The following is a 72089-nucleotide window of genomic DNA, read 5'->3' on the forward strand; positions in this document are numbered from 1 at the left end:
TCGATATGGAACCCGAAATGACCCGTTAATTTAAGTGAAACCCAACACGAACACGTCGATCCGTTCAGTCAAAGATAAACTAAATTAATTTTTATAAAAATAATAATATTCGTATTTATTATATAATATATTTGAAAAAATAATTAAAAAACTAAAAATTGAATATGATTAAAATATTAATATTAAATATACTTTAGTTTTTAAAAAATATCTTTCCGATCTATAAAAGGCGTTAGATACTAATTGTTGACCCGCACTTTGCCCCTAATAACCCGACCCATAACCCGTATTACTCGACCCGTATTTGAACCCACCATACCCGACCCGTTTGTTCCCGCCCAACCCGTTTGAGATCTATAGACAACATAAAGGACATATAACTGTTGGAGTTAGTGTCCTCCACAATAGTGCGTTTACATAATAAATCTCATTAATGGAATATCATCAGATATTTAATATTTGATCCTCGTCAGTTGATTAACGTAAATCGATAACGGTTGGCTGACTAGAGTTTGACGTTATTGTCGTGAGACGGCGGTGATCAACTGACCCCTTTCGGTCACACCTAAAGGAACGAACCCCAATTGACAACTAATTAATTGTATGAGATACAATTTATTTAGTCCCTTGATTTGTAGACTAAAAGGTTAGTCAATTATTTTAAGAGAGAATTCGAGTTGCGAACTCGAGGAACAACAGTTATTATTTAATTATGTGATAATTGAATAATAAATTTTGGGAGACGGGTTTTAGTTAATTAATTGTTAATTAATTAAAATTGTACTAATTGATTAATGTGGTTAATATTAGTACGTAAATAATATGTGTAACAGTACACGTATATTTACGGAGTGATTTGGACGAATTAATTATGGAAGTATTTAAACATGAAACGATGTTTAAAATAAAATTACACGTATTTGTGCGACAAATATAAAAACCAAAATGGACCCGTAAATGAGCAAGTGGACCGTGTAAAATAGAGTAGTGGATGATTAGGAACATAATCATTTCACCTTATTTTATATACTTCCATAAGTTATCTTATTATAGATTTTGCATGTGATGTAAGATTAAATAATATAAGACAATTTGTCCACTCCTACACTCTACCCTCCCACCGGTTTTCCCCCATATACACTCAAAAATGTTTGCTCATTTTGATACACAACAACACTTGAACATTTTTGCATGTGTATCTTCTTCTCTCTAAAATAATAAAGCATCCTCTTACTAAGATTGTTAGTATACAAAATTAATATTTACTAAGAGAGTTAGTAATATTAAAATATTATAAAGGTTATAATTTTAACAAGTTTTTAGTTAAATACTTGTTAGATTTTTGGGTTGAGTTCTTGGGTGCAACTTGAAGGAGACTTTCTTTTTGAAGGTTTTTCAAGGAGGATCATCGATATCTTTTTAGCTCAAGAACAAACTAGTAAGGTGATCTAGTTTGTGCCCATTTTACCATAAAATCAATGTAAGGAAATTGTTTTTCCTTAAACTTTCATTTTTATGCTTTTATATTTGCATGCATGTTACATAGATCACCTAAATGATAAATTATGAGATAATTTAATTTTTATTATAGAGTTTAATATGGATCTATGATCGTTCAAGTGGTATAAGAGCTCAGGCTTGTAATTTGCATGTTGATTTTAAACATTTTAATGAATTATGAGATAATTTATAAAAACTCAAAAATTGTGTTAGAAGAGGTTTTAGCACGAAATTTTTGGGGCATGCATACCTACTGATCTTAAAAGGTTTGTGGTTAAGTTTGGTGATTTATGAAGTTATTTTGCTATTTTTAATGATTTTTGGTAGAAAACCGAGTCAAAATGCCGTATTTTAGTTAAACAATTGACTAAAAATAGTTAAAAGTTGATTCGATGGATGGATTTTTTACGGTATTTCATGCATATTTTCTACTAATTGTATGCAAAAGATTGAAGGTTGGTTCGAATTTTTTGCATGTTTATTGATTTTATGAGATAAAAGTCGATAAAAGTGAAATAAAATAACCATAATTTCGAAACATTTTATTCTTCCCTTGATAAATTTATGTACATTTAAAAATATTATTTAAATGATAAAAGTGAATTTTAATATGTGTTTTCACTTTGTTTTGATGTTTATTGGTTTTAGTGGTTAAAAACCGATAAATATCGATCTTTTTCTTCATAAATTTATCCGGAATTTCTGGGCAATGTTTCTGACATTTTGGTGTTCTTGTAAGTGTTCCAGAATACTAAAAATTTTTGTTTCAATTGTTTGGGTAATGTTTCAATTATTTTGGATTTTTACTTAAATATTATGATTTTATCGATTAAATTGGCAAAATATCACCAAATCAAACTAATTATTCATCATAAAATTGGTGAGGACTAATTTTGAGGTTCAAAATAGTTTGGACAATTAGTTTGGACTTAAATGAAATTTAAGAGTTGATTATTGATTTTTACATGTTAAAAATCGATTAAATCCACAAAACCCGAGATGGATACCAACGATTGATAGATAGGGCGATTTTAGCATGATTTTACAGCATTTTAAGCATATTTATTTAATTTGAATGAATGATTGTCATTTATTTAAAGTATTTATATTTTTGTACCTAGTATGGCCTAGTTTAATTTTAATCGTTATTACCCGAAATGAATGGGAATATCGATTTGTTTGTAATTAAATACGATCTCGTATCGTCGGTTTGTAATTAATTAATAGTTTTATTTATTTTATTCATTAATGTATAATAGGAATAGCTATGTAATTTAATTGTAATAGTTATTCTTACCGGCGTGTCCAAAAGACGGATTACATCGAGACGGAGTCTATTTTTGGAAGGTGTTCCAAATCCCACAAGAAGAAGCCACTTTTGGAATGAAGAGATAAGGGACCAAGGAGTTGGTTTCCGATATGTAATAGTCTAGTTTTTATTAACTAGGTGGTCATACTAGGATTTATTCATATGCTTACTTGTTTGCTTGTTTTATTTTCGCGCATGCCAAAATCGCCACTCACATGCATTTTTTATTTTCGCGATTGTCAATTCACGTCATTTACATTCACCGAATTAGTTGACTTATAGGGAATTATGACTAACTTGACAAGATCTCTCACATAACTAAAATTGAGATTAGCCTTACCAATTTGTAACACCTATGAATCTCTTGTTCATTAGAGCCACGCTCGCCCAAGCGGGGTGTTCTCTTTTTACCTTGAGTAAGTAGGGTGGTAAGCGGTTATCACACGCCAAAATTGGTTGGACTCAACGGGATATAAGACGGTCTTGTGTTCCGGGGCTAGTAGATGGATTTAAGGAAATTCGTCGACCAAGAGTTCTAGAGGTAGAATTAGTCAACGTGACTTACCGAATTTACACAATTATGGGATGTTTCGCCCAAGCGATGCTCTTTTTTTTTTTAACATTTGGGTCTTGGAATCATTTATATAATTTAGTGGGAGATCATTATATAAATGTTAAAACTTGTTGAACATGTTTTCACAAGTATTTTTTAAAACATTGAATGTTATTTTTTCTTATTTTTGTTCTTTAACGTATTTACTATGACATCGCGCACTTCATCCTCCTTTCATCCTCTATTTATTATTATACTTGTTTCGTTCTTTCATAGGAAGCGGTGTCTTTGAAGGAATTTGATAGCAATGATTGGATATATTATTTACTAATTCACCTACATAAGCTTACAATGATTTTTGCGATTATTATACAACTTAACATCTATACATATTTAAAAAGGGGTTTTCATGTTACAAACTCTTATTACGAGTTTAAAAGGGAGTCACATTTTATCAAGAGAGTCTTGATTTCGGAAGTGACACCTCTGTCATGAAAATGACATATTAGTTTTAATTACTCAAGAGTAATTCAAAAGTTTTCGAAAAGAGTTTTTAAAAACACAAAGAACACTCCAATATGATACCGTCAAATGTTTGGTCTAGAATCTAAAATTTGATGCGTCTAAAATGCTCTGGTCTAGAATCTAAAATTTTAGGAGCAAATGTTTGGTTACACTCAATTGTAAATGGTTCTTAAAAATAGTCCTTAAAAGCTTATGATAAAAGCTTAAGGGAATTGTATGGGTGACTTTGAACTATATCAATGATAACTTACTCTTTCCCAAAAAAAAAATGATACCGTCAAATGGCTCAATTCGAGAAAGGCCAAATTGATTGTTTATGCGCTAAAGAGTTTAGGCATATGATAACAATTGAACGGTTAGGTAGTCCAATTTCGCAAGAAGTTGAGATTTTGCCACATGTTGCACTCACTTTATAGTAATTCACTCTTACTAAGTGTATAAAATATCACGAATGACATGAAGAGAGGTCTTCATAATATTCATCTTTACTTGTTGAAGCAAAAAGGAATGTGAAAGTGAGTGGGAGTTAACAAGAAGTAACCCTAGATGTATGCGATAGGACAATGTTGAAAGAGACGTCTACTCAAAGGATAGGCTAGTTCCACTATCTTGGTATGAGATATCAAGTATGGATCATTTCCTTGTAAAGAAGTTTACATGAATTGATAAAACGTAAGACGTCTAGCATAGGACATTTTTGTATCGAAATGGTGCTAGAGTAGCAATGATTTCGATGGGGACAAATGTATCTAAATTTGCTTTTAAAAGAATGTAATCATCTATGTTTATACATAGAAGGCATCACTTATGTGATTTAAAACAAAAGGTTGTACCTACTCCTATGATAACTTGGTGGTTGGTTTAGACCACTCAAGTTAGAGGAATTTTACATTCTTCACGAAAACTAAATATTATACTATCTAGTAGATTTTAAAGTCTCTAATCTGGTGAACCCAATTGATCAAACCTCAAGTAAATTCGTTTCATACGAATAAACGAAAAGCACATTGAACAACCATTTGATTGTGAGTCTTATGGTATGTGTGCATGTATTATGTTTTCTTTTGTAGAAAAGAAACACAATAGTGAGGTGATTGACCATATACATACGGATGTGTAAGGCCGATAGTTGGTAATATACATACTTGGTTACTTTTACCGTATTGTTAAGTAGATATGAAAACCTCGTATCTATTTAATAAGACATAAACGTGATTTTTAAAACGTAGAATATTTTCAAAATGAAGTAGTTAACCAAAAGCACGTCAAGATCAAGATGTTGATCGGAAGTTTTAAAGTAATGACTTTGAAGATCAAATGGGTAATATCAAGTAATGACTTTGATAATCACTAAGAAGATTGTGAACCAGTTCACATAATACCTTCTCCTTGGGACACCATAGAGTATGGTGTAGTCAAGTATATAAATCAAACTTTGTGAGATATAGTTTGAGGTTTTTCGCAATTTTTTGTAAGCTATTTTCTCACTAAAAGTTTAAAACCCGACTATAATAGCCTAAATGACTCCATATGAGATATGGATAGGGAGAGTCCCTAACTTGTCTTTTTATACATTTGGGATCATAAATGTTTATGTTCAGAACCAATTTGTGTATTTGTGAGGGTTATCCAAAATTGAACCACTTGATTTTACTCCTCCAAAACGAGAACAAAGAGTTTGTGGCTCATAATACTGTCTTTCCAGAAAGATTTTCATTTTCTGGAAGACAGAGTGGGAGAAATTTTGAACTTACGGAAGTCCAAGACCCACAAACCGAGTACAATGCAAGAAGACGTTCTTTATTGAGGCTCAGTGGTGAGTACAATGCAAGAAGACGTTCTTTATTGTGGCTCAGTGGTTATAAGGAGATAATTTTGCGATAATATTGCGTTACTTTTCAAAAGTGACGAATCTTAAACCCTCATCAAAGGCTTTTCTATAGTATGAACTCTATGTGATGGCGTGTCACCATGCAATTCGAATTGATCTCCTTGCACACGATGCGATAAGGAAGGAAACACGAGATGTTTTCAAGACTTATTAAGGTGAATACTTTGGTTGGTTACCTTGATCTTGTCGTAAAGGTTACATAAGATGTTTAAAATTTTGGGCTTGTTATAGAGAGTTTGTGACAACCCAAATGCCTTTATCAATTCGTATGGTCTTAGCAATATAGCCTCTCATGAGGATGAGTTTAGGCAAAAGAATAACGAAACTTTCTCCTTGAATGTATCTTATGAAGGGAGAAGTTTTGTTGATGTTGTCAATGCTAAGAAGCCTAGCATGCTTGGAAGATCCCTTTTGTGATCTATATACGTCAAAGAGTTGGAACTTTGGGTTCAATCATGTAGTCTATCAAAATGGTATTACTCGAGTGTCGAGATAACATGATGATACATGGAGTTTAGTGGGAGCTAAAGTGAGTTTCTTAGTCTAAATATGTGCTTGACATATTAGTGACTAGAAATGTAGCTAAGGTGATGTTTCTTAGTCTAAATATGTGTTTGACATATTAGTGACTTGAAATATTCTCGAGTGAATATTTGAGAGTAGCATGGCGCATCATAAATATCCGGATCTAATGAGATAGATCTCTATGGATATTAGCATTATAGTCAAGAGACTTATGTGATAAGATTCTTGACTCGTTCAAGTTGTTGAACAATAAAAATGATCTCTTGTGCTTCCGCTGCAAGATCTATTAAATATGCTAAAAGCTTCTCTCGTCGGGACTTATCATGTTGAGAATATGAGAAGTCATTACCGATCATTTCCTAGTGAGTGTCACTAGATGATTATCAAGAGTATCCTTGAGTACTTGAGAAGCACTGAGGATTTACTCTTGTAGTTTGGAGGAATTTATGAATTTTGTGTAAAAGGATTACACGGAAACATTCCTATGTTTATAATATGTTATGGGCCTCGTTAAGGAATGATTAGCATGTAAGAGTGCTATGTGCATAAAGAATAATATGTATAAGAAGTTATACATGTATAAAGCTAACATGTATGAGGAGTCATACATAAAAGATGTCATATGAAGGATGTGTATGTATAAGTGTTATACGTACAAATCATGAACGAATGCTAAGTACATTACAACATCCGATGTTGTAAGAGAGATAGTTGATAACCGGAATTTAATGGGACTAGAGTAGTTCTGTTAGCCGAATATCGTATCCCAAGAGACTGTGAAAACAGTGGGAGTGTTTGACTGGCTTTAGAACCAGAGTCTAAAAACTTGTTTAGACGTGTACTTAGAAATGCTCTATGTGATGAAAAAATTGCATAGAACAAAGGAAAATAGCAATGGAAATTAGAGTGATGCAACTGTTGCTTATCCTTTAACTAAAGCCGTAGACATAATGGTTACGTCATCTCAATGTGAATTGAGAAGTATACCTTAATTGCAAAAGATCGTTATGTAAATATTGGATAGAGTATTGATATTTACATAAGTGATGATCGCATTCATTGTTAGAGTTTCTTTAAGAACTCAATTATTCAGTTTGACTGAAAACAGTGAATACCTTGTTTATCTGAATAAGTTGTGGAGACAATGTTGAACACTATTCAAGTGAATAAGATGAACATTGTATTTTGTCCCTAGTCACTTAATGAGGTGACGTCTCGGAGTGACTAGATTGTAAGTCGATTGATGGTTTTTTAACACCATAAGGTCAAATGTAATGACTGGTCGATTACATAGGCAGAGTGTGTGACACTTTGCCGGACAGTGACCATTTAGAGAGTCCCTAAGTTCTATTATAGACGCCTGGTCGTGGCAGGGATCTCTAAGATGTTCTATTGAGTCGATTCTTTTGACTGGAGACTATTATCTGAGCAAGTGCAGTTTCCGAGTGACTTTGGTTTTTGTCCTAGGCCGTGCCGTGAAAGGAGGCCAAAAGGGCATTTACTAGGTCATGGTGATCTGTATTGTGCAATAGGATAGATAGGGCAAACAATAATTGTCCACCCACGTTGGGTAACTCTATCTCAAGGCCACTCGAGGAGTTAATGACTACAAATGCGTGGCCACGCTCGGAAGTAATCTGTGAGAGATTTTTCCGGTCAGGTAGTCACACTCCCGATCGAGAAAACCACTCGCGATATGTTCGTGTGCAAGTGCGACCTGAAAGACATCTTACATTGAGTGGAAGATTAAAACGGACAAGAGAATTGGTAGCGCACACCTTGTGTCGGACAAGTGGGAGATTGTTGGAGTTAGTGTCCTCCACAATAGTGCGTTTACATAATAAATCTCATTAATGGAATATCATCAGATATTTAATTATTTGATCCTCGTCAATTGATTAACGTAAATCGATAACGGTTGGCTGACTAGAGTTTGACGTTATTGTCGTGAGACGACGGTGATCAACTGACCCCTTTCGGTCACACCTAAAAGGAACGAACCCCCATTGACAACTAATTAATTGTATGAGATACAATTTATTTAGTCCCTTGATTTGTAGACTAAAAGATTAGTCAATTATTTTAAGAGAGAATTCGAGTTGCGAACTCGAGGAACGACAGTTATTATTTAATTATGTGATAATTGAATAATAAATTTTGGGAGACGGGTTTTAGTTAATTAATTGTTAATTCACTAAAATTGTACTAATTGATTAATGTGATTAATATTAGTACGTAAATAATATGTGTAGCGACACGATATTTACGGAGTGATTTGGACGAATTAATTATGGAAGTATTTAAACATGAAATGATGTTTAAAATAAAATTACACGTATTTGTGCGACAAATATAAGAACCAAAATGGACCCGTAAATGAGCAAGTGGACCGTGTAAAATAGAGTAGTGGATGATTAGGAACATAATCATTTCACCTTACTTTATATACTTCCATAAGTTATCTTATTATAGATTTTGCATGTGATGTAAGATTAAATAATATAAGACAATTTGTCCACTCCTACACTCTACCCTCCCACCGGTTTTCCCCCATATACACTCAAAAATGTTTGCTCATTTTGATACACAACAACACTTGAACATTTTTGCATGTGTATCTTCTTCTCTCTAAAATAATAAAGCATCCTCTTACTAAGATTGTTAGTATACAAAATTAATATTTACTAAGAGAGTTAGTAATATTAAAATATTATCAAGGGTATAATTTTAACAAGTTTCTAGTTAAATACTTGTTAGATTTTTGGGTTGAGTTCTTGGTTGCAACTTGAAGGAGACTTTCTTTTTGAAGGTTTTTCAAGGAGGATCATCCATATCTTTTTAGCTCAAGAACAAACTAGTAAGGTGATCTAGTTTGTGCCCATTTTACCATAAAATCAATGTAAGGAAATTGTTTTTCCTTAAACTTTCATTTTTATGCTTTTATATTTGCATGCATGTTAGATAGATCACCTAAATGATAAATTATGAGATAATTTAATTTTTATTAGAGAGTCTAATATGGATCTATGATCTTTCAATAACCCCACTTAAATGGTGTAAAATATTATCGGGAAAATAATATCAAATGAATCCCCTGTAACACCCCTATACTCCAAGTGCCTTACCAGGACCACATAAAGCATGAGAATGCTACCATCTCGGTTACCCGAGGCAATGTATATCAAATAGACCATCAAAGAACGTACTTTAATAAATAAGTTTAAGTGATTAAATAACAAAACCAACTGTAAAGTAAAGTACAACTGTTCTACAACCAAACTACAACTGAAATATAAAGATAACACAGCGGAAGACTACTATCAGACTCGTGGCAAATCCATCCCCAGCTAATCCCACGCGCATCCATAGTATACCTGCTAGACAACTGCTCACCACCCCCAAATGGATCACCACAGTTTTTAAAACAATTAACGGGGTCAGTACTAATTACACGAAAACAATGCCACAATGAAACAAGTACACAAACAGTTCAAACAGCTCAGCACAACCTCAGTCTCCATCTCCAATCTCCACACAACTGACTACACACTTAGCCCTGCCAGAGTACTCATCGCAACAGGTGTTCCTCGCCGCCAGTGAGGGACCGCAGCCGTTCCCACCTAAGCCCCGCTCATCTCCATTGAGCGGTAAACCCATGTTCATTAATGTGCACATCCCTCCTATGACGGGTTCCACAGAAGGCGAATCAAGGGGGTGAAGCCACTCCCGCAAGTAACTCCACTCAGCCAGGGACGCACCCCGAAGATCACAGAGAGATACAAACCAATCAACAGTAGAAAATCCACGACCAACCAGATCAACCAACATTATATGTAACCAATAGTCACAACAACAATAATCACACAATCATGTAACTAATACTGAGTAGGGAAACCCTACCTGGAAAACTATATTCACATAAACCACCAAAACCCCCAAATAACCCAATTAGGGTTTAATCAACTTTAACCAAACGCTATAAAAATTATATGTAAAGCTTACCCTCGACTCAAGGATCACAAAGATGTAAAGAACGACGAAATCCGACCCTTCTAGCTCCGGGATTTGCTAATAATGCGGCGAGGATGAAAGAACGTAACTCTTAATCGTCTCTTGAAAGGTTGAAAAAGTGTTTTAGGAAAAAGTGACGGAAGGCTTATATACCAATCAGCATTATTAACAAACCCGTCGAAAATCACCCGTCAACCGACTTACTCGATCGAGTAAGTGGCTTACTCGATCGAGTGACCCTTACTCGATCGAGTGCCAAGCTTACTCGATCGAGTACCCATCAGACAGACTACTGTCTGATGACGGAGTCAAGTGCAAAGCGTAGCCTGCGCCTTTTCTGCGCAGCCTGCGCAGACTGCGCCATCTCCAGGATCCTGCGCATCTCTATTTTAAGCACGGGCTTAACTTAACAAGTCCGTGTTTTGGGCTTACTTGAGACAACTTAACTTAGGAAGGAGTGCAGCCCTATATAAACCCCATATTTTGAAGACCTAGATTACTACCAAATTATTGAATAATCTCAAAGACTTGTATGAGAAGAACACTTAGTATTTGGGTGAAAATTGTAAGCTTTTGTTGGATTTGAATGTCAATATTTCCACAATTCTTGGATTCATCCATGATTATGGAAGGCTAGACCTTTTATCTTGGTGTAATTTGGAATCCTCTAATTCCTTTAAGCTTTGTAAGACTTCCTTAATCATTCTTCAATAATTATTTCATTACCTTTTTTTTACTTGTTTATGTTTGATGTTTGTGTGTTGGGAGTAGCTAACCTTGTATATTATTCATTGAACTATTGCAATTTCTAGTTGTGGGTTTTACATCTCTAGAAATGTATGAAGTAAACTTGTGTTGTTATGAATTTGTTGTAAAGTTTGTAACTTTGTGAGTAAGGTTTGAAAATTAGTCTTGGGTTAGTTGGTTTAAGCTCTCACAAGTTAATCCTAGCTCTTTCATTTGGCTTTGTTCTTAATGCTCTTATGTACTATCCTTTGTGTGGTTTTCATTTGGGAAAATACATGAGTAGAATTGTTTTCTTCTAGCTTAGGAAGGAAATTCTTACCATCTTATGAAAGTAGTATTAGGTTGTTATTGAAGGATGAAAAGGAATGTCTTTGCATATCAAGTATTTGTTGATTTGTCTCTTAGAAAAGTTTACATCTTTAGTTTTGTTATGCTTATTTCCAATCAAATGTCTTTTCCATCTATGTCTCCCACTTGTTTACCATTGTTCATAATCATTGTTTGTTGATAAACTTAGTTAGTAAGTCTTAATTGTGATTAGTGTCTAAATTAGTTCATAGAATCCTAATTAGTTGTTACATAGTTTACAATTCAAGTATTAGTTCAACATCCTTCTCTTGGGTTCGACCCTTTACTTCCACTTTACTATTGTTTTAATTTAAAGTTAGTAGAGTCAAGTCTAGGTTATAAATTGTTAATTTGATAGGTCAATTCTAGTATTACGACACCTAGTATTTTCAATATCACTTTACAACATAGCATTTCTCCTTGGCACCTCCGAAAACATCCAAGAAAAGTATCTCAATTATGTTTTCTTCTTATAATGAGCTTTCTTACGTATTTTAATAAACTTTAAATAACCACCCTCATAATCGATGACTCAATTGTTCCCAACAAACCCTTGAATCAGTCCCCTCGCATCGCCATAGTCTCAAAGTTGTAATCTTCGATTGATCTGAGGGCTACACTTTAACTTTCGCCTCTCCTAAGCTTCAGTCAAAGAGACTTTAATTTGTAGACACACGTGTCTATACCTTACGAAAATCACTCGATGCTGATCGAACTTTAACACGCTTAGGTAAGCATTAAAATGGATGATTATCCAAAAGTCATTTTTAAAAGTTATATATTAATAATGGGAGTAATGAATTCGTCTCATAATTTATTTCATCGTAATTTTAAGATATGTTATAGAAAAATATATTTATGATAAATTTATGAGTTATGCAACTTTAAAGTAATTTTATTTAATTGAAAATAAATTTTAATGCTAGGTAAAGGTAGTCTGAACGGGGCCTACACCAATACTTTATGATCCAAACTCGAAAGCTATCAAAATACACAAATATACCGAGTAGATACTCAAATATTTATTTATTTATTATTTATTTATTTGAGGGTAACATATTCAAATATTTATATGTCCCTATATAAAGATATAACTTTAATCCTCTATCTACTAAAAAAATAGGAGAAACTATCATTTTTCCCGCCTAAAAAATGTTTCCTAAAATTAAACTTAGTATTTTTAGCATATACTATATGTATAATGACTTATAAAAGGGCATAATTTCTTAAATGTAAATATTTATATGATTCAATATATTACATTCCCCACAAATTTATCTCGAGACTCTTTATGATAGAAGAAAATTTTATTGTTTTGTTTAAGTTATTTTACCTTAAAAATTCATTGACATTTTATGATAAGAAAGTTACGGCTAAAAAATATGTTAGTAAAAAAAATATACAAAATAATATCATTACTTTCTCGGTAAAAGAAAAACTTCTATTAAAAATACTCAATTCATGATTTCTTATAATTTTAATTTGAGTAAATCTAATTTTAATTTTTCAAATCAAAATATAATGATAAGAAACATAAAAAATAAAAGAATTGTCAATTTAAAATTTCTAAGTAATACACTACAAAAAGTAAATATTATATATATATCGTGCATATATTGCACGGGTCTATACTAGTTTTGATATTATTCCAACGTATGTAAGTGAAGAACAACTTGGAATTCAATCGACTATACTTAATTTACGCGGTAAAATACGTGTTAATTTCCTTTGGAAACAAATATGATTAGTCTTCTTCCTATAATAAATACCCTACCATTATATTCTACTAATTTATACATTTATGTTTCACATTTGTTATATATAATCTCGTTTCTTCACGAAATATTCTTGTCAACACCCAATCATACATGCATCCACAAATGGGTGAAAGAAAGATGAGTCGCTTTGACTCACTTGACCTTGAGTCTAATAAACTCAAATCCGACAATGGTCATTCCATTAAGGTTTGTTCTAATCAATATTATGTACTTGCATTGCATTGGTTTAGTATTGGTTTTGTGTGTTACAGACAATATCGGATCCAAAAAAAATTCTTTGTGGATTTTGATAGAAAATATAGTACCTATCTCTACATAAAATTATAAATTTACGCTATTTTTACTTAAAAATAGGACAAAAGTACTTCAAAAAAACCGTTTGCGGTATCCCATAGAATTATTGGTATCGCTACAAATCTAGTTTATTCTAATCAATAGAATTTTTCGATTAAAAACAAATATTAGTGTAAATTGTAGGAATTAAATTGAGAAATATTTTGTACATTTTTGAAGCTCTCTCGGTTTTTCAAAGGATGTTTAATGGTAGCGACAATGTTATTTATTGTTGTTAATTGTTTGTAAAATAGGATGCAAGTTGGGCGATGATATTAACATTGGCATTCCAAAGTATAGGAGTGGTATTTGGAGACCTTGGAACATCACCACTTTACGTGTATTCAAGCACATTTCCAAACGGAGCTAAACACAAGGATGACATTATTGGTGTTTTGTCACTTATTTACTATACTATTACTTTGATGCCTGTTATCAAATACGTCTTCATTGTCTTAAGGGCCAATGACAATGGCAATGGTAAAGTTTTTTTTTTTTTTTTTTTTTTTTTTTTTTTTTTTTAACTTTCGCCCTCATATTATGAATATGTTGCTTCTACAATTCATTTTGATCACATGCCCGCATCTTCAACACGACAAAACAACTTGATAACTATTTTTAGACTAAATATGAAAAAGATCTACACAAATTCTTAAGAGAGACGGTTTCTCATTAATGTCAGTGAGAAACCTCTCTTATAATAGGTAGTTATTATTTTTGACTAGTTTTTAGTGTATTTATTGGTTATCTCTCATTAATATAATGGGATACGGTCTTTCAGGAGACTTTCTAGAATCGTGTCGACTGTCAATATCACTTCGCATTTGATACATGCACCCAAGTAACGGAACGTAATCCTCACTTGAACATTTAATTTTTATTGTTCCTTTATTGTCAAGGTGTTGGACGATTTTGCCTTGATATTTCATTATGATGACTTAATTAATTAAGAAAAAAACTTTAAAATTCTCTCCTATTCATACTGGATTCAATGAATGATCCGTCTTTATTTGGAAAGATAGCATTGTGATTGTCATATACAACAACATTGTTTTCATACTGCATATTCTATTTTGATCTATCTAAGTGAACTGCCTACGTTCTAATTCTATTCATGATTAGTTTTAGAAAATGAGCGTTTGTTTACCTTTGATTAAAATATCGCTCAATAAGAATAAAAATGATAAATAAATGACTAGTATAATATGTAAGATATATGTCCAGTCCCATTAATTAAATTATTTTGTCGAGTATTCGCCATTGCAGTTATTTATGAGCTAATATCCCGTGGCATTGTGTTGATAGATGAAATTCACATGCACGTACGTCAAGTATTCCAAATTAACAACAAAATGTACATATTAATAATTAATTTACTATATTGTTGTAACAATTGAAATAGGTGGAACATTTGCATTATATTCGTTACTATGCCGAAATGTGAAAATTGGATTGATACCAAATCAAGAAAAGGAAGATAAAGAAGTTGGACAATATCAAATCCATACAACAAAGACAGGAAGATCAGGATGTTCACTCAAGGTACAAAACACCTTAGAGAATAGCGTCTTTGCAAAATACACTCTCTTGTTTGCCACCATACTCGCGGTTTCACTTGTCATTGGCGATGGTGTTCTCACTCCTTGTATTTCAGGTTATATATATACTTCCTTCTCACATTATCCTCCGGACGGACAATAGCGAATGTCACAAGACCAAAGTTTTTTTAGAAGAATTATTATTTTAAAAAAATCGAAAATTTTGTTAAGAATGTTAGTATTTACATTGCTTGGATGGAAATAATAACCTTACGAACTAATTTATTTATTTTCGTTTGTAATTTGGTGGCAGTTTTGTCAGCCGCGGGAGGGATCAAAGGAGCCTCAGATAAGTTTACTGATGGTATGTACGTAAGTTTGATCATATTAGTTTCATGCTGATGGCAAGCACATACTAATGATTTTGTTAATTGTGAGATGTTTGCAGATATGGTGGTGTGGATATCAGTAGCTATTTTAATATTTCTCTTCTTAATGCAAAGTTTTGGGACTGATAAAGTGGGATACAGTTTTGCACCAATACTTTGCATTTGGTTTATATGTAATGCAATTATTGGTATTTTTAACTTCTGCAAGCATGATTGGGGAGTCATTAAGGCTGTTAATCCATGGCACATTGTTGAGTATTTTCAAAGAAATGGAAAAGATGGTTGGGTCTCCCTTGGTGGCATGGTCCTCTGTATTACAGGAACCGAAGCCTTGTTTGCAGATGTTGGACATTTCTCTGTTAAATCAATACAAGTAAGCATGTCAGCCGTTGTATATCCTGCTGTCATTTTACAGTATTCCGGTCAGGCTGCTTATCTTAGCAAGCATCCTGAGGACGTTGCAACTGCCTTCTATAAAGCCATTCCTGGTTGTTATTCTCTTCTTTCTCCTCTTTTCTCAAACTGAAATTCTTACTTTATTATACCAAGTAGCTAATTGATCGAGGATTGATGTTTCTGCAGATCCGGTGTACTGGCCAATGTTCGTGATTGCAGTCCTAGCAGCAATTATAGCAAGCCAGGCCATGATTTCAGGAACATTTTCAATCATACATCAATCCCTAGCTCTAGGATGTTTCCCTCGTGTCAAAGTTGTTCATACTTCATCCAAGTATGAAGGCCAAGTGTATATACCTGAACTAAATTATCTCTTGATGTTTGCTTGTGTATGCGTCACTCTTGGTTTTGGAACAAGTACACACATTGGTAATGCTTATGGTAAGTTACATATCGGCCATTGTACGACTCTGCGCATTTGCTTCTTACAAATTTCTCTGAATTCTGTGAAATGCTTCGAGTATTTTATATCTCAATTAAAACTCGTTACCTTAATAATGCAGGCATTGCGGTTGTGTTCGCAGAGACACTTACATCCTTCTTCATGGTTCTAGTGATGTTACTAATATGGAAGACACACATACTCCTAGTCCTCTTGTACATATGTTGCATTATGTCAGTCGAATTAATCTACTTGAGCGCGGTGTTGTACAAATTTCCAAGCGGAGGGTATCTTCCGATTGCTTTTGCATGTGTTCTGATGGCGATTATGTTCACATGGAACTACGCGTATAGGAAGACTTACTACTACGAACTCCACAACAAAGTATCGAGTGACAAGGTATGTGAAATAGTAGATCAATCTAACTTGTGTCGCATCCCGGGTATGGCTATCTTCTATTCGGAGCTAGTCCATGGGATCCCGCCCATATTCGAGTATTATGTGGGTAATATCCGTGCATTACACTCGGTCCTAGTATTTACATCTATCAAGTCATTGCCGATCAGTAAGGTCCCTGCTGAGGAACGGTTTTTGTTCAGAAGGGTGCACCCGAAAGAGCTTGTGTTTAGATGTGTGGTTCGCTATGGTTACACCGATGTTCCTGACAGACAAGATGGGTTTGAAGCGGTCTTGATTGAAGAGTTGAAACAGTTTGTACTTGGTAATAGGAGGGTAAAGGTTGAGCCCGTTGAGGAGTCGAACGATCGAATATGTGAGGATGATGACGACAACATTGGAAATCGAGAAGTCGGTATAATAGACGAGGCATCTAGACTGGGAGTGGTGCATATGATAGGGGAAAGCCAAGTGATTGCAGGCAAAGAATCTGGGATTATAAAGAAGGTCGTGATTAATTATGGATATAGCTTCTTGAAAAGGAATGTAAGGAAGAGTGATGAAGTGTTTGGCATTCCTCGAACTCGGTTTCTCAAGGTGGGAATGACATATGAGCTTTAGGATGCACTTAAGAGTTATAATTTAAACTATATCTACTTCAAACGCTAGCAAATTTACCTTTTATAAAGCCGTTAAATATGTCGGCTATAGGTCCAAAAATCGAAATAACATCAGAAAACTGTTTTCTAATTTCTGATTATTACTCTTTGCCACACACTCATCTGTTACTCCATGTTCTGCAATTCAAAATCTTCTAACTGGAGAACATTTTGCTTTTTAATTGAGATAACTAGTTTTGTGGACAAAACATTTATCGTTATAATAATACTTGTAAATAATTTAACAAGATATGAGCATTTATATAGTGACCTCTACCCAACTATTATTAATGATTCCAAGATCCAAATTCATATTAACTTGGGCACGCTTTGGCGATACAATCCTCATCAATATAACTCGGTGGATTAACTCTTTAATCGATTCTAATTTTTAAACTCTTGGTCGATAAAATTACATTAATATTTATCTTTAGCCCAAAACACATCCGGCTATGGTCGAGAATACTTTTGTTGCACTTCGTCGCCAATTTTGGCGACTGAATTTTTTTAAAGCGGGCGACAGAAACTCGTCGCCAAAATTGGCGACTGTGTTGGGTCGCCAATTTAGCGACTGTCATCAGTCGCCTTTTTTCAAGCCACGTCACCTCCAATTCTTCAGGATTGGCGACGGTTTTTGGTCGCCATTTTGGCGACTGTTTTTGGTCGCCATTTTGGCGACTGTTTTCCGTCGCCAATTGCACTGTTTCCCGTCGCCAATGACCATAAAATTAATTCATGATCAGAAACTTAGCGACGGTTTCCCGTCGCCAATTGCCCAGTATCCGTCGCCAAATTTACATTTTTTTAGCCTAAAAATCGTTTTTGACCTAGCCAAATACGTAAAAACCTGCAAATAAACCAACACTTCCAGCAGAGAACACATGGGAAGCCAACACAACCAAACTTGATAAAGAAAATCATGTTCCATACACACAACTACGAGTTTTGGTCATCTAACATTATCCGGGAATAACATGTTCTCTAAAAAACTACATAACAGGGAAACTTGCTCCCGCTCCACTACCACCTCCATAATTAGGATCTCTAGGATCCTTTGGTTGCGGGCGCCACCCAGTGTTGCAATTGGCGAAGAAGGAGTTCATCCGGTCCATTTCCTCCTTCATCCTCCGAATTTCTTCATCTCTCTCGGCATCCCGCCTCTCCCTCTCGGCATCCTGCCTCTCCCTGGCGGCTAATTGAGCTTGGAGCACACTTACGACACTTGGGGTATAAGGTTGTTGTTGGGAGGAAATTGACCCTCTTCTTCTTGTAGGAGGGTAGAAAATCTCCTTTGCCGACCCGGCTCCATACACATCTCCTCTTTGAAACCCCTCAACAAGATCAAACCATAGCTCATTGTCATTAATTTCCGGGTTGTTCTTCCTACGGACAAGGAATTGTTCCTAAAAAATTGATAAAACATTAATGGTTAGAGGTTACTTATCTAAAAATTGATAAAACATATACTTTAAAAAGCTAAGAATTTTATTTTTTGACACTTACATATAACTGTTGATCTTTTTCCTTCGCGAAGATCAACTTGCCCTTGCTTGTCTTCTTTGCGTGAGTGTCAACAAAGAGATCAACAATCGTGGGTACCTTGCCCTTATTCTTCTTGGTCTTCCGGAAAAAAAAAACAAGGAAATTGTTACTCAAACATGATAATTAATGAGACTAATTAAATTAGAAGACTATTAAATTAAAAGCTAAGATAAATAACTTACATCTAACACCACACGATCATGAAAAGATTGAGACCCTCCATAATGAGTAGGCTCAACTTCCGCGTCCTTATCTCCTCCTTTCCTGTTGATCTTGTTCCGGGCCGATGCTTCCTTGAACTCAGGACTGTTCCGGTACTTTGTATATTCCTCATATGACGAACCTATAATCAATAAAATATCAATTATTAATTAATATAGTTTCAAAATATGTAATGAATTTTAACTAATTACGGGTATTAAAAGAAACTAAATACCTTTCATGAAAGATGGCGCCTTCTTCCTCTTAGACACCTTATACATGTTGTCCCTTAGCCTCTTCTTGCCAATGTCATTATACCTTTGCCAAACTAGGCGCTCAAGGTCGGCTGACCAATAGAACACACGCTACAAAAAGTAAACACATGGATGAGAAACAAATTAATAATAAGGTAATTAGAATAAATAAATTATATTTAATAATATATATTTTATAAATAGATACCCGGAAGTTGTTGAACCACATCTCCTTATCTTCATCACTAGCGTTACTCCAACAAGTAACGCCGTGTGTCATGTTCTCTTGGGTGCTATTAGTCACACCACGAACAACTGTTTGACTTCTAAACCTGAAATCAAACATGTTAAAAACATAATTATATAGGAAAACAAAAATAATGTATAATTAACATATGTCTAAAAAAAAGTCATTTATTACTAAATAAAAAAATTACAAACTAGAATGAATAAAAAATTACCAAAGACCATTCGGATCAAGGATCATCCTGCCGTCAGTTGATCGGGGTATAGCAACCTCCTCCTCCTCCTCACTCACCTCCGTAGTAGAACGGTCAACGTCCTCCTCCTGCTCTCGGGAGCTACTACCTCCCTCACTATAGCCTCCGCGCTGCCTACCTCCTCCACGAGCCATGTGTACTACAATTGAATAAAAAGTGTTAGCAAATATTACAGGATAATTATTATAAGATACAAAAAAATAAAACCTAATAAACAGGTATAAAAGAAAAAATAAAACGCTAATAATTATTTCCAAATTTTGATATGTATACTTTCAATACCTTCTCTTACTCATCATCATCATCATCCTCATCTTCTTCTTCTTCTTCTTCTTCTTCTTCTTCTTCTTCTTCTTCTTCTTCTTCTTCTTCTTCTTCTTCTTCTTCTTCTTCTTCTTCTTCTTCTTCTTCTTCTTCTTCTTCTTCTTCTTCTTCTTCTTCTTCTTCTTCTTCTTCTTCTTCCTCCTCCTCCTCTTCTTCTTCTTCCCCTCTTCTATCCCATCCCTCTCCTTATCATTCTCTTCTTCTTCCTCTTCTAACTCCTCCTCCGCTTCTATCTCATTTGCATAAATAATTTCATCATGATCAACTGGGGACAAAACTGTTTCTGATACAACCTCTTCTTGGAAAAAAGATGTATCAACTTCTGATCGTGCCTTTGTTTTAAAAACGGCCCACCATTGCTTTTGTTGTCTATCATTACTTGTGCTCGGAAGAGATGCAAAATAAACTTGATGAGCTTGTTGTGCAAGTATAAATGGGTCATATTGAGAGTAGGTTCGAGTATGATTCACTTCCACGAGTTTGTAACGATCATGGACTCTCGTTCCAGCTACGGAATTATCCCTCCATTGAATCTTGAATAAGACGGTTTTATAACTCCGATCCCGGCCATTGTAGCACAACTCAAAGATATCCTCTAATATGCCATAATATTCATTGCCATCAAGAGAAGAAATAGTAACGCCGTAGTTGCATTTAGCCTTACTTTTGCCATAGTCAAATGTTTGAAACTTAAACCCATTAACTGAATATCGATTCCACGTCACAACCTTTCGAGAAGGACCCAAAGCCAAGCTTCTTATCACATCATCTTGAATATTTAGCTTACATACATGCTTCCGAAACCAGGCTGGAAATTGATCCTCATGCTTATGCCAAACATCCTCTCTGTTCACATTTGGGTGTTCTTTAATGAAATCTGTCACAAATTGAGCTTCATATGGCTCCAAAACCTCACAATTAGATAGCACATAAAGGTGGGCGCGGTTATACTCCTTGTCATCCAGAAATCTTGTTCCCCCAGCTGATGAACACCCTATTTCATCCTGCATTTGGAAACACTTGGGTATACTTGTGTCTAGTTCATCCGCTTCATCAATATTCAAGTATTTTGCTTTGGTCTCAATATGTTTTTCAAAATAAAGAGAGCAAAAATTGGCAATCTCTTCCGTTAGGTAGGCATTGCATATAGAACCTTCCACACGAGCTTTATTACCAATTTTTTTATTCACATGATTAAGAAACCTTTCGAAAGGATACATCCACCTATATTGGACGGGTCCACCAACTTTAGCTTCATATGGCAAATGGATAGGTAGATGTTCCATCGAATTGAAAAAAGAAGGCGGAAATATCATCTCAAGTTTACACAAAATTTCTGGTATTTGGTCTTCTAAACGACTCATGTCCTCAACTGATATCGTGGAGGAACATAAATCTCTAAAAAAATTGACTTATTTCTGTAACTGCATTCCAAACTGTAGTCGGGAGTAAATTTTTAAAAGCCACGGGTAATAAGCGCTCCATATCTCATCCCCTTGGAGTCGAACCGGAGCATTGTCACGCACCTCCTTACCTTTTAAGAAAGATTTCTTGTTCTCTCTATGAATATGTCCATCCGGTAAGAAACATCTATGACAATCAAACCAACTAATTTTTTTGGAATTAGGAAGATAAAATGCTTTACTCCTATCCATGCAATAAGGACATGCCTTTCGCCCAGCGGTTGCCCATCCTGATAGCATACCATATGCGGGAAAATCATTTATAGTCCATAACAATGAAGCTCTTAGTTGGAAATTTTGCTTCTTCGACACATCAAATGTTTCTACACCAACTTCCCACAAATACTTCAGTTCCTCCACCAACGGTTGTAAATAAACATCCAGATGGTTTTTTGGGTTATCAGGACCGGGAATAAGTAAAAAGAGGAAAATAAATTGTCTTTTCAGACAAAGCCAAGGAGGTAAGTTGTACGGCGTGGTCATTACGGGCCAACACGAGTAGTTTCTACCAAATCGACCAAAAGGGTCAAACCCATCCGTACACAAGCCAAGTCTCACATTGCGAGGTTCCTCGGCAAAATCGGGATATAACCTATCAAAACGCTTCCACTCCTCCCCGTCACTCGGATGACACATCTTTCCTGGTGTACGAGGATTTTCTTTGTGCCATCTCATTTGGTTGGCAAGATTTTTCGTGGCATACATTCTTTGAAGTCTAGGAGCTAATGGAAAATAAATTAATGTGTTTTCTGATATTGGTTTCTTTCTCTTTCCACTCCTTTTATTACCCTTCTTCCCCTTCAAAACAATATTTCCTTCACTTGTCTCATATCTATCCCTTTGACATTTCTTACATTTGTCAAGCAAAGCATCATCTTTCCAAAAAAGCATACATCCTTTAGGACATGCATCAATCTTTTCATGTGGAAGTTGAAGACCTTTGACCACTTTCTTGGTATTATAGAAATTTCGGGTCATAACATTATTATCGGGTATAACATCCTCAACCAACGTAGCAATACTATCAACGGCTTTAAATGGCATATTATACTCACATTTTAAAGAAACTATCCTGGATGCAACTTGTAACAATGTCATTCTACTCCCCTCATATAAGGTTTTTTCGGAAGCACTTAGCATGTCAAAAAAGGATTTTGCTCTTGGGTTTGGTTGTTCTTCATCAATCATTGGTACACGGTCATCATTAATGAAATCATTAGACTGAAAGGCATCAAGTACCATTTCTCTATATGGGTTCTCATTTTGTTGGATTTGAGGCTCTTCGGGATAATATTTTTCTCCATGGGAGATCCAATTGTAGTAGTTTGGAAAAAAACCATTTGTAACAAGATGCTCTTCTACTTCAATGTCAAATAAATATTTTAAGTTTTTACATTTAGTACAAAGACACCTAAGTTTATGTTGTTCCAAATCATATGAATCTTGACATCTAGCAAATTCAATAAATCCACGAACTCCCTTTACAAATCTAGCGATAGGACCTTTCTTCTTATCTACTCTTTCTTCGTACATCCAGCTACTTTCAGATCTCTTCATTTTAATCTATAAGCAATATATAGCAAACTAACCATTTTAAATAATAATATTTAATTTCAACAAAAAAAACAATGGTTATCTCATCCTCCATTTTATGCTAATTTCAAGATTTCAATTGGGTCCTTATCACTCCAACCTAAACCCATCAATGTACGTTTCAAGTCACTAGCAAACACACATTTGTGAATTATTAATGAGAAAAAAATTCGGCAGCAATTCCCCTTAGTTCTCCAAATACACAATGTGGAAAAGATACATATTCCACATATGTATTCAGAGAACATTGGAGAAAATTGCAACCAAATTCTTTTCTCATTAATAAAATCACAACTATGTGTTTACTACCTAAGTGACTTGAAACGTATTAAAAAGACATCCCAAAATGGGGACTATTCAAGAATTGCTCCTAATGAGTAATTCTTGAACGGGTACTAGGTCATTATATATTAAACAAGTTGTCAAAATTATAAGGCAAATTTATACAATCCCCTAATCAAATGACATTACTAATTTAACAAATTTATACATCATGCTCATTCTAACTTAATTTCGTTAATTATAAGGCAAATTTATACAATCCTAACATTATACTACCTTCATAAAATTATACTACCTTCAACAATACTACTTCAATATTACTAAAACTAAGTTACTACCTTCAATAATACTAATATTATCAAGATAACCTTCAATTACATCCCCTAATCAAATCACATTACTAATTTAACAAAAACCCCAATTTCTAACCCTAACTCAAATTAATTAACAAAAATGCTAATTAAATTACAACTACATACATTAATAAGCATCACTAATGTATAAATTACAACTAGATACTAAATAAGCATCACAACTTAAACAAAATATGAAGGATTGAAGTAATTAAATCAATTTGAGTCGAAAACAAACCTTTATTAAAAAGAAAAACAAAGGGTCGGTAGTGATGTGGTGATGTGGTGTGCGGATGGCGGCGGCGAGTGGTGGCGTCCGGTGGTCGTTGTAGTTGGTGGTGGCGTCGGGTTTCTTGGCGATTTTTTTTTTGGTTGATGATAGAATGAATGAGGGACGGGGTGAAGAAACTGGCAAAAAAAAAAATTAACAGGCTATTAGCGACCGTTTTTGGTCGCCAAATTGGCGACGGGTATTGGTCGCCAAATTTGGCGACTGTTTTCGGTCGCCAATTTGGATAATATTCGGTCGCCCTTGGATTTCATACGGATTTTTGGATAAAAAGCTATAGTCGCCAAATTGGCGACTGTTTTCCGTCGCCCGAGTTTTTTTTTCTGTCGCCAAATTGGCGACTGTAGCATGTCTGTCGCCTTTGTCTTGTTTTCTTGTAGTGTTTAGCTTCAGATTTGAGAATGAAAATGACATGAGCAATGTTCTAAAACGTGGCCCTTGGAAGATAGGATCCCATTCCTTAATTCTCAAGCAATGGTATCCTAATTTTTCCACTGCCATGGATAGAGTTTCCAAAATTCCAATTTGGGTCATTTTCCCTGATCTTGATCCATATCTATGGTCTTCAGCTGTCCTTAGTAAAATGGCCAGTAAGATTGGGAGACCAATGTTTGCTGATATGCCTACTACTTGTAAGCAGAAGCTCTCCTTTGCTAGGATCATGGTGGAAGCTGATATTTCTGGACCCCTCCCTGATGTAATCTCCATCAACACCCCATATGGTCCTTCTGAGCAAAGAGTGGACTATGAATGGCTACCATATTATTGTGCTGAGTGTGGGAAAATGGGTCATCAAGCAAAAAACTGCAAGCAGGGGAAAGCCAAGAAGAATGCTCCTATTCCAGCTCCTAAGAAGATCTATAAGCCTGTTACTAAGGCTTCTCAATGTGTTACTAATCCCTGTCTGCTAGGTGGTACCTCAGTAACCATGCCAGGTGTTGCTATCCCTTCTAAAGGAAGCATACCTGTTCCATGCTCTGCTGAAAAGCATCAAGAATGCAACAGGAAGGAGAGGGTGACTAATGCTCAAATAGCCATGAAGAGAGACAAGTCACCTATCTCTCAGGGGTCAAACAGGTTTTCCCTCCTCACTGATCCTACTGCTACTGATCTCACTGATACAATTGATGTGCCCAGTACTGTTGATGATGGCTCCAACCTTGACACTGCTTGTGACAACAATGTTCTGGAAACCTGCATGCTAGGTGGTACCTCAGTTGGGACTGATGGGCAGGAGAGTGTCTTGATCATGGTTCCTGCTGGCTCAGAAGATGTAGGCCATCAGGATCCTGTTCAGGATGCTTCTCCCCCATCTCAGACTACTGAAATGCATCAAGAATGCAGCAGGGAAATGCAGTCTGAGACAACTCAAATAGCCTTGAAGAGAGTTTTCTCCTGTGATTCCAGAGACCAGCTTGTTATTCCACAGATTTTATGTCCTTCAACTAAACTTCAGAGCACTATAGTCCAAACTGCTTTGAAGAAGAATCATTCTGAGTTAGGGGATACTACAGCTAATACTATCCTGGGGCCCTGTGTGCTAGGTGGTACCTCAGTCAGCTCTGATGTACAGGAGGATGTCCTAGCAGTGAATAATCCTGCTCAGGTTACACTCCCCTTACTACAGGCTACTGAAATGCATCAAGAATGCAACAAGGTCAAACAGTTAGAGGATGCTCAAATAGCCTTGAAGAGAGCTTCCTCCTGTGATTCCAGGGATAAAAGGGATACTGAACACAATAATACTGAAACTGCTCACATTCTTGCTATTAAAGCTGAATTAAATAGGGAGCATGTAATGTTAGGGGATCCAAAACCTCCTGATAAAGCTTAATGAAAATATCTTCTTGGAACATCAGAGGTGGGAATGATCCCATCAGAGGTGCCCGATTTTCATTTTTTTACATGTGTATAGCTATTGTTTATTATTCTCAATTTCTCTTTCTTGTAGCTGCTTTGCCTGCCAGCTCTTAGAAAATGTCTTTCAATGTCGATGTTACTGTTAAGGGAGGAGATAAATCTAGCTTCTTTTAGTCTATCCCGAACTCAAGCTTTTCAGTGGCCTAGGTTGATGCTGGTTCTTGTTTAATGAATTATGTTTTTTTTTTGGGGTGGACCAGTGAATTGTTCCGTTTTCCGTCTCAACTATGAGCTTTGTTTGTTCAGTAACAAGCTGTTGCATGTGGGTATCATGTGCTAAATCCTGCTACCTCCTCTTCTTAATGGTGGATTCACCTCAGTTTTCTCCATTTTCTGTTGTCTAAACGAAACTACCCCCTTCTTCTTTTCTTCTAAATTACTCGTTTTTCAATGCAATGTTCAACTCAATTTTTAATCAGTCATTTATAAAATACTTCTTTGTGTTTTTAGTATAAGACTAAGGTTACTTACATCGGTCTCCTTCCTGTGCCATCGGCTGTAAATTTCGAGGCATTGTGGTAGTACTGTTCGATCAGTAAAATTATGGAATGGTGTTATTTGAAGTTGTTAAGCGTAAACATTTCATGAGCTGAGGTGATACAATCTGTCTTCCTTGTGACAGGTTAAAAAGCTCCAAAAAGCCTGTCTAAGAAATCCTGTGAAGGTGAGAATTTAGTATGGAATGACATACATGTATTTTTGCTAATATTATTATCTTTGCCTTTAATGACAAATTTTATTCTTTGCAGATTGAATCAGCTTCTAAATATTCTACTGTTGATACTCTAAAAGAGGAATTTTGTTTTATTCCTGCAAAATATAAGGTTTGTCATCCATGGTTTGATGATTTTCCTTTTTTCTAGGATGCACGGAGATTGAATTTACTTTTAAAATTTGCCTTTTAATTTCAAATTATAGAAATTCCTTCAAAAAACTTAATTTGAATCTATAAGGTAAACTTGAAGATGATAGAAGAGAGAAGACAGAAGGGTTGGGGGGGGGGGATAAATTTTCTAGAAATAATAGATTAGATTGGCTCACTTATCTAGACAAATCTATGCAAAATACATGATTAAAGATAATATTTGTAATTGTGAATCGACCTCAGAATATCTGAAAGTATTTGTGAATCGACCAATTAGTAAAAAATGGAAGGTATTTATGAATTGGATTGAGTACGTGTTTGGTAGTCTAAAGTCTAAGCGCTAAATATGGAAGTAATGCAAACATTTTGGACTTACTAGTTACTACGTATTATATACACTTCTTTACAAATTTTTACACACTTATAGTTACAAATTGGGACCTTCTATATGTTCACAGGATTGCTATCTTCTGTATCTTCTAATAGATCTATCTGGGAAGTCCATTGTTTTCACTGAAAAATGTGCTACAACTCAAGTTGTAGCGCTGATGCTCCGCAACCTTGGTTTAAAGGCTGTTCCTATAAATGGCGACATGACTCAGGTTTTCTTCAATTCCATCTTAAACTTAAATCTTTTCATTTCCAAGTGCAATATTGGTTGCTTGGCCTTTCCATCAGTGCCCCTTTTTCTCTGTTAACATAAAGTCTGAGTGGAGATTCTACACGCCCTTGATTTTAAACCTGATTTGTATGTTTCTTATATGGCAGGCAAAAAGGCTTGGAGTATTAAACATGTTCAAAGCTGGAAAATGCAATATTATCATCGCATCTAATGTACTCAGTCGAGGTGTTGATATACCTTTTGTTGATACGGTCATAAATTATGATATTCCATCTTCCAAGGTTAGTACATTGCCTCTTCCCTTCCCCTCTGGCTTGAGGACGGTGGGAGAGATCTACTCGTTTATAAACATATCATGGTATATGGAAGTAGAACGGATGAAATCTTATTTTTTTTTGGCTTGTGAGTATCTATGTGGTTAGAAGAAGTATGCATAGAGGGACAAGCTTCTCTTGGCTTGGTCCCTTCAGGCTTCAGAGCCTTGACACTTGACTGATAAAAACTTCACTTGGTGACCAATATATAATACAAATGTCACTTTGAAGGCAATTATTGTTTTACCTAGGATTGTGTGCATTAGTTTGGTACTTTGGTGTTTAATGGCAATTATGTGTTGCAGGATTATATGCATCGTGTAGGACGAACTGCTCGTGCTGGAAGAACTGGAGTTGCTATCTCATTAGTCAATCAGTATCAAGTTGATCGGTTTAAACATATAGAAAGCTTGCTAGGTTATTATTCTCCCCTGTATTACATTTTTATTTGTATGTGGTTGCGGCGGCACTCATCTATATCCTCTGTTCTACAGATAAGGAATTACCGATACATCCTACCAAGGAAGAGGAAGTGTTGGTTCTGCTTGAACGTGTTACTCGAGCAAAAAGAATTGCACACATGGTACGTATTCCTTGCATGAAATAGTGTTGGTATGTGAGTTGGTTTCTCATGTAGAACCGTCTCATATACAAGTGTACCATTTCATACTTTTCATTTAATCACATAGGTACAGCCGTACAGGGAGCTGGTCTCCTATAAGACGATTTCAGCATGTTCGGGATTGTTCATTTACTTCAATTACTGTTGCTATGCGTTGTTCTGCTGGTTGTCCATTTCTGCTTTCTAATGGCTGCTTGTTTATATCCTTACAGAAAATCAAGGGATCTGGAGGGAGGAAGAGGAAAGGTATGGGAGATGAAGAAGGGGAGGAAATTCGAAAATATTTGGACAAACAACATTCCAGAAAATCAAATAAGCATCAAAGAAGATGATGATACTCTTATTATCCTTTTTACCATCTTTTGTTTGACTCCCTTCTGGTGCGGACAAAAGATAGAACTTAACAATGGTTCATAGAATCCCAACCGCGCCCCTCCCTGCCCCCAGTTAGAGACGTCATTTAGTAACATAATTTATATCCTTACGGAAAAGAGCCTAAGACGGCATCAATTTGTGAATCCTTATAGTGACCTGTGAAGAGCTGAAGACAGAATGGTTTAATCATCTGGGATTGGGAGCATCATATTCTTCCTCTTTTTTCTTTCCAACAAGGAATCGACATTACATTGATGCTTTAGATTACGATCATTTTATACCGACATAAACTCATTCAGAATGAGTTGGTCTTGTATTATATTAGAATGAGACGGGTTTACCAAACCAAAAATATTATTGATACCGATTAGACGATTCCCGAACAGTTAACACCAAGTAAGATGAATACTGAAAAAAAAAATTGAACACAGATTTTATCACTCTTATTTTTAAAGTAATATTGAAATATTCATACAAGATTACTTGAGTAATAATGAGAACTTTTGCAACTTGGAAATTGGAATGATCAAATTATCTCCATCAACATGTGTTAATGAATTCAACAAACTGATCCATAAGTTCAGAAGCTTTGGGTGAGCTAGGGTTGAACAAGTGGAACACATGGCCTTCCCCTTCCGTCTCGATCACTTGTACTTCTCCTTTCCATCCACTCTTAACCAACAAGTCTTTGTAATGGAATCCCCTGTCCCTTAATGTATCTTGTTCCGCTACGAAAACCAATACCTTCTCTCCAGCCAGCTCCCCTAGCTCCGGATCCATGCCCGGGTTAATCCATGGATCGTCACACCCGGTAGTTCCCGGATGGGCTAACTTCCACATTTTATCAATCATCGATTCTGAATCATCTGATGTCTGTTTGGTCCCAGTAGTTGGATTCAACTTCTGGAGCTCGGACCCAATCCGGTCCTTACCCCAGAAGTAAGGGTGAACCAACACGAGTCCTTTCAGCGTAATTTTACCATCTGGGTTGTTACTCTTGGCTACTCGCTTAGCCATATGATGGGATATATTAGCCCCAGCACTGTCCCCGGCCAGGAAAACCCTGGCCGGGTCCACGTGCTGGCTGAGCCAAGGTTCAGCACCTGCCAAACCCGATCTGACCCACTCAAGTGCAGCCCACGAATCATCGTAGGCTGCAGGAAGAGGGTGTTCAGGTGCTCTCCTATAATTCACTGACACTATGATAATCTTAGCCTTAGAAGACAACACATTGAGATAACTGTGAAAAAGTGGAGATGCTGCAGTTTCCAAAACAAATCCACCTCCATGAAAATACACTAAAAGTGGCACTTTTTCATCAGATTCTACACACTGTGGCTTGTACAATCTTACTGAGACACCCGTCTCAGTCGAGATAACATCTTTCGATTCGACACCGGTTAGACTGTCAATGGATGGTGGGACTGACTGAGTGCCTAGGAACCTTTCAACTCTTCCATCTTTGTAGATTACTAACATTGGCCTGAAATCATGCAATAAATCTTCTTGGTTAATGCTTGCAGTTGCTTTCATTATTTCTTTCATTACTTCTTCCATCTTTGTAGATCACACAGTTTTCTCTCACACTCTTGGGTTTGTGGTGTTTCTAGATAAGCACATACATAAGCACCTTATCAATAGAAGATCAAAAATATCAAGGAAACACCTACACTAGTACTTGAGGTGGTAATCGGGTCAGTTGGGGTGGGTCATATCGAGTCAGCCTATCCTTTTGAATCTAAAAGAGTTTGGGTTGGGTCTTTATTCGGGTTGGGTTATTTTTGGTCAATTGATGTACCGGGTCGGATTGGGTTGGTCTAGTTACTTTATCACATTACTTCAAACTTTACTCCCCCGTCTCAGTGAATTGTTATCTATTCTATTTTTTGCACAAAGACAAAGTAAAGCAGTTCCAACTTTCGCGATGAGTGTTTTTAAATTGCCGGCTAATTTCTGTAACGAACTACGCTCACTTGTTTCGAACTTTTGGTGGGGTACGGATAATGGACGGAGAAAGATACCGTGGGTGGCGTGGTATAAAATGTGTCGGCCTAAACATCAGGGTGGCATGGGCTTTCGTGACTTCCATAAATTCAACCTGGCTCTCCTTGGAAAGCAAGCTTGGAGATTGATGACGGAGGATAGCTGCTTAATGGTGCGGGTTCTTAAGGGGAAATATTTTTATGGCCGGGACTTTATGAATGCTGATCTTGGGGCAAATCCTAGCTATACATGGCGAGGAATATGGGAGGCTAAAGAGGTGATCCGTTTAGGAGCAAGAAGGCGTGTAGGAGATGGCCTGAGCACACGAGTTTGGAGTGACCCGTGGGTCCTTGGCACGAGCTCTATGCGTATCATTTCACCGCGTGGAACTGCGAATGAGGACATGCGAGTGGCCGAGCTTCTTAACGTCGATGAGCAAGGATGGGACTCGGATAAGGTAAACAATCTGTTTCTTCCTTTTGAAAGCGCTCGAATTTTACAGATTTGCCTTAGTGACACGAGACCGTCTGATGATTGGTGTTGGGAGCAGGAGAAGTATGGGGAATACTCTGTGAGGTCAGCCTATCGGCTCTTGATGGCGGAGAGTCACAGGGAGGAGGCGGGCCAGTCGATTTTTGAGAAAGAGAAATGGCTTTGGGGTAAGATTTGGAAAACACCAGTCTTGCCGCGATTCAAAATGTTCTTCTAGCAGCTATGTAACGATGCTATAGCTACCCGGAAGAATATAGCAGCCCGTATGGAATTGACGGATAACTCTTGTCCTCGATGTGCAAACTGTGTGGAGACTTGTCTCCATGTGGTTCGGGATTGTGGGTGGGTGGAAGGAATTTGGGAGGAGCTGGGGGTGGATGTCTTACCGGGGTCGGGATGTGGGGAGGTGAGGGAGTGGGCTAAGACCGTTTTCAGAGGATCGGATATGAGGGAGTGTGGGGTATTCATGACGGGGTGTTGAGCCATTTGGGAGAAGCAAAATAAGGTTCTTTTTGATGGAGGTGAATGGCGGGGTGATGAGGTTGTTCGGAGGACGAGGGAGATCTTGTGGGAAATGGAAGGTGCGGTAGAGGGAAGGGAGAAGGGAGGGGGGAAGACGACACAGGAGGATGGTGGGGGGCAATGGGAAAGGCCAAGCGCGGGGTGGTGTAAAATTAATGTTGATGCGGGTGTGGCGGAGGGTATGGGGACGGGGTTGGGAGTGGTATGTCGGGATGACTCGGGTCGTGTGCTATGGGGGGTGGTTGTACAAGAGGCGCGCGTGGTTTCCCCGGAAATTGCTGAAGCGATGGCGGTTCTACAAGGCCTAAAAGAAGCTAAGCTTGCTGGAATTCCCTTTGTCGTGATCGAGAGCAACCGTCGAGGGGTGATCGAAGATTTGAAGAACCAACGGTCGGGAAGGAGTGAACTGTTTTTAATTTATCAGGATATTTTGCATCTTTGTACTTCGTTTAGTTCTATTTCTTTTACTTTTGTTCGTAGAAACTTCAATAGGGTGGCACATGGCCTTGCTCATTCCTTGCCATGGGTTACTGGTAGACGTAGATGGACTTCGGACTTCCCGGACTGGTTGTTATCTTTGGTTTGCGATGATTTGAAAGTAAGGAATTAACCCTTATGGGTTTTTATCAAAAATAAATAAAAAAATAAATAAAGAGTATGTCTACTTCTACACAGTCTACACACTAGCCCACTTGTCCATTACTTATCCAAAATAGAAATAAATAACAAATAAATAATACATACTAAAAAGGAAATAAATAACAAATGACCTGGATGGAAGGAGTATTAAATTTTGTTTTCTACCATTATTTTGTATAGTTAATTCGTTATTAAGTCAAACGTATATCACACATTAAATCATTTTCATTTTGATTAATATTAAGCCTTTTGTCGGGTCATTAATTTAATCAGTCAATATCTGGTCGGTTTCATATAGGGTCGGGTGGGGTCAAGTTCGGGTGGGTCACTGCTCATCGCGTCGTATTGGGTCAATATCTGGTCGGTTTCTTACCAAGTCCTTTATGTTAGAGATGACATTAAACTATCCGATGACAGTAATTTATTTGTAGTCACACTCTCATAATCTTGTGAAACTGGTTTTTATGAGCCATTGTTCATTTCATGACTTCATCTAAACTATTTGAGCAGCTGAGACAGTATTTTGATGAGTTCTGTTGTCAAATGTTGAAGACAGCATTTCCGTCTCATACAACGGTCGTAATAGGAATAAATATAGTTGGCCTCAACCAAAACCTTGAACCTGTGACCTTTGGTCACACTGACTCTGATGCTATGATAGATGAACCATCTCAACAAAAATCTTAAGGTGATGACTGAGCATCGACTAAAATGAATACTGAAAATAAAACTGAGAATGCGGATTTTATCACTGGTATTTCAACAGTATTATTGATACGATTATTGTCTAGTACAAGTTGAGCAATAATGAAAACTTTAACAACTTGGAATCATCAAGATGAGTTAATGAATTCAACAAAGTGATCCATAAGTTGAGCAGCTTTGGGTGATACAGTTTTGAACAAGTGGAACACATGGCCTTCCCCTTCCGTCTCAATCACTTGTACTTCTCCTTTCCACTCACTCTTAACCAACAAGTCTTTGTAATGGGCTCCCCTGTCCCTCAATAAATCATTTTCCGCGACAAAAACCAATACCTTCTCTCCAGCCAGCACGCTTAACTCAGGATCCATCTCGGGATTAAACAATGGGTCGTCAGACCCAGTCGTCCCAGGATAGGCTAACTTCCACAGTCTGTCGAACCTCGATTCTGAGGATGAATTCAACTTCTGGAGCTCGGACCCAATTCGGTCCTTACCCCAGAAGTAAGGGTGAACCAACACGAGTCCTTTCAGCGCAAATTTACCATCTGGGTTGTTACACTTGGCTATTCTCTTAGCCATATGGTGGGCTATATTAGCCCCAGCACTGTCCCCGGCCAGGAAAACCCTGGCCGGGTCAACGTGGGTGCTGAGCCAAGGCTCAGCACCCGCTAAACCCAACCTAACCCATTCAACAGCAGCCCACGAATCGTCGTAGGCTGCAGGAAGAGGGTGTTCAGGTGCTCTCCTGTAATCCACTGATACCACAATAACATTAGCCTTAGAAGATAAGACATTAAGATAATTGTGATACTCTGGAGATGTTGCAGTTTCCAGAATAAATGCACCACCATGAAAATACACTAAAAGTGGCACTTTTTCATTAGATTTTACACCCTGTGGCTTGTACAATCTTACTGAAACACCGGTCTCGGTCGAGATGACAACATCTTTCGATTCGACACCGGTGAGACTATCAATGGATGGTGGGATGGACTGTGTGCCTAGGAACCTTTCAACTCTTCCATCTTTGTAGATTACCAACCGTGGCCTGAAATCATGCAGTAAATCTTCTTTGTTAATGTTTGCAGTTGCTATCATTACTTCTTTCATTGCTTCTTCCATTTTTGTAGATGACAAATTCTAGATGTGGTGATTGTTATGACTATCCTCTTGTGTATATATAATACACATATAATAAGGACTAATCAAATGTTAAAATCTGATCAATAGAAAACCAAACAATCAATGATACACATGTTTGACCTTAATAGTAGCTAAGAAAATCAGATGACACCACCACATGGTTTTAGATCCGGTAAACGGGTTAATCGGGTTGGGTTTGGATCAAGTCCATATGAGTCTGATCATTTTTGGAACTGTAAAAAATCGAGTCATATTTTCGAGGCTATTAGTATCAAGTTTTTTAATGGATAATGGTCAATTTACAGCAATAAACATTAGCGAATGGTGATATTGGTGCGGGTCAATTCAGATTATGAGTCATGCTCGTGTATTCAATTTGGGTGTCTGGTCAGATACCCTGCATCACTTTATTGAAAGAATCATCGGATGGTATTTTATTGACTCAATACCCTGCATCACTTTTCTACCCATGTTGATATACTAAAATCACAAATTGAGTCAAATCTTCTTCATTTTCTAAGAATAAAATAAATGGCACCAATTTTCAAAGACGGATACTTTTCGTTACGAGTTGAAAATGGGTCAAATGTGATCCAACTAAGACAAAAATGTGACCTTTTAAGAAAAAGTTCAAACAACTTATAGCTTGTCAAGCAAATTTGTTTTTACACATTTTTGTTTGTAAATGTTATAAATGAGAATAATTTAAAATGAGAGTCTAAAATCATGCAAACTAATAACTTAATTTTTTTTTAGAGTTGGCAGCGAACATGTTGACCCGGTCAGGATTTTCCTGGCCAGGTACAGTGCTGGGGCTAACATAGCCCATCATAAGAGAATAGCCAAGAGTAACACCCCGGATACTAAAATCGTTCTGAAAGGACTCGTGTTGATTCACCCTTACTTTTGGGGGTAAGGACCGAATTGGGTATGAGCTCCAGAAGTTGAATTCATCCCCGGTTGAACTAACATCAGAACCGAGGTACGACTGAATGTGGAAGTTAGCCCATCCTGGGACGACTGAGTCTAACGACCCATTATTTAACCCAAGATGGATCCTGAGTTAAGCGTTCTGGCTGGAGAGAAGGTATCGGTTTATTGCTCAAGCTGTATTAGACAATAAAATCTATGTTGGCATTTGTATCAACAAATAGTGTCTTGTAAAACCGTCTCATGCTAATATAACGTAAGACTAACTCATCTAACTTTAATCGCTATAGGTACTCTTGAACCATGATAATATAATTATGACACCGTTTCATACGATAATAAAGATAACGTTAATAAAGATTAAAGTTGTTGGATTGGGTGCACATCATGGAGGATCTTATGATGATGATTGTCCCCCTGGCTTCAAGAAGATTTTCAATGTCAAAAAGTTCAAGAGGAAGTCCAAGTCTTCAGCAAAAGAGTTTAATCGCAAGAGCACTAAAGATTCAAAAAAAAAGTCGAGCAGGAAAGCGGAAGACCTATTCTTAAGAGACGAAATCGCAAATATGGCGGTAGTAAATTTGGAAGATAGCACTGAACCTTGGTCGGATGATGACTATGATAATGATAGGAGTATGGAAGAAAAAAAGACCAAGGATGTAGGTAAGTTGTTGGGCTTTGGGGTTGGTGAAAGGTTGGACATTGTTGTTTTGCTTAAGTAATTTTTCTGCCGGAATAAGACCTGAGGCGTCATTCTATCATAAAAGCACGCAAATCGGCCCTCTATAATGAATATAATGGATGAATTGCTCTTGAGTTTTGGATTGGGGTGCACATCATGGAGGACACTTTTACCCTACACTTTGGAGGAATGGCTAAACAATTGGACAACATTAAGATCATGTAAGGAGAAAAGGATTATGCAAAAGAGGTTTGGTGCGTGATACTAGTACGCAAGTTTTTCGTGTTGAAAAGGGTGAAAATGATGAATTGTTTGTTTTGTTATATTCCTGCTTCTTGTGAATTTTATGGGACTCTACTCTCTGTAAGTTTCTGGGATTTTATCCCTTTTATTAATCAAAAAAAATAAAGCTTAAAGTTAGCCAAATAATGTGTTTCTTTTTAATAAATGGGCTGACTAATTGAGACAAATGTGGAATTGTTTCTTTGGCAATTAGTAGGTGGCAAGCCAGAAAAATGGGTTGTTTGGCAGCATAAAAAAAAAATACACGTTTTCGTTTTTTTTTTTTTGATTAGGTAAGAAAACTAGGTTGATCCTCTTGGGTAGGACAAAAAAATAATATACACGTTGGGGCCGCACTAGTTATATTATTTATATGAAAGAACGAGATAAAATTGTCACATTCTAAAGGATCAACGTAATTTCCACTTTTTATCGGGAAAAAGAAAATTGGGTTATTGAGGAGCAATATGATGCTATCAGACAATGCAACCATTTTGTCCTCGGCTTTTACAAGTCACAGTCGGAGATTCACAAATCGATCAGAATGAACAATGTATAAGCCGAAAATGCTACAATATTGACAACGGAAAATACGATTTCAACCGGTCAAACAATTTAGGTGAAATTATAAAATGAACAACGGGATCATGTGTGGTGATTTTTGCAGTTGCGGTAGTAAGTAAACAATTTTTCTAAAATAGCAGCAATTGCTTCAATGTGTATACGACGAGAGGTATCCTGTTACGCCAGTCGCATAACATAGCGACTGACTGGCTTATGAGTTATGACATCAAAAATAAAAATTGAATACGGTGAAGTCACTTTGTAGCATATCGACTTTCCCTTTGACCTGCATAAGACACAAAACTGATGACGTAGACCCATTCTATGTAAATATTTTGAGGAACAACCAATTTTTCATAATTGGTTTGGATTTTAACCCAATTTAAAAAAAAAAAAAAAAAAAACTCGAGATTCGAAAATTAAAACTCATAGATTATTCTCGATTTCTCGAATACGATTTGAGCAATAATGAAAACTATTACAACTTGGATCATCAATAATTATAATTATCCTAACAATTAAGATGAATTGATGAATGCAACAAACTGATCCATAAGATCAGCAGCATTAGCTGAAACAGTTTTGAACAAGTGGAACACATGGCCTTCCCCTTCCGTCTCAATCACTTGTACATCTCCTTTCCACCCACTCTTAACCAACAAGTCTTTGTAATGGACTCCCCTGTCCCTCAATAAATCATTTTCTGCGACAAAAACCAATACCTTCTCTCCAGCCAGCTTCTTTATTTCCGGATCCATACCCGGATTAATCCATGGATCATCGCACCCGTTAGTCCCTGGATGGGCTAACTTCCATATTTTATCAATCATCGTTTCTGATGTCGGCTCGTTCCCGGTTAGATTCAACTTCTGGGGTTCAGACCCAATTCGGTCCGTACCCCAGAAGTAGGGGTGAACCAACACGAGTCCTTTTAGCGCAATTTTACCATTACTCTTGGCTACTTTGATAGCCATATGATGGGATAAATTAGCCCCAGCACTGTCCCCGGCCAGGAACACCCTGGCCGGGTCAACGTGCTCGCTGAGCCACGACTCAGCACCTGCCAAACCTGATCCAACCCATTCAAGTGCAGCCCACGAATCGTCGTAGGCTGCAGGAAGAGGGTGTTCAGGTGCTATCCTGTAATCCACTGATACCACATTAACATTAGCCTTAGAAGATAAGACATTAAGATAATTGTGATACTGTGGAGATGTTGCAGTTTCCAGAATAAATGCACCTCCATGAAAGTACACTAAAAGTGGCACTTTTTCATTAGATTTTACACCCTGTGGCTTGTACAGTCTTACTGAAACACCGGTCTCGGTCGAGATGACAACATCTTTCGATTCGACACCGGTGAGACTATCAATGGATGGTGGGATGAACTGTGTGCCTAGGAACCTTTCAACTCTTCCATCTTTGTAGATTACCAACCCTGGCCTGAAATCATGCAGTAAATCTTCTTTATTAATGCTTGCAGTTGCCATCATTACTTCTTTCATTGCTTCTTCCATTTTTGTAGATGACAAATTCTTGATGTGGTGATTGTTATGACTGTTCTCTTGTGTATATATAATACCAATTGGTCTCCCTTGTGACGGGTTACCATTTGTGGCGGATATTTTGTGAGATAAAATGGTAACAAAAAGGGTTAGTGAAGAAAGGGGACCACATGAATAGTGTTGCAGAGAGAGAGAAAAAGTGGGTACTTTATAAGGTAAAATGGTATCCGTCACTCAAGAGTGACGGATAGGTGCCGTCACAAACAAGAATTTGTGATATAATACACATATAATAAGGACTAATCAAATGTTAAAATCTGATCAATAGAAGACAAAACAATCAATGATACACATGTTTGACCTTAATAGTAGCTCGTTGAACATTTTTGGAGTATGTAAAAAATCAAGTCATATTTTCAAGTATATTATTATCAAGTTTTTTAATGGATAATGGTTAATTTACATCAATAAACATTCGGTAGGGGTGATATTGGTTCGGGTCTATTCAAATTATGAGTCATGCGCGGGTCCTCAATTTGGTTGTCGGGTCGGTCAATTTTCTCAGGTTTACAATGGTACTAGGCCCGGTTCTTTGAGACTTCTATTTATCTCTTTAAGTTCAGTTTAATTCCTATAAGTTAGTTTAGTTTAGTTCCTATAAGTTCAGTTCAGTTCAGTTCTTATAAGTTCACTTCAGTTCAGCTCTTATAAGTTCAGTTCAGCGCTTATAAGTTCACTTCATATCCTATAAGTTCAGTTCAGCTCCTATAAGTTCACTTTAAACAATTTCATACAACTTATATTAACTATAAATTCATACCCGTTTGTAATATTGACGAATGAAAAAAAAATAGTACGCTTTTCATTAAAATCAATGTAAAAAAAATTCAATTCAGCCTCAAATAACGAGCATTAAACGAGCATTAATACATTTTTTACGATTATCCGAGGTACGACGAATGCTGGTTTATGGCATACCGGCACCCCCAAATGTCTTCCGTTGCTACTCAAATTTTGCGTGGCTGCTTTATCTGACCCGAGAGACTTTCTATGTGATTTCCGAAGAATTTTGTTCCGGGACCCTGGAATCCCGAAAAACCGTGTATATACACTTCAATTTGAGCCGTTCGGGAGGTCGTACCGGACCCTGTTTCTTTTTCTCCCTGTTTTTCAATCACGCATTCGACGTCATTTCAGGAGTTAACCTATTCGATTCAGCCTCAAATAACGAGCATTAATACATTTTTCACGATTATCCGAGGTTCGACGAATGTTGGTTTAAGGCATACCGGCATCCCCAAATGTCTACCGTTGCTACTCAAATTTTGCGTGGCCGCTTTATCTGATCCGAGGAACTTTTTATGTGATTTTTGAAAAATTTTGTTCCGGAACTCCGGAATCCCGAAAAACCCTATTTCTTTTTCTCTCTTCTTTTCAATCACGCGTCCGAGATAATTTCAGGAGCTAACCTATTCGATTCAACCTCAAATAACGAGCATTAAACGAGCATTAATCCATTTTTCACGATTATCCGAGGTTCGACGAATGCTGGTTTATGGCATACCGGCACCCCCAAATGTTTTCCGATGCTACTCAAATTTTGCGTTGCCTCTTTATCTGACCCGAGAAACCTTTTATGTGATTTCCGCAGAATTTTGTTCTGGGACCGTGGAATCCCGAAAACTGTGAATACACTTCAATTTGAGCCATACGGGAGGTCGTACCGGACCCTGTTTCTTTTTCTCCCGGTTTTTCAATCACGCGTCCCAGGTCATTTCAGGAGTAAACCTATTCGATTTAACCTCAAATAACGAGCATTAATACATATTTCACGATTATGCGAGGTTCGACGAATGCTGGTTTATGGCATACCGGCACTCCCTAATGTCTTTCGTTGCTACTCAAATTTTGTGTTGCCGGTTTATCTGACCCAATGAACTTTCTATGTGATTTCCGGAGAATTTTGTTCCTGGACCCTGGAATCTCAAAAAACCGTGTATTATACACTTTAATTTGAGCCGTTCGGGAGGTTGTACCGGACCCAGTTTCTTTTTCTCCTGGTTTTTCAATCACGTGTCCGAGGTCATTTCAGGAGTTAAATTATTCGATTTAACCTCAAAGAACGAGCATTAATACATTTTTCAAGATTATCCGAGGTTCGACGAATGTTTGGTTTATGGCATACCAAAGACTCCCTAATGTCTTCCGTTGCTACTCAAATTTTGCGTGGCCGGTTTATCTGACCCAAGGAACTTTCTATGTGATTTCCGGAGAATTTTGTTCCTGGACCCTGGAATCCCGAAAAACCGTGTATTATACACTTCAATTTGAGCCGTTCGGGAGGTTGTACCGGACCCAGTTTCTTTTGTCCCGGTTTTTCAATCACGTGTCCGATGTCATTTAAGGAGTTAAATTATTCGATTCAGCCTCAAATAACGAGCATTAAACGAGCATTTATCCGTTTTTCACGATTATCCGAGGTTCGACGAATGCTGGTTTATGGCATACCGGCACCCCCAAATGTTTTCCGATGCTACTCAAATTTTGCGTTGCCTCTTTATCTGACCCGAGAAACCTTTTATGTGATTTCCGCAGAATTTTGTTCTGGGACCGTGGAATCCCGAAAACTGTGAATACACTTCAATTTGAGCCATACGGGAGGTCGTACCGGACCCTGTTTCTTTTTCTCCCGGTTTTTCAATCACGCGTCCCAGGTCATTTCAGGAGTAAACCTATTCGATTTAACCTCAAATAACGAGCATTAATACATATTTCACGATTATGCGAGGTTCGACGAATGCTGGTTTATGGCATACCGGCACTCCCTAATGTCTTTCGTTGCTACTCAAATTTTGTGTTGCCGGTTTATCTGACCCAATGAACTTTCTATGTGATTTCCGGAGAATTTTGTTCCTGGACCCTGGAATCTCAAAAAACCGTGTATTATACACTTCAATTTGAGCCGTTCGGGAGGTTGTACCGGACCCAGTTTCTTTTTCTCCTGGTTTTTCAATCACGTGTCCGAGGTCATTTCAGGAGTTAAATTATTCGATTTAACCTCAAAGAACGAGCATTAATACATTTTTCAAGATTATCCGAGGTTCGACGAATGCTGGTTTATGGCATACCAGCACTCCCTAATGTCTTCCGTTGCTACTCAAATTTTGCGTGGCCGGTTTATCTGACCCAAGGAACTTTCTATGTGATTTCCGGAGAATTTTGTTCCTGGACCCTGGAATCCCGAAAAACCGTGTATTATACACTTCAATTTGAGCCGTTCGGGAGGTTGTACCGGACCCAGTTTCTTTTGTCCCGGTTTTTCAATCACGTGTCCGATGTCATTTAAGGAGTTAAATTATTCGATTCAGCCTCAAATAACGAGCATTAAACGAGCATTTATCCGTTTTTCACGATTATCCGAGGTTCGACGAATGCTGGTTTATGGCATACCGGCACCCCCAAATGTCTTACGTTGCTACTCAAATTTTGTGTGGCCGCTTTATCTGACCCGAGGAACTTTCTTTGTGATTTCCGGAGAATTTTATTCCGGGACCCTGGAATCCTGAAAAACCGTGTATTATACACTTCAATTTGAGCCGTTCGGGAGGTCGTAACGGCCCCTGTTTCTTTTTCTCCCGGTTTTTCAATCACGCGTCCGAGGTCATTTCAGGAGTTAACCTATTCGATTCAACCTCAAATAACGAGCATTAAACGAGCATTAATACATTTTTCACGATTATTCGAGGTTCGACGAATGCTGGTTTATGGCATACCGGCATCCCCAAATGTCTTCTTTTGCTACTAAAATTTTGCGTGGCCGCTTTATCTGACCTGAGGAACTTTCTATGTGATTTCCGGAGAATTTTGTTCCGGGACCCTGGAATCCCGAAAAACCGTGTATTATTATATACACTTCAATTTGAGCCGTTCGGGAGGTCGTACCGGATCCAATTTCTTTTTCTCCCGGTTTTTCAATCACGCGTCCGAGGTCATTTCAGGAGTTAACCTATTCGATTCAGCCTCAAATAACGAGCATTAATCCATTTTTCACGATTATCCGAGGTTCGACGAATGTTGGTTTAAGGCATACCGGCATCCCCAAATGTCTACCGTTGCTACTCAAATTTTGCGTGGCCGCTTTATCTGATCCGAGGAACTTTTTATGTGATTTTTGAAAAATTTTGTTCCGGAACTCCGGAATCCCGAAAAACCCTATTTCTTTTTCTCTCTTCTTTTCAATCACGCGTCCGAGATAATTTCAGGAGCTAACCTATTCGATTCAACCTCAAATAACGAGCATTAAACGAGCATTAATACATTTTTCACGATTATCCGAGGTTCGACGAATGCTGGTTTAGGCATGTCGGCACCCCCAAATGTATTTCGTTCCTACTCAAATTTTGCGTGGCCGCTTTATCTGACCCGAGGAACTTTCTTTGTGATTTCCGGAGAATTTTATTCCGGGACCCTGGAATCCTGAAAAACCGTGTATTATACACTTCAATTTGAGCCGTTCGGGAGGTCGTAACGGCCCCTGTTTCTTTTTCTCCCGGTTTTTCAATCACGCGTCCGAGGTCATTTCAGGAGTTAACCTATTCGATTCAGCCTCAAATAACGAGCATTAAACAAGCATTAATACATTTTTCACGATTATTCGAGGTTCAACGAATGCTGGTTTATGGCATACCGGCATCCACAAATGTCTTCTTTTGCTTCTAAAATTTTGCGTGACCGCTTTATCTGACTTGAGGAACTTTCTATGTGATTTCCGGATAATTTTGTTCCGGGACCCTGGAATCCCGAAAAACCCTGTATTATTATATACACTTCAATTTGAGCCGTTCATGAGGTCGTACCAGATACAATTTCTTTTTCTCCCGGTTTTTCAATCACGCGTCCGAGGTCATTTCAGAAGTTAACCTATTCGATTCAGCCTCAAATAACGAGCATTAATCCATTTTTCACGATTAGCCGAGGTTCGACAAATCCTTTTTATGGCATACCGGCACCCCCAAATGTCTTCCGTTGCTACTCAAATTTGCGTGGCCGCTTTATCTGACCAGAGAAAATTTCTACGTGATTTCCGGAGAATTGTGTTCCGGGACCTTGGAATCCCGAAAAATCGTGTATACACTTCAATTTGAGCCGTTCGAGAGGTCGTAATGGACCCCGTTTCTTTTTCTCCATGTTTTTCAATCACGCGTCCGAGGTCATTTAAGGAGTTAACCTATTTGATTCAGCCTCAAATAACGAGCATTAATACATTTTTCACGATTATCCGAGGTTCGACGAATGCTAGTTTATGGAATACCGGCACCCCCAAATGTCTTCCGTTGCTACTCAAATTTTGCGTGGCCGTTATATCTGACCCGAGGAACTTTCTATGTGATTTCCGGAGAATTTTGTTCCGGGACCCTGGAATCCCGAAAAACCGTGTATTATACACTTCAATTTGAGCCGTTCGAGAGGTCGTACCGGATCTGTCTGTTTTTCTCCCTGTTTTTCAATCTCGCGTCCGAGGTAATTTTAGGAGTTAACCTATTCGATTCAGCCTCAAATAACGAGCATTAAACGAGCATTAATACATTTTTCACGATTATCCGAGGTTCGACGAATGCTAGTTTATGGAATACCGGCACCCCCAAATGTCTTCCGTTTCTACTCAAATTTGCGTGGCCGCTTTATCTGACCAGAGAAAATTTCTATGTGATTTCCGGAGAATTGTGTTCCGGGACCTTGGAATCCCGAAAAACCGTGTATACACTTCAATTTCAGCCGTTCGAGAGGTCGTACTGGACCCCGTTTCTTTTTCTCCATGTTTTTCAATCACGCGTCCGAGGTCATTTCAGTTGTTAACCTATTTGATTCAGCCTCAAATAACGAGCATTAAACAAGCATTAATACATTTTTCACGATTATCCGAGGTTCGACGAATGCTAGTTTATGGAATACCGGCACCCCCAAATGTCTTCCGTTGCTACTCAAATTTTGGGTGGCTGCTATCTGACCCGAGGAACTTTCTATGTGATTTCCGGAGAATTTTGTTCCGGGACCCTGGAATCCCGAAAAACCGTGTATTATACATTTCAATTTGAGCCGTTCGAGAGGTCGTACCGGACCCTGTTTGTTTTTCTCCCTGTTTTTCAATCACGCGTCCGAGGTAATTTTAGGAGTTAACCTATTCGATTAAGCCTCAAATAACGAGCAATAAACGAGCATTTATCCATTTTTCACGATTATCCGAGGTTCGACAAATGCTGGTTTATGGCATACCGGCACCCCCAAATGTCTTCCGTTACTCAAATTTTGCATGGCCACTATATCTGACCAGAGGAACTTTCTATATGATTTCCGGAGAATTTTGTTCCTGGACCCTGGAATCCCGAAAAACCGTGTATTGTACACTTTAATTTGAGCCGTTCGGGAGGTTGTACCGAACCCAGTTTCTTTTTCTCTCGGTTTTTCAATCACGCGTACGAGGTCATTTCAGGAGTTAACTTATTCGATTCAGCCTCAAATAACGAGCATTAAACGAGCATTAATCCATTTTTCACGATTATCTGAGGTTCGACGAATGCTGGTTTATGGCATACCGGCACTCCCAAATATCTTCCGTTGCTACTCAAATTTTGCATGGCCGCTTTATCTGAACCCGAGGAACTTTCTATGTGATTTTCGGAGAATTTTGTTCCGGGACCCTGGAATCCCGAAAAAACGTTTATTATACACTTCAATTTGAGCCGTTCGGGAAGTCGTAACGGACCCTGTTTCTTTTTCTCCTGGTTTTTCAATCACGCGTCCGAGATCCTTTCAGGAGTTAACCTATTCGATGCAGCCTTAAATAATGAGCATTAATCCATTATTCACGTTTATACGACGTTCGACGAATGCTGGTTTATGGCATACCGACACCCCAAATGTCTCCCGTTTCTACTCAAATTTTGCGTGGCCGCTTTATCTGACCCGAGGAAATTTCTATGTGAGTTCCGGAGAATTTTATTCCGGGACCCTGGAATCCCGAAAAACTGTGTATTATACACTTCAATTTGAGCCGTTCGGGAGGTCGTAACGGCTCATGTTTCTTTTTCTCCCGGTTTTTCAATCACGCGTCCGAGGTCATTTCAGGAGTTAACCTATTCGATTCAGCCTCAAATAACGAGCATTAAACAAGCATTAATACATTTTTCACGATTATTCGAGGTTCAACGAATGCTGGTTTATGGCATACCGGCATCCACAAATGTCTTCTTTTGCTTCTAAAATTTTGCGTGACCGCTTTATCTGACTTGAGGAACTTTCTATGTGATTTCCGGATAATTTTGTTCCGGGACCCTGGAATCCCGAAAAACCCTGTATTATTATATACACTTCAATTTGAGCCGTTCATGAGGTCGTACCAGATACAATTTCTTTTTCTCCCGGTTTTTCAATCACGCGTCCGAGGTCATTTCAGAAGTTAACCTATTCGATTCAGCCTCAAATAACGAGCATTAATCCATTTTTCACGATTATCCGAAGTTCGACAAATGTTTGCTATGGCATACCGGCACCCCCAAATGTCTTCCGTCGCTACTCAAATTTGCGTGGCCGCTTTATCTAACCAGAGAAAATTTCTATGTGATTTCCGGAGAATTGTGTTCCGGGACCTTGGAATCCCGAAAAACCGTGTATACACTTCAATTTGAGCCGTTCAGGATGTCGTAACGGACCCTGTTTCTTTTTCTCCTGGTTTTTCAATCACGCGTCCGAGATCCTTTCAGGAGTTAACCTATTCGATTCAGCCTCAAATAATGAGCATTAAACGAGCATTAATCCATTATTCACGTTTATACGACGTTCGACGAATGCTGGTTTATGGCATACCGGCACCCCAAATGTCTCCCATTTCTACTCAAATTTTGCGTGGCCGCTTTATATGACCCGAGGAACTTTCTATGTGATTTCCGGAGAATTTTATTCCGGGACCCTGGAATCCCGAAAAACTGTGTATTATACACTTCAATTTGAGCCGTTCGGGAGGTCGTAACGCCCCTATTTCTCTTTCTCCCGGTTTTTCAATCACGCGTCCGAGGATATTTCAGGAGTTAATCTATTCGATTCTACCTCAAATAACGAGCATTAAACGAGCATTAATACATTTTTCACGATTATCCGAGGTTCGACGAATGCTGGTTTAGGCATGTCGGCACCCCCAAATGTATTTCGTTCCTACTCAAATTTTGCGTGGCCGCTTTATCTGACCCGAGGAACTTTCTATGTGATTTCCGGAGAATTTTGTTTCGGGACCCTGCAATCCCGAAAAACCGTGTATATACACTTCAATTTGAGCCGTTCAGGAGGTCGTACCGAACCCTGTTTCTTTTTCTCCCTGTTTTTCAATCAGGCATCCGAGGTCATTTCAGGAGTTAACCTATTCAATTCAGCCTCAAATAATGAGCATTAACCGAACATTAATACATTTTTCACGATTATCCGAGGTTCGACGAATGCTAGTTTATGGAATACCGGCACCCCAAATGTCTTCCGTTGCTACTCAAATTTTGCGTGGCCGCTATATCCGACCCGAGTAACTTTCTATGTGATTTCCGGAGAATTTTTTTCCGGGACCCTGTAATCCGTAAAAACCGTGTATTATACACTTCAATTTGAGTCGTTCGGGAGGTCGTACCGGACCTTGTTTGTTTTTCTCCCTGTTTTTCAATCACGCGTCCGAGGTAATTTTAGGAGTTAACCTATTCGATTCAACCTCAAATAACGAGCAATAAACGAGCATTTATCCATTTTTCACGATTTTCCGAGGTTCGACGAATGCTGGTTTATGGCATACCGGCACTCCTAAATGTCTTCCGTTGTTACTCAAATTCTGCATGGCCACTATATTTGACCCGAGGAACTTTCTATGTAATTTCTGGAGAATTTTTTTCCGGGACTCTGGAATCCCGAAAAATCGTTTATTATACACTTCAATTTCAGCCGTTCGGGAGGTCGTACCAACCCAGTTTGTTTTTCTCCCTATTTTTCAATCACGCGTGCGAGGCATTTCAGGAGTTAATCTATTCAATTCGGCCTCAAATAGGAGCATTAAACGAGCATTAATACATTTTTCACGATTATCCGAGGTTCGACGAATGCTGGTTTATGGCATACCGGCCCCAAATGTCATCCGTTGCGACTCAAATTTTGCGTGGCCGCTTTATCTGACCCGAGGAAATTTCTATGTGATTTCCGGAGAATTTTGTTCCGGGACCCTGCAATCCCGAAAAACCGTGTATTATACACTTCAATTTGAGCCGTTCAAGAGGTCGTACCGGACCCTGTTTCTTTTTCTTCCTGTTTTTCTATTAGGCATCCGAGGTCATTTCAGGAGTTAACCTATTCAATTAAGCCTCAAATAACGAGCATTAAACGAGCATTAATACATTTTTCACGATTATCCGAGGTTCGACGAATGGTGGTTTACGGCATACCGGCATCCCAAATGTCTTCCGTTGCTACTCAAATTTTGCGTGGCCGCTTTATCTGAGCCGAGGAACTTTTTATGTGATTTCCGGAGAATTTTGTTCCGAGACCCTGGAATCCCGAAAAACCGTGTATTTTATATACACTTCAATTTGAGCCGTTCAGGAGGTCGTACCGGACTCAGTTTCTTTTTCTCCCGGTGGTTCAATCGCGCGTCCGAGGTCATTTCAGGAGTTAACCTATTCGATTCAGCCTCAAATAACGAGCATTAATCCATTTTTAACGATTATCCGAGGTTCGACGAATGCTGGTTTATGGCATACCGGCACCCCCAAATGTCTTTCGTTGTTGCTATTCATATTTTGCGTGGCCGCTTTATCTGACCCGACGAACTTTCTATGTGATTTCCGGAGAATTTTGTTCCGGAACCCTGGAATCCTGATAAACCGTGTATTATACACTTCAATTTGAGCCGTTCGGGAGGTCGTAACGACCCCAGTTTCTTTTTCTCCCGGTTTTTCAATCACGTGTCCGACGTCATTTCAGGAGTTAACCTATTCAATTCAGCCTCAAATAACGAGCATTAAACGATTTTTCACGATTATCTGAGGTTCGACGAATTGAATGCTAGTTTATGGAATACCGGCACCCCCAAATGTCTTCCGTTGCTACTCAACTTTTGCGTGGCCGCTATATCTGACCCGAGTAACTTTCTATGTGATTTCCGGAGAATTTTGTTCCGGGACCCTGGAATCCCCAAAAACCGTGTATTATACACTTCAATTTGAGCCGTTCGGAAGGTCGTACCGGACCCTGTTTATTTTTCTCCCTGTTTTTCAATCACGCGTCCGAGGTAATTTTAGGAGTTAACTTATTCGATTCAATCTCAAATAACGAGCAATAAACGAGCATTTATCCATTTTTCACGATTATCCGAGGTTCGATGAATGCTGGTTTATGGCATACCGGCACCCCCAAATGTCTTCCGTTGTTACTCAAATTCTGCATGGCCACTATATCTGACCCGAGGAACTTTCTATGTAATTTCTGGAGAATTTTGTTCCGGGACTCTGAAATACCGAAAATTCGTTTATTATACACTTCAATTTGAGCCGTTCGGGAGGTCGTACCAACCCAGTTTGTTTTTCTCCCTGTTTTTCAATCACGCGTCCGAGGCATTTCAGGAGTTAATCTATTCAATTCAGCCTCAAATTACGAGTATTAAACGAGCATTAATACATTTTTCACGATTATCCGAGGTTCGACGAATGCTGGTTTATGGCATACCGGCAACCCAAATGTCTTCCGTTGCGACTCAAATTTTGCGTGGCCGCTTTATTCGACCCGAGGAACTTTCTATGTGATTTCCGGAGAATTTTGTTCCGGGACCTCGCAATCCCGAAAAACCGTGTATTATACACTTCAATTTTAGCCGTTCAAGAGGTCGTACCGGACCCTGTTTGTTTTTCTCCCTGTTTTTCAATTAGGCATCCGAGGTCATTTAAGAAGTTAACCTATTCGATTCAGCCTCAAATAACAAGCATTAAACGAGCATTAATACATTTTTCACGATTATCCGAGGTTCGACGAATGCTGGTTTATGGAATACCGGCACCTCCAAATATCTTCCGTTGCAACTCAAATTTTGGGTGGCCACTTTATCTGACCCGACAAACTTTCTATGTGATTTCCGGAGAATTTTGTTCCGGGACCCTGGAATCCCCAAAAACCGTGAAATATACACTTCAATTTGAGCAGTTCGGGAGGTCGTAACGGACCCTGTTTGTTTTTCTCCCGGTTTTTCAATCATTCGTCCGAGGTCATTTCAGGAGTTAACCTATTCGATTCAGCCTCAAATAACGACATAAAATGAGCATTAATACATTTTTCACAATTATCCGAGGTTCGACGAATGGTGGTTTACGGCATACCGCCATCCCAAATGTCTTCCGTTGCTACTCAAATTTTGCGTGGCTGCTTTATCTGACCCGAGGAACTTTTTATGTGATTTCCGGAGAATTTTGTTCCGAGACCCTGGAATCCCGAAAAACCGTGTATTATATATACACTTCAATTTGAGCCGTTCAGGAGGTCGTACCGGACCCAGTTTCTTTTTCTTCCGGTGGTTCAATCGCGCGTCCGAGGTCATTTCAGGAGTTAACCTATTCGATTCAGCCTCAAATAACGAGCATTAATACATTTTTCACGATTATCCGTGGTTCGACGAATGCTGGTTTATGGCATACCGGCACCCCCAAATGTCTTCCGTTGCTACTCAAATTTTGCGTGGCCGCTTTATCTGATCCGAGGAACTTTCATTGTGATTTTCGGAGAATTTTGTTCCGGTACCCTGGAATCCCGAAAAACCGTGTATTATACACTTCAATTTGAGCAGTTCGTGAGGTTGTACCGGCCCAGTTTCTTTTTCTCCCGGTTTTTCAATCACCCATCCGAGGTCATTTCAGGAGTTAACCTATTCAATTCAGCCTCAAATTACGAGTATTAAACGAGCATTAATACATTTTTAACGATTATCCGAGGTTCGACGAATGCTGGTTTATGGCATACCGGCACGTCCAAATATCTTCCGTTGCTACTCAAATTTTGCGTGGCCGCTTTATCTGACCCGACGAACTTTTTATGTGATTTCCGGAGAATTTTGTTCTGGGACCATGGAATCCCGAAAAACCGTGTATTATACACTTCAATTTGAGCAGTTCGGGAGGTCATAACGGACCCTGTTTCTTTTTCTCCCGGTTTTTCAATCACGCGTTCGAGATCATTTCAGGAGTTAACCTATTCGATTCAGCCTCAAATAACGAGCATTAAACGAGCATTAATACATTTTTCACGATTATCCGAGGTACGACGAATGCTGGTTTATGGCATACCGGCACCCCCAAATGTCTTCCGTCGCTACTCAAATTTGCGTGGCCGCTATATCTGACCCGAGGAACTTTCTATGTGATTTCCGGAGAATTTTGTTCCGGGACCCTGGAATCCCGAAAAACCGTGTATTATACACTTCAATTTGAGCCGTTCGAGAGGTCGTACCGGACCCTGTTTGTTTTTCTCCCTGTTTTTCAATCACGCGTCCGAGGTAATTTTAGGAGTTAACCTATTCGATTAAGCCTCAAATAACGAGCATTAAACGAGCATTAATACATTTTTTACGATTATCCGAGGTACGACGAATGCTGGTTTATGGCATACCGGCACCCCCAAATGTCTTCCGTCGCTACTCAAATTTGCGTGGCGCTATATCGACCCGAGGAACTTTCTATGTGATTTCCGGAGAATTTTGTTCCGGGACCCTGGAATCCCGAAAAACCGTGTATTATACACTTCAATTTGAGCCGTTCGAGAGGTCGTACCGGACCCTGTTTGTTTTTCTCCCTGTTTTTCAATCACGCGTCCGAGGTCATTTCAGGAGTTAACCTATTCAATTAAGCCTCAAATAACGAGCATTAAACAAGCATTAATACATTTTTCACGATTATCCGAGGTTCGACGAATGGTGGTTTACGGCATACCGGCATCCCAAATGTCTTCCGTTGCTACTTAAATTTTTGTGTGGCCGCTTTATCTGAGCCGAGGAACTTTTTATGTGATTTCCGGAGAATTTTGTTCCGAGACCCTGGAATCCCGAAAAACCGTGTATTATATATACACTTCAATTTGAGCCGTTCAGGAGGTCGTACCGGACTCAGTTTCTTTTTCTCCCGGTGGTTCAATCGCGCGTCCGAGGTCATTTCAGGAGTTAACCTATTCGATTCAGCCTCAAATAACGAGCATTAATCCATTTTTAACGATTATCCGAGGTTCGACGAATGCTGGTTTATGGCATACCGGCACCCCCAAATGTCTTTCGTTGTTGCTACTCATATTTTGCGTGGCCGCTTTATCTGACCCGACGAACTTTCTATGTGATTTCCAGAGAATTTTGTTCCGGAACCCTGGAATCCTGATAAACCGTGTATTATACACTTCAATTTGAGCCGTTCGGGAGGTCGTAACGACCCCAGTTTCTTTTTCTCCCGGTTTTTCAATCACGTGTCCGACGTCATTTCAGGAGTTAACCTATTCAATTCAGCCTCAAATAACGAGCATTAAACGATTTTTCACGATTATCTGAGGTTCGACGAATTGAATGCTAGTTTATGGAATACCGGCACCCCCAAATGTCTTCCGTTGCTACTCAACTTTTGCGTGGCCGCTATATCTGACCCGAGTAACTTTCTATGTGATTTCCGGAGAATTTTGTTCCGGGACCCTGGAATCCCCAAAAACCGTGTATTATACACTTCAATTTGAGCCGTTCGGAAGGTCGTACCGGACCCTGTTTATTTTTCTCCCTGTTTTTCAATCACGCGTCCGAGGTAATTTTAGGAGTTAACTTATTCGATTCAACCTCAAATAACGAGCAATAAACGAGCATTTATCCATTTTTCACGATTATCCGAGGTTCGATGAATGCTGGTTTATGGCATACCGGCACCCCCAAATGTCTTCCGTTGTTACTCAAATTCTGCATGGCCACTATATCTGACCCGAGGAACTTTCTATGTAATTTCTGGAGAATTTTGTTCCGGGACTCTGAAATACCGAAAATTCGTTTATTATACACTTCAATTTGAGCCGTTCGGGAGGTCGTACCAACCCAGTTTGTTTTTCTCCCTGTTTTTCAATCACGCGTCCGAGGCATTTCAGGAGTTAATCTATTCAATTCAGCCTCAAATTACGAGTATTAAACGAGCATTAATACATTTTTCACGATTATCCGAGGTTCGACGAATGCTGGTTTATGGCATACCGGCAACCCAAATGTCTTCCGTTGCGACTCAAATTTTGCGTGGCCGCTTTATCTGACCCGAGGAACTTTCTATGTGATTTTCGGAGAATTTTGTTCCGGGACCCTGCAATCCCGAAAAACCGTGTATTATACACTTCAATTTTAGCCGTTCAAGAGGTCGTACCGGACCCTGTTTGTTTTTCTCCCTGTTTTTCAATTAGGCATCCGAGGTCATTTCAGAAGTTAACCTATTCGATTCAGCCTCAAATAACGAGCATTAAACGAGCATTAATACATTTTTCACGATTATCCGAGGTTCGACGAATGCTGGTTTATGGAATACCGGCACCTCCAAATATCTTCCGTTGCAACTCAAACTTTGGGTGGCCACTTTATCTGACCCGACAAACTTTCTATGTGATTTCCGGAGAATTTTGTTCCGGGACCCTGGAATCCCCAAAAACCGTGAAATATACACTTCAATTTGAGCAGTTCGGGAGGTCGTAACGGACCCTGTTTGTTTTTCTTCCGGTTTTTCAATCATGCGTCCGAGGTCATTTCAGGAGTTAACCTATTCGATTCAGCCTCAAATAACGACATAAAATGAGCATTAATACATTTTTCACAATTATCCGAGGTTCGACGAATGGTGGTTTACGGCATACCGCCATCCCAAATGTCTTCCGTTGCTACTCAAATTTTGCGTGGCTGCTTTATCTGACCCGAGGAACTTTTTATGTGATTTCCGTAGAATTTTGTTCCGAGACCCTGGAATCCCGAAAAACCGTGTATTATATATACACTTCAATTTGAGCCGTTCAGGAGGTCGTACCGGACCCAGTTTCTTTTTCTTCCGGTGGTTCAATCGCGCGTCCGAGGTCATTTCAGGAGTTAACCTATTCGATTCAGCCTCAAATAACGAGCATTAATACATTTTTCACGATTATCCGTGGTTCGACGAATGCTGGTTTATGGCATACCGGCACCCCCAAATGTCTTCCGTTGCTACTCAAATTTTGCGTGGCCGCTATATCTGACCCGAGGAACTTTCTATGTGATTTCCGGAGAATTTTGTTCCGGGACCCTGGAATCCCCAAAAACCGTGAAATATACACTTCAATTTGAGCAGGTCGTGAGGTCGTACCGGCCCAGTTTCTTTTTCTCCCGGTTTTTCAATCACCCATCCGAGGTCATTTCAGGAGTTAACCTATTCGATTCAGCCTCAAATAACGAGCATTAAACGAGCATTAATACATTTTTAACGATTATCCGAGGTTCGACGAATGCTGGTTTATGGCATACCGGCACGTCCAAATATCTTCCGTTGCTACTCAAATTTTGCATGGCCTCTTTATCTGAACCCGAGGAACTTTCTATGTGATTTCCGGAGAATTTTGTTCCGGGACCCTGGAATCCCGAAAAAACGTTTATTATACACTTCAATTTGAGCCGTTCGGGAAGTCGTAACGGACCCTGTTTCTTTTTCTCCTGGTTTTTCAATCACGCGTCCGAGATCCTTTCAAGAGTTAACCTATTCGATTCAGCCTCAAATAATGAGCATTAATCCATTATTCACGTTTATACGACGTTCGACGAATGCTGGTTTATGGCATACCGACACCCCAAATGTCTCCCGTTTCTACTCAAATTTTGCGTGGCCGCTTTATCTGACCCGAGGAACTTTCTATGTGATTTCCGTAGAATTTTATTCCGGGACCCTGGAATCCCGAAAAACTGTCTATTATACACTTCAATTTGAGCCGTTCGGGAGGTCGTAACGGCCCCTGTTTCTTTTTCTCCCGGTTTTTCAATCACGCGTCCGAGGTCATTTCAGGAGTTAACCTATTCGATTCAGCCTCAAATAACGAGCATTAAACGAGCATTATTACATTTTTCACGATTATTCGAGGTTCGACGAATGCTGGTTTATGGCATACCGGCATCCTCAAATGTCTTCTTTTCTTCTAAAATTTTGCGTGGCCGCTTTATCTGACCTGAGGAACTTTCTATGTGGTTTCCGGAGAATTTTGTTCCGGGACTCTGGAATCCCGAAAAACCATGTATTATTATATACACTTCAATTTGAGCCGTTCATGAGGTCGTACCAGATACAATTTCTTTTTCTCCCGGTTTTTCAATCACGCGTCCGAGGTCATTTCGAAGTTAACCTATTCGATTGACCTCAAATAACGAGCATTAATCCATTTTTCACGATTATCCAGGTTCGACAAATGCTGCTTTATGGCATACCGGCACCCCCAAATGTCTTCCGTCGCTACTCAAATTTGCGTGGCCGCTTTATTTGACCAGAGAAAATTTCTATGTGATTTCCGGAGAATTGTGTTCCGGGACCTTGGAATCCCGAAAAACCGTGTATACACTTCAATTTGAGCCGTTCGAGAGGTCGTACTGGACCCCGTTTCTTTTTCTCCATGTTTTTCAATCATGCGTCCGAGGTCATTTCAGGAGTTCACCTATTTTATTCAGCCTCAAATAACGAGCATTAATACATTTTTCACGATTATCCGAGGTTCGACGAATGCTAGTTTATGGAATACTGGCACCCCCAAATGTCTTCCGTTGCTACTCAAATTTTGCGTGGCCGCTATATCTGACCCGAGGAACTTTCTATGTGATTTCCGGAGAATTTTGTTCCGGGACTCTGGAATCCCGAAAAACCGTGTATTATACACTTCAATTTGAGCCGTTCGAGAGGTCGTACCGGACCCTGTTTGTTTTTCTCCCTGTTTTTCAATCATGCGTCCGAGGTAATTTTAGGAGTTAACCTATTCGATTCAGCCTCAAATAGCGAGCAATAAACGAGCATTTATCCATTTTTCATGATTATCCGAGGTTCGACGAATGCTGGTTTATGGCATACCGGCACCCCCAAATGTCTTCCGTTGTTACTCAAATTTTTCATGGCCACTATATCTGACCCGAGGAACTTTCTATGTGATTTCCGGAGAATTTTGTTCCTGGACTCTGGAATCCCGAAAAACCGTGTATTATACACTTTAATTTGAGCCATTCGGGAGGTTGTACCAAACCCAGTTTCTTTTTCTCTCGGTTTTTTCAATCATGCGTCCGAGGTCATTTCTGGAGTTAACTTATTCGATTCAGCCTCAAATAACGAGTAATAAACGAGCATTAATCCATTTTTCACGATTATCTGAGGTTCGACGAATGCTGGTTTATGGCATACCGGCACTCCCAAATATCTCCGTTGCTACTCAAATTTTGCATGGCCGCTTTATCTGAACCCGAGTAACTTTCTATGTGATTTCCGGAGAATTTTGTTCTGGGACCCTGGAATCCCGAAAAAACGTTTATTATACACTTCAATTTGAGCCGTTCAGGATGTCGTAACGGACCCTGTTTCTTTTTCTCCTGGTTTTTCAATCACGCGTCCGAGATCCTTTCGGGAGTTAACCTATTCGATTCAGCCTCAAATAATGAGCATTAAACGAGCATTAATCCATTATTCACGTTTATACGACGTTCGACGAATGCTGGTTTATGGCATACCGGCACCCCAAATGTCTCCCGTTTCTACTCAAATTTTGCGTTGCCGCTTTATATGACCCGAGGAACTTTCTATGTGATTTCCGGAGAATTTTATTCCGGGACCATGGAATCCCGAAAAACTGTGTATTATACACTTCAATTTGAGCCGTTCGGGAGGTCGTAACGGCCCCTGTTTCTTTTTCTCCCGGTTTTTCAATCACACGTCCGAGGTCATTTCAGGAGTTAACCTATTCGATTCAGCCTCAAATAACGAGCATTAAACGAGCATTAATACATTTTTCACGATTATTCGAGGTTCGACGAATGCTGGTTTATGGCATACCGGCATCCTCAAATGTTTTCTTTTGCTTCTAAAATTTTGCGTGGCCGCTTTATCTGACCTGAGGAACTTTCTATGTGATTTCCGGAGAATTTTGTTCCGGGACTCTGGAATCCCGAAAAACCCTGTATTATTATATACACTTCAATTTGAGCCGTTCATGAGGTCGTACCAGATACAATTTCTTTTTCTCCCGGTTTTTCAATCACGCGTCCGAGGTCATTTCAGAAGTTAACCTATTCGATTCAGCCTCAAATAACGAGCATTAATCCATTTTTCACGATTATCCAGGTTCGACAAATGCTGCTTTATGGCATACCGGCACCCCCAAATGTCTTCCGTCGCTACTCAAATTTGCGTGGCCGCTTTATCGACCGGAAAATTTCTATGTGATTTCCGGAGAATTGTGTTCCGGGACCTTGGAATCCCGAAAAACCGTGTATACACTTCAATTTGAGCCGTTCGAGAGGTCGTACTGGACCCCGTTTCTTTTTCTCCATGTTTTTCAATCATGCGTCCGAGGTCATTTCAGGAGTTCACCTATTTTATTCAGCCTCAAATAACGAGCATTAATACATTTTTCACGATTATCCGAGGTTCGACGAATGGTAGTTTATGGAATACTGGCACCCCCAAATGTCTTCCGTTGCTACTCAAATTTTGCGTGGCCGCTATATCTGACCCGAGGAACTTTCTATGTGATTTCCGGAGAATTTTGTTCCGGGACCCTGGAATCCCGAAAAACCGTGTATTATACACTTCAATTTGAGCCGTTCGAGAGGTCGTACCGGACCCTGTTTGTTTTTCTCCCTGTTTTTCAATCACGCGTCCGAGGTAATTTTAGGAGTTAACCTATTCGATTCAGCCTAAAATAGCGAGCAATAAACGAGCATTTATCCATTTTTCATGATTATCCGAGGTTCGACGAATGCTGGTTTATGGCATACCGGCACCCCCAAATGTCTTCCGTTGTTACTCAAATTTTTCATGGCCACTATATCTGACCCGAGGAACTTTCTATGTGATTTCCGGAGAATTTTGTTCTGGAATCCCGAAAAACCGTGTATTATACACATTAATTTGAGCCGTTCGGGAGGTTGTACCAAACCCAGTTTCTTTTTCTCTCGGTTTTTTCAATCATGCGTCCGAGGTCATTTCTGGAGTTAACTTATTCGATTCAGCCTTAAATAACGAGTAATAAACGAGCATTAATCCATTTTTCACGATTATCTGAGGTTCGACGAATGCTGGTTTATGGCATACCGGCACTCCCAAATATCTCCGTTGCTACTCAAATTTTGCATGGCCGCTTTATCTGAACCCGAGTAACTTTCTATGTGATTTCCGGAGAATTTTGTTCCGGGACCCTGGAATCCCGAAAAAACGTTTATTATACACTTCAATTTGAGCCGTTCAGGATGTCGTAACGGACCCTGTTTCTTTTTCTCCTGGTTTTTCAATCACGCGTCCGAGATCCTTTCGGGAGTTAACCTATTCGATTCAGCCTCAAATAATGAGCATTAAACGAGCATTAATCCATTATTCACGTTTATACGACGTTCGACGAATGCTGGTTTATGGCATACCGGCACCCCAAATGTCTCCCGTTTCTACTCAAATTTTGCGTTGCCGCTTTATATGACCCGAGGAACTTTCTATGTGATTTCCGGAGAATTTTATTCCGGGACCCTGGAATCCCGAAAAAACGTGTATTATACACTTCAATTTGAGCCGTTCGGGAGGTCGTAACGGACCCTGTTTCTTTTTCTCCCGGTTTTTCAATCACGCGTCCGAGGTCATTTCAGGAGTTAACCTATTCGATTCAGCCTCAAATAACGAGCATTAAACGAGCATTAATACATTTTTCACGATTATTCGAGGTTCGACGAATGCTGGTTTATGGCATACCGGCATCCTCAAATGTCTTCTTTTGCTTCTAAAATTTTGCGTGGCCGCTTTATCTGACCTGAGGAACTTTCTATGTGATTTCCGGAGAATTTTGTTCCGGGACTCTGGAATCCCGAAAAACCCTGTATTATTATATACACTTCAATTTGAGCCGTTCATGAGGTCGTACCAGATACAATTTCTTTTTCTCCCGGTTTTTCAATCACGCGTCCGAGGTCATTTCAGAAGTTAACCTATTCGATTCAGCCTCAAATAACGAGCATTAATCCATTTTTCACGATTATCCGAAGTTCGACAAATGCTGCTTTATGGCATACCGGCACCCCCAAATGTCTTCCGTCGCTACTCAAATTTGCGTGGCCGCTTTATCTGACCAGAGAAAATTTCTATGTGATTTCCGGAGAATTGTGTTCCGGGACCTTGGAATCCCGAAAAACCGTGTATACACTTCAATTTGAGCCGTTCGAGAGGTCGTACTGGACCCCGTTTCTTTTTCTCCATGTTTTTCAATCATGCGTCCGAGGTCATTTCAGGAGTTCACCTATTTTATTCAGCCTCAAATAACGAGCATTAATACATTTTTCACGATTATCCGAGGTTCGACGAATGCTAGTTTATGGAATACTGGCACCCCCAAATGTCTTCCGTTGCTACTCAAATTTTGCGTGGCCGCTATATCTGACCCGAGGAACTTTCTATGTGATTTCCGGAGAATTTTGTTCCGGGACCCTGGAATCCCGAAAAACCGTGTATTATACACTTCAATTTGAGCCGTTCGAGAGGTCGTACCGGACCCTGTTTGTTTTTCTCTCTGTTTTTCAATCACGCGTCCGAGGTAATTTTAGGAGTTAACCTATTCGATTCAGCCTCAAATAGCGAGCAATAAACGAGCATTTATCCATTTTTCATGATTATCCGAGGTTCGACGAATGCTGGTTTATGGCATACCGGCACCCCCAAATGTCTTCCGTTGTTACTCAAATTTTTCATGGCCACTATACCTGACCCGAGGAACTTTCTATGTGATTTCCGGAGAATTTTGTTCCCGGACTCTGGAATCCCGAAAAACCGTGTATTATACACATTAATTTGAGCCGTTCGGGAGGTTGTACCAAACCCAGTTTCTTTTTCTCTCGGTTTTTTCAATCATGCGTCCGAGGTCATTTCTGGAGTTAACTTATTCGATTCAGCCTTAAATAACGAGTAATAAACGAGCATTAATCCATTTTTCACGATTATCTGAGGTTCGACGAATGCTGGTTTATGGCATACCGGCACTCCCAAATATCTCCGTTGCTACTCAAATTTTGCATGGCCGCTTTATCTGAACCCGAGTAACTTTCTATGTGATTTCCGGAGAATTTTGTTCCGGGACCCTGGAATCCCGAAAAAACGTTTATTATACACTTCAATTTGAGCCGTTCAGGATGTCGTAACGGACCCTGTTTCTTTTTCTCCTGGTTTTTCAATCACGCGTCCGAGATCCTTTCGGGAGTTAACCTATTCGATTCAGCCTCAAATAATGAGCATTAAACGAGCATTAATCCATTATTCACGTTTATACGACGTTCGACGAATGCTGGTTTATGGCATACCGGCACCCCAAATGTCTCCCGTTTCTACTCAAATTTTGCGTTGCCGCTTTATATGACCCGAGGAACTTTCTATGTGATTTCCGGAGAATTTTATTCCGGGACCATGGAATCCCGAAAAACTGTGTATTATACACTTCAATTTGAGCCGTTCGGGAGGTCGTAACGGCCCCTGTTTCTTTTTCTCCCGGTTTTTCAATCACGCGTCTGAGGTCATTTCAGCAGTTAACCTATTCGATTCAGCCTCAAATAACGAGCATTAAACGAGCATTAATACATTTTTCACGATTATTCGAGGTTCGACGAATGCTGGTTTATGGCATACCGGCATCCTCAAATGTCTTCTTTTGCTTCTAAAATTTTGCGTGGCCGCTTTATCTGACCTGAGGAACTTTCTATGTGATTTCCGGAGAATTTTGTTCCGGGACTCTGGAATCCCGAAAAACCCTGTATTATTATATACACTTCAATTTGAGCCGTTCATGAGGTCGTACCAGATACAATTTCTTTTTCTCCCGGTTTTTCAATCACGCGTCCGAGGTCATTTCAGAAGTTAACCTATTCGATTCAGCCTCAAATAACGAGCATTAATCCATTTTTCACGATTATCCGAAGTTCGACAAATGCTGCTTTATGGCATACCGGCACCCCCAAATGTCTTCCGTCGCTACTCAAATTTGCGTGGCCGCTTTATCGACCGCAGAAAATTTCTATGTGATTTCCGGAGAATTGTGTTCCGGGACCTTGGAATCCCGAAAAACCGTGTATACACTTCAATTTGAGCCGTTCGAGAGGTCGTACTGGACCCCGTTTCTTTTTCTCCATGTTTTTCAATCATGCGTCCGAGGTCATTTCAGGAGTTCACCTATTTTATTCAGCCTCAAATAACGAGCATTAATACATTTTTCACGATTATCCGAGGTTCGACGAATGCTAGTTTATGGAATACTGGCACCCCCAAATGTCTTCCGTTGCTACTCAAATTTTGCGTGGCCGCTATATCTGACCCGAGGAACTTTCTATGTGATTTCCGGAGAATTTTGTTCCGGGACCCTGGAATCCCGAAAACCGTGTATTATACACTTCAATTTTAGCCGTTCGAGAGGTCGTGGGACCCTGTTTTTTTTTCTCCCGTTTTTTCAATCACGCGTCCGAGGTAATTTTAGGAGTTAACCTATTCGATTCAGCCTCAAATAGTGAGCAATAAACGAGCATTTATCCATTTTTCATGATTATCCGAGGTTCGACGAATGCTGGTTTATGGCATACTGGCACCCCCAAATGTCTTCCGTTGTTACTCAAATTTTTCATGGCCACTATATCTGACCCGAGGAACTTTCTATGTGATTTCCGGAGAATTTTGTTCCTGGACTCTGGAATCCCGAAAAACCGTGTATTATACACTTTAATTTGAGCCGTTCGGGAGGTTGTACCAAACCCAGTTTCTTTTTCTCTCGGTTTTTTCAATCATGCGTCCGAGGTCATTTCTGGAGTTAACTTATTCGATTCAGCCTCAAATAACGAGTAATAAACGAGCATTAATCCATTTTTCACGATTATCTGAGGTTCGACGAATGCTGGTTTATGGCATACCGGCACTCCCAAATATCTCCGTTGCTACTCAAATTTTGCATGGCCGCTTTATCTGAACCCGAGTAACTTTCTATGTGATTTCTGGAGAATTTTGTTCCGGGACCCTGGAATCCCGAAAAAACGTTTATTATACACTTCAATTTGAGCCGTTCAGGATGTCGTAACGGACCCTGTTTCTTTTTCTCCTGGTTTTTCAATCACGCGTCCGAGATCCTTTCGGGAGTTAACCTATTCGATTCAACCTCAAATAATGAGCATTAAACGAGCATTAATCCATTATTCACGTTAATACGACGTTCGACGAATGCTGGTTTATGGCATACCGGCACCCCAAATGTCTCCCGTTTCTACTCAAATTTTGCGTTGCCGCTTTATATGACCCGAGGAACTTTCTATGTGATTTCCGGAGAATTTTATTCCGGGACCATGGAATCCCGAAAAAATGTGTATTATACACTTCAATTTGAGCCGTTCGGGAGGTCGTAACGACCCCTGTTTATTTTTCTCCCGGTTTTTCAATCACGCGTCCGAGGATATTTCAGGAGTTAATCTATTCGATTCTACCTCAAATAACGAGCATTAAACGAGCATTAATACATTTTTCACGATTATCCGAGGTTCGACGAATGCTGGTTTAGGCATGTCGGCACCCCCAAATGTATTTCGTTCCTACTCAAATTTTGCGTGGCCGCTTTATCTGACCCGAGGAACTTTCTATGTGATTTCCGGAGAATTTTAATTCGGGACCCTGCAATCCCGAAAAACCGTGTATATACACTTCAATTTGAGCCGTTCAGGAGGTCGTACCGGACCCTGTTTCTTTTTCTCCCTGTTTTTCAATCAGGCATCCGAGGCATTTCAGGAGTTAACCTATTCAATTCAGCCTCAAATAACGAGCATTAACCGAGCATTAATACATTTTTCACGATTATCCGAGGTTCGACGAATGCTAGTTTATGGAATACCGGCACCCCAAATGTCTTCCGTTGCTACTCAAATTTTGCATGGCCGCTATATCCGACCCGAGGAACTTTCTATGTGATTTTCGGAGAATTTTTTTCCGGGACCCTGGAATCCCCAAAAACCGTGTATTATACACTTCAATTTGAGCCGTTCGGGAGGTCGTACCGGACCCTGTTTGTTTTTCTCCCTGTTTTTCAATCACGCGTCCGAGGTAATTTTAGGAGTTAACCTATTCGATTCAACCTGAAATAACGAGCAATAAACGAGCATTTATCCATTTTTCACGATTTTCCGAGGTTCGACGAATGCTGGTTTATGGCATACCGGCACTCCTAAATGTCTTCCGTTGTTACTCAAATTCTGCATGGCCACTATATTTGACCCGAGGAACTTTCTATGTAATTTCTGGAGAATTTTTTTCCGGGACTCTGGAATCCCGAAAAATCGTTTATTATACACTTCAATTTCAGCCGTTCGGGAGGTCGTACCAACCCAGTTTATTTTTCTCCCTGTTTTTCAATCATGCGTACGAGGCATTTCAGGAGTTAATCTATTCAATTCAGCCTCAAATAGGAGCATTAAACGAGCATTAATACATTTTTCACGATTATCCGAGGTTCGACGAATGCTGGTTTATGGCATACCGGCACCCCAAATGTCTTCCGTTGCGACTCAAATTTTGCGTGGCCGCTTTATCTGACCCGAGGTACTTTCTATGTGATTTCCGGAGAATTTTGTTCCGGGACCCAGCAATCCCGAAAAACCGTGTATTATACACTTCAATTTGAGCCGTTCAAGAGGTCGTACCGGACCCTGTTTCTTTTTCTCCCTGTTTTTCTATTAGGCATCCGAGATCATTTCAGGAGTTAACCTATTCAATTAAGCCTCAAATAACGAGCATTAAACGAGCATTAATACATTTTCACGATTATCCGAGGTTCGACGAATGGTGGTTTACTGCATACCGGCATCCCAAATGTTTTCCGTTGCTACTCAAATTTTGCGTGGCCGCTTTATCTGACCCGAGGAACTTTTTATGTGATTTCCGGAGAATTTTGTTCCGAGACCCTGGAATCCCGAAAAACCGTGTATTATATATACACTTCAATTTGAGCCGTTCAGGAGGTCGTACCGGATCCAGTTTCTTTTTCTCCCGGTGGTTCAATCGCGCGTCCGAGGTCATTTCAGGAGTTAACCTATTCGATTCAGCCTCAAATAACGAGCATTAATCCATTTTTAACGATTATCCGAGGTTCGACGAATGCTGGTTTATGGCATACCGGCACTCCCAAATGTCTTTCGTTGTTGCTACTCATATTTTGCGTGGCCGCTTTATCTGACCTGAGGAACTTTCTATGTGATTTCCGGAGAATTTTGTTCCGGGACCCTGGAATCCCGAAAAACCGTGTATTATACACTTTAATTTGAGCCGTTCGGGAGGTCGTAACGGACCTTGTTTCTTTTTCTCCCGGTTTTTCAATTACGCATCCGAGGTCATTTCAGGAGTTAACCTATTCGATTCAGCCTCAAATAACATGCATTAAACGAGCATTAATACATTTTTCACGATTATCCGAGGTTGGACGAATGTTGGTTTAAGGAATAACGGCATCCCCAAATGTCTTCCGTTGCTATTCAAATTTTGCGTGGCCGCTTTATCTGATCCGAGGAACTTTCTATGTGATTTTTGGAAAATTTTGTTCCGGGACTCCGGAATCCCGAAAATTCGTTTATTATACAATTCAATTTGAGCCGTTCGGGAGGTCGTACCAACCCAGTTTGTTTTTCTCCCTGTTTTTCAATCACGCGTCCGAGGCATTTCAGGAGTTAATCTATTCAATTCAGCCTCAAATAACGAGTATTAAACGAGCATTAATACATTTTTCACGATTATCCGAGGTTCGACGAATGCTGGTTTATGGCATACCGGCAACCCAAATGTCCTCCGTTGCGACTCAAATTTTGCGTGGCCTCTTTTTCTGACCCGAGGAACTTTCTATGTGATTTTCGGAGAATTTTGTTCCAGGACCCTGCAATCCCGAAAAACCGTGTATTATATACTTCAATTTGAGCCGTTCAAGAGGTCGTACCGGACCCTGTTTGTTTTTCTCCCTGTTTTTCAATTAGGCATCCGAGGTCATTTCAGAAGTTAACCTATTCGATTCAGCCTCAAATAACGAGCATTAAACGAGCATTAATACATTTTTCACGATTATCCGAGGTTCGACGAATGCTGGTTTATGGAATACCGGCACCTCCAAATATCTTCCGTTGCTACTCAAATTTTGGGTGGCCACTTTATCTGACCCGACAAACTTTCTATGTGATTTCCGGAGAATTTTGTTCCGGGACCCTGGAATCCCCAAAAACCGTGAAATATACACTTCAATTTCAGTCGTTCGGCAGGTCGTAACAAACCCTGTTTATTTTTCTCCCTGTTTTTCAATCATGCGTCCGCGGTCATTTCAAGAGTTAACCTATTCGATTCAGTCTCAAATACTGAGCATTAAACGAGCATTTATCCATTTTTCACGATTATCCGAGATTCGACGAATGCTGATTTATGGCATACCGTCACCCCCAAATGTATTCCGTTGATACTCAAATTTTACGTGGCCGCTTTATCTGACCCGAGAAACCTTTTATGTGATTTCCGGAGAATTTAGTTCCGGGACCCTGGAATCCCGAAAAACCGTGTATACACTTCAATTTGAGCCGTTTGGGAGGTCGTACCGGACCCTGTTTCTTTTTCACCCGGTTTTTCAATCACGCACGGCTCAAATTGAAATGTATAATACACGATTTTTCGGGATTCTAGGGTATCTGAAAGAAATTCTCAGGAAACCACAAAGATAGTTCCTCGGGTCAGATAAAGCGGCCATAGAAAATTTGAGGAGAAACAGAGGTCATTTGGGGGCGCGGTTATGCGATAAACTAGCATTCTTCGAACCTCGGATAATCGCGAAAAATGGATTAATACTCGTTATTTGAGGCTGTAATCGAATAAGTTAATCCTGAAATGTCCTCAGACGCCTAATAAAACCAGGAGAAAAATAAACAGTGTCCGGTACGACCTCCCGAACGGCTAAATTTGAAGTGTAATACACGATTTTTCGGGATTACGGGGTTTCAAAACAAAATTCTCCGAAAATCACAGAGTAAGTTCCTCGGGTCAGATAAAGCGGCCACACAAAATTTGAGTAGAAACGGGGGAAATTTGGGGGTGCCGGTATGCGCTAAACTAGCAATCGTCGAACCTCGGGTAATCGTGAAAAATGGATTAATACTCGTTATTTGAGGCTGTAATCGAATAAGTTAAATCCTGAAATGACCTCGGACACCTGATAGAAATACCTTGATAAAAATAAACAGGGTCCGATACGACCTCCCGAATGGCTCAATTTGAATTGTATAATACACGGTTTTTCGGGTTTTCAGGATGCCGAAACGAAATACTCCGGAAAACACGGAGAAAGTACCTCGAGTCAGATAAAGCGGCCAGACAAAATTTGAGGAGAAACGGGTGACATTTGGGTGTGCCCATTATACGATACACCAGCAATCGTCGAACCTCGAAAAATCATGAAAAATGGATTAATACTCGTTATTTGAGACTGCAATCGAATAAGTTAAATCCTGAAATGTCCTCGGATGCCTAATAAAAAATCAGGAGAAAAAGAAACAGGGTCCGGTACGACCTCCCGAACGGTTTAATTTGAAGTGTATAATACAAGGTTTTTCGAGATTTCAGGGCTTCAGAACAAAATTCTCCGGAAATCACACAAAAAGTTCCTCGGGTCAGATAAAGCGGCCACACAAAATTATAGGAAAAACGGAGGACCTTTGGGGACGCCAATATGTGATACACCAGCAATCGTCGAACCTCGGACAATCGTGAAAAATGGATTAATACTTGTTATTTGAGGCTGTAATCGAATAAGTTAAATCTTGAAATGTCCTCGGATGCCTGATAATAACAAGGAGAAAAATAAACAGGGTCCGGTACGACCTCCCGAGCGGCTTAATTTGAAGTGTATAATACACGGTTTATCTAGATTTCAAAATTCTCCGAAAAACACAGAGAAAGTTTCAGGGGTTAGATAAAGCGGCCACACAAAATTTGAGGAGAAACGGAGGACATTTTCTTATGACGGTATGCGATAAACCAGCAATAGTCGAAGCTCGGATAATCGTGAAAAATGGATTAATACTCGTTATTTGAGGCTGTAATCGAATAAGTTAAATCCTGAAATGTCCTTAGGCGCCTAATACTGAACGGCTTAATTTGAAGTTTATAATACACGGTTTTTCGAGATTCCGGGGTTTCGAAACAAACTTCTCCGGAAATCACACAAAATGTTCCGCGGGTCAGATAAAGCGGTCATATAAAATTTGAGGTGAAACGGATGTCATTTGGGGGCGCCGGTATGCGATAATCCAGCAAGTGTCAAACCTGAGACAATCGTAAAAAATGGATTAATACTTGTTATTTGAGGCTAATAAGTTAAATCATGAAATGTCCTCGGACGCCTGATAATAAATCGGGAACAAAGAAACAGGGTCCGATACGACCCCCAGAACGGCTTAATTTGAAGTGTATAATACACGGTTTTTTGAAATTTCAGGGTTTCGGAACAAAATTCTCCGGAAATCGCACTGAAAGTTCCTCGTGTCAGATAAAGCGGTCACACAAAATTTGAGAAAAAACGGAGGTCATTTGGGGGTGCCGATATGCGATAAACCAGCAATCGTCGAACCTCGGATAATCGTGAAAAATGGATTAATACTCGTTATTTGAGGCTATAATGAATAAATTAAATCCTGAAATGTCCTCAGACGCCTGATAACAAATCAGGAGAAAAAGAAACAAGGTACGCTACGACCCCTGGAACGGCTTAATTTGAAGTGTATAATACACGGTTTTTCGAGATTCCAGGGTTTCGGAAAAAAATTCTCCGGAAATCACACAAAACGTTCCTCAGGTTAGATAAAGCGGCCAAACAAAATTTGAGAAGAAACGGATGACATTTGAGGGCGTCGATATGCGATAAACAAGCAAGCGTCGAACCTTAGACAATCGTGAAAAATGGATTAATACTCGTTATTTGAGGCTGTAATAAAATATATTAAATCCCGAATTGTCCTCGCATGCCTAATAAAAAACAGGAGAAAAAGAAAGGGGGTCAGGTACGACCTCCTGAATGGCTTAAATAGAAGTGTATAATACACGGTTTTTCGAGATTCCAGGGTTTTAGAACAAAAATATCCGAAAATCACACAGAGAGTTTCTCGGGTCAGATAAAACGGACACACAAAATTTGAGGAGAAACGGAGGACATTTGGAGATGCCGGTATGCGATAAACCAGCAATCGTCGAACCTCGGATAATCGTAAAAAAATGGTCTAATAATTGTTATTTGAGGCTGTAATCGAATAAGTTAAATCTTGAAATGTCCCCAGATGCCGAATAATAAATCAGGAACAAAGAAACAGGGTCCGGTACGACCCCCGAACGGCTTAATTTGAAGTGTATAATATACGGTTTTTCGAAATTTCTGGGTTTCGGAACAAAATTCTCCGGAAATCACACAGAAAGTTCCTCGGGTCAGATAAATTGGTCACACAAAATTTGAGGAAAAACGGAGGACATTTGGTGTGCCGTTATGCGATAAACCAGCAATCGTGGAACCTCGGACAATCGTGAAAAATGGATTAATACTCGTTATTTGAGGGTGTAATCGAATAAGTTAAATACTGAAACGTCATCGGATGCCTAATAAAAACCAGGAGTAAAAGAAACAGGGTCCGGTACGACCTCCCGAACGGCTTAATTGAAGAGAATATAATACACAGTTTTTCGAGATTCCAGGGTTTCGGAACAAAACTCTTTGAAAATCACAGAGAAAGTTCCTCGGGTCGGACAAAGCGGCCACACAAAATTTGATTAGAAACGGAGGATATTTGGAGTGCCGGTATGCGATAAACCAGCATTAGCCGAACCTCGGATAATCGTGAAAAATGGATTAATACTCGTTATTTGAGGCTCTAAGCCTGTAATCGAATATGTTAAATCCTGAAATGTCCTCAGACGCCTGATAAAACCAGGAGAAAAATAAACATGGTATGGTACGACCTCCCGAACGGCTTAATTTAAGTGTATATAATACACGGTTTTTCGAGATTTCAGGGATTCAGAACAAAATTCTTCGGAAATCACACTGAAAGTTCCTCGGGTCAGATAAAGCAGCCACACAAAATTTGAGGAGAAACAGAGGACATTTGGGGGTGCCGGCATGCGAGAATCAGCAATCGTCGAATCTCGAATAATCGTGAAAAATGGATTAATACTCGTTATTTGAGGCTGAAATCGAATAAGTAAAATCCTGAAATGACCTCGGACACCTGATAGAAAAATCATGAGAAAAAAGAAACAGGGTCCGGTACGACCTCCCGAACGGCTCAATTTGAAGTATATAATAAACAGTTTTTCGGGATTTCAGGGTTTCGAAATGAAGTACTCTGGAAATCACAGTGAAAGTTCATCGGGCCAGATAAAGAGACCAGAAAATTTTTGAGGAGAAACGGAGGACATTTGTAGGTGTTGGTATGCGATAAATCAGCATTCGTGGAATCTCGGATTATCTTGAAAAAAGGATTAATACTCGTTATTTGAGGCTTAAATCGTATAAGTTAAATCCTGAAATGACCTGGAACACCTTATAGAAAGCAAGAGAAAAAGAAACATGTTCCGGTAAGACTTCTCGAATGGCTTAATTTGAAGTGTATAATACACGGTTTTTCGAGATTCCAGAGTTTCGGAACAAAATTCTCCGTAAATCACACGGAAAGTTCCTCCGGTCAGATGAAGCGGCCACACCAAATTTGTGGAGAAACGGAGGACATTTGGGAGCACCGGTATGCGATAAACCATCAATCGTCGAACCTCGGATAATCGTGAAAATTGGATTAATACTCGTTATTTGAGGCTGAAATCGAATAAGTTAAATCATGAAATGACCTCGGACACCTGATAGAAAAACCATGATATGTGATTATGAGTGACGTTTTACCGCTTATCTTATGTCTTATCACTTGTCATTTCCGCTCTTTGGAGTGATTTTTGGTATTAATAACTTCCCTTTAGTCCATTTGGCTTTAGATAATGTTTTGTAGGTGAAACAAGGTAAAACAAGACAGAATTAATGCATATTGGAGCTATTTTGGATGGGTGAAGGATTTGGGTGCGGAATCCTAGCTTGGAAGCGGTCTCGCTTCACTTGGCTTTTGGATGAGCTCTCAAGTCCCCTTGTCCGTTAGGGAGGAGTTATGAAGCAACTAGTGTCGTCCCTTTAGCCATCCCTTAGGGATAATGACCGGTATGGAAGAAGAGAAACAAGAAGCAAGTACTGGAGTCCGTCCCTAAGTCCATCCCACCGGGACAGATAAGTCATACCGGCCGGGACAGATTTCGTCCCTAAGGGACGGTTCATTTCGCCCTTTTCTCTTCCGGTTCACCTCCATTTGTTTTGCAAACACTATATATACCCCCCACTTTGTATTTTTTGGGACACACAACCCTAGATCTAGTTTTCCATTTCCCAAGTTTCAAACTTTGTCAATCTTTCCTTAATCATACTCTAATCTTTCAATAATTAGCATAATTTTAGTCTTAGTAATTGGGTTGTAAAGAAGATTGAAGATTATTTAAGTGATTGGGAAGCTTAAATTGATGCCTTGGAGGTGGCTCTCAATAGAAATGGTTTGGTTCAAAAGGAGGGTCAAGAAGATTGGGATATTAATGATAGCATTTTGAACCTCAATGTTGAGAAGTTGACTCCTCCACCTACAATTCCCTACCAATTTCTTTGCCTTGATGGCCATGAAGAGATTTGCCCAACAAGTGAAACTTATAATATCCCGTTCCTCCTACCCCCTAGTTATCTTTACAAAATAAAGGGTTCTAACCATCAAAAAGACCCAAGAAAGGGAGCCAAGGAGTGTAAGAGGAACCATGATAAGGAGTGTTGGAAAAGAAGTTAGGTGTGCCTTGCTATGAAATGGTGTTACTTGTTCTTGTTTGAGGCTTTTGTTAAAGCCTTTGACCGGTTGCTTCGTGCCTTGTGTGACATGAATCATGTCACTAAAGAAATCAAGAGATGAAGCCTTTGAAAGAAGAGGTTTGGTGGAGTCCCTTAAGAACCACCACATTGTACAAATTCTCTTCCTTTGCTTTATTTATGTTTTGCTTGCATTTGCGTTTAGTTTACTTCAACGAATAAGAGTTAACTCAAATTAGCTCTCCCAAATCATGCATCTATATAGATAGTTTTGCATTAGTTTAGCTCATCATCATTTGCATTAGGTAGTTCATTACTCATTTAGTAGTAAATATTCATGAGAGAAAGTGAGGGAGGGTACTAATTTTGTATGAAGTTGTTTTGTGTATAGTTTGTTACAAATGGAGCGGATTTGGCATGAATATCTTTTATTTGGCCTAAAGATCGTCTCAAGTAATGAGAAAGTAAAGAAAAGAAGAAAATGTTGAATTTTTAGGTGTCCTAAAAGTTGTCCCTATGGGACAAAAAGACAAAGAGTGAAAGAAAAAAATGGGGATGAAAAATGAAGAGGAGAAATGAAATGAAATAAAAAAAATGAATGAAGAAAAGGAAATGAAAAGAAATTAGGAAGAAAAGGAGAAAAAAAAAAACAAAATGAAAGAAGAGAAGAATCAAAGAAAAAGCAACAAAGAGGAAAAGGGACAAAGGCCTCCCCGATAGCCTCCTTCCATGACCTACCTCCGGCCGGTACATTCCCCCTCCCCGCTTGCACCAGTCCCTCCCACCGGGACAAACCCATCCCAAACCCACCCCAAATCCTTGCCCTCCATCCCGCCGGTACACCACACCCATACCGGCTGGGACGGGCTCCTCCCACCGACATTACCTCACCCTCACCTCCCTTCAACATCCCCCTCGGTACAGCACCTCCATCCCACACCCATCAATCCCTCCCGCCGGCATCAACTCCCTCCCCACCTATTTGAAACAGTACCAAAAAGCCCTCCCCCCCTCTGCTGCACTCCCTCCCGCCGGGACAGAACCTTACCGGCCGGGACGGGCCACACCCCCTTTACCTGGTTTTCAATAAAAAAAAAAAGAGGGAGATTTTTCCTTTTTCTTTTTCACACAAATTCTCTTCAATTCTTTACATTTTCCCAATTACTTTACTACCCTTTTCAAACACAAACACACACAAAATATCTCTTTTCTCTCTTTTCTTATGTTTCATTAGCATTTTAATTGCATATCTAGCTTGCATTCATTTAGTATAGTACATTTTAGCTTCGTTGCACTTAGTTTATAAGCACTTAATTACCTTACATTTATCATTGCGTAGCATGTAGTAATAATTCATGCATCGTTACATTTTCGCTAAATCAAAATACAAAAATTGAAAAGCAAAAATTCCAAAAATATATTCTTTAGTTTGGTTTAATCCCCACACGTGTCAATAAATAAGTGTGGGGAGAGAACATTAAATAAAAAACACCAAAAATATGTTTTTAATTTTCAAAAAAAAAATCCAAAAAACCAACAAAAACATGTTATTTTCTTTCCAAAATTCGCCTCC

General features: G+C 39.1%; 5 protein-coding genes across 5 annotated transcripts; 1 reads left to right on the forward strand and 4 right to left on the reverse strand.

The window, feature by feature from the left end:
• The first annotated feature begins 13289 nt into the window (after positions 1 to 13289).
• On the forward strand, positions 13290 to 17302 carry LOC141632862 (potassium transporter 5-like). Its single transcript, XM_074445370.1, has 7 exons — positions 13290 to 13373; positions 13775 to 14000; positions 14923 to 15174; positions 15372 to 15422; positions 15507 to 15935; positions 16030 to 16284; positions 16407 to 17302. Exons 1-7 carry the CDS (start codon positions 13290 to 13292, stop codon positions 17300 to 17302), a joined length of 2193 nt encoding a protein of 730 aa, XP_074301471.1.
• Positions 17303 to 18202: 900 nt separating this feature from the next.
• LOC141628030 (uncharacterized) lies at positions 18203 to 24198 on the reverse strand. Its single transcript, XM_074441221.1, has 7 exons — positions 24091 to 24198; positions 19799 to 19976; positions 19546 to 19669; positions 19319 to 19448; positions 19065 to 19225; positions 18844 to 18960; positions 18203 to 18743 (listed from the first exon to the last, which is right to left on the reverse strand). The coding sequence occupies exons 2-7, from the start codon at positions 19969 to 19971 to the stop codon at positions 18330 to 18332; spliced, it is 1119 nt and encodes a 372-aa protein (XP_074297322.1). The 5' UTR covers positions 19972 to 19976; positions 24091 to 24198; the 3' UTR covers positions 18203 to 18329.
• Positions 24199 to 29271: 5073 nt separating this feature from the next.
• On the reverse strand, positions 29272 to 30517 carry LOC141642127 (putative carboxylesterase 2). Its single transcript, XM_074450812.1, has one exon. It carries the CDS (start codon positions 30414 to 30416, stop codon positions 29400 to 29402), a length of 1017 nt encoding a protein of 338 aa, XP_074306913.1. The 5' UTR covers positions 30417 to 30517; the 3' UTR covers positions 29272 to 29399.
• Positions 30518 to 33272: 2755 nt separating this feature from the next.
• On the reverse strand, positions 33273 to 34467 carry LOC141642119 (putative carboxylesterase 2). Its single transcript, XM_074450804.1, has one exon. It carries the CDS (start codon positions 34319 to 34321, stop codon positions 33329 to 33331), a length of 993 nt encoding a protein of 330 aa, XP_074306905.1. The 5' UTR covers positions 34322 to 34467; the 3' UTR covers positions 33273 to 33328.
• Positions 34468 to 37211: 2744 nt separating this feature from the next.
• On the reverse strand, positions 37212 to 38490 carry LOC141642130 (putative carboxylesterase 2). The gene is made up of 2 exons (XM_074450824.1): positions 38205 to 38490; positions 37212 to 38165 (listed from the first exon to the last, which is right to left on the reverse strand). The coding sequence occupies exons 1-2, from the start codon at positions 38315 to 38317 to the stop codon at positions 37319 to 37321; spliced, it is 960 nt and encodes a 319-aa protein (XP_074306925.1). The 5' UTR covers positions 38318 to 38490; the 3' UTR covers positions 37212 to 37318.
• Positions 38491 to 72089: the final 33599 nt, after the last annotated feature.

This window comes from Silene latifolia, chromosome 2 (assembly GCF_048544455.1).
Source record: "Silene latifolia isolate original U9 population chromosome 2, ASM4854445v1, whole genome shotgun sequence".
Classification (NCBI taxonomy): Eukaryota; Viridiplantae; Streptophyta; class Magnoliopsida; order Caryophyllales; family Caryophyllaceae; genus Silene; species Silene latifolia.

Excerpts from the sequence above, each read along its gene's own strand:
- LOC141632862 (XM_074445370.1), top strand. The coding sequence starts at position 13,290 with ATGGGTGAAAGAAAGATGAGTCGCTTTGACTCACTTGACCTTGAGTCT. Across the intron at positions 15,423-15,506 it reads CTCAGATAAGTTTACTGATG|ATATGGTGGTGTGGATATCA; the intron begins GTATGTACGTAA and ends AGATGTTTGCAG. Across the intron at positions 16,285-16,406 it reads ACACATTGGTAATGCTTATG|GCATTGCGGTTGTGTTCGCA; the intron begins GTAAGTTACATA and ends TTAATAATGCAG.
- LOC141628030 (XM_074441221.1), bottom strand. The coding sequence starts at position 19,971 with ATGGCTCGTGGAGGAGGTAGGCAGCGCGGAGGCTATAGTGAGGGAGGT. Across the intron at positions 19,449-19,545 it reads TGTGGTTCAACAACTTCCGG|CGTGTGTTCTATTGGTCAGC; the intron begins GTATCTATTTAT and ends TACTTTTTGTAG. Across the intron at positions 18,744-18,843 it reads AAAAAGATCAACAGTTATAT|GAACAATTCCTTGTCCGTAG; the intron begins GTAAGTGTCAAA and ends TCAATTTTTTAG.
- LOC141642127 (XM_074450812.1), bottom strand. The coding sequence starts at position 30,416 with ATGGAAGAAGTAATGAAAGAAATAATGAAAGCAACTGCAAGCATTAAC.
- LOC141642119 (XM_074450804.1), bottom strand. The coding sequence starts at position 34,321 with ATGGAAGAAGCAATGAAAGAAGTAATGATAGCAACTGCAAACATTAAC.
- LOC141642130 (XM_074450824.1), bottom strand. The coding sequence starts at position 38,317 with ATGGAAGAAGCAATGAAAGAAGTAATGATGGCAACTGCAAGCATTAAT. Across the intron at positions 38,166-38,204 it reads AAAGATGGAAGAGTTGAAAG|TCTCACCGGTGTCGAATCGA; the intron begins GTTCCTAGGCAC and ends ATCCATTGATAG.